Source organism: Sarcophilus harrisii, chromosome 3 (assembly GCF_902635505.1).
Source record: "Sarcophilus harrisii chromosome 3, mSarHar1.11, whole genome shotgun sequence".
In the NCBI taxonomy this organism is placed as follows: domain Eukaryota; kingdom Metazoa; phylum Chordata; class Mammalia; order Dasyuromorphia; family Dasyuridae; genus Sarcophilus; species Sarcophilus harrisii.
The window spans coordinates 595,302,521-595,367,072 of NC_045428.1; the positions used below are offsets into that span (position 1 = coordinate 595,302,521).

Sequence of the window (64,552 nt, forward strand, 5' to 3'; positions counted from 1 at the left end):
TTGGGAACCGAAGCCCAGCGAGAGGAAGGGACTCGGGGCAAGTTTGCAGTTATTTTAGTCAGGTCCTTTTCCTGGTGGAAATAAAAGTTTTATCAAAAGCCAGGTTTGGACTGGCTGAGGGTCGCCCTGTTCCAACTCTCTGTTCTTCCCATGGTCCCCCCTGCCGCCTTCTCATCCCTCTGTCCCCGTGGCCTCCAGTTCTGACGCATGGTGCTCTGCGTTCTAAGGAGGCGGCTAAAATCCCCTGGTTCCTGGGGCCCTTTCTTCAGAGAATAAACCATCCAGGAGGAAGCAAGGGCCAGCAGGACAATGCAGAAAGTCGCTTGTGGGAGTCATCCTGTCTCCAAACCCAGCACAAGACAGAGATTCGGCCTCTCAGAGAACTCTTGTGTTCTCCTCTGTGATGGAAAAATTCCCTTTTTACATTTTGTTTTAGTGTCTAAGTTAAACAAACAAAAACCCGGAGATGGATGTGGGGATGGCCACTTTCCCTCTGGGCGGCACCCTCTCATCCAGAGGGTCTTAATTGGGCTTTTCTGAGAGGTTTTGGGTCCCTGTACGTGGATGGGAGAAATCAGGCCTTTCTTTAAAGTTCCTGGGATCTTTTGTAATCATCCGTCTGTTATTCTGAAAAACAGGATTTTAGGCGTCTCTTGGCTTAATCGGGCTGGGCAAAGGGGCCCGGTCAGAGCCCCTGTCCTTGACCCCTTCAGGACAATCCTTTTGATCTCCAGTTTGGGTTTGGATGGAGTGAAAGGATGAGGGCTGGGGGAGCAGCCCCAGAACTTGCGCCGAGGGAGGATCAGCGCTTCCTTCCCAAGGGTGGGGCTCGAGGCTTCCTGCGGGTCATGGGAGGAGAAGGGGCACCGGAGGCTCCCTGACTCAGAGCCGCGTCGGAGCCCCAGCGCCCGCCTCAAGCCCACAGGGTGTATCTGCCTAGCGTTCTCCCCGAGTGCCCCCCAAAGAAAGGCTGGGAGAGCCAGGACGCCTGCTGTCCCTGAATCGTGAAAAAGGCTCACAGGCGAAGGGCCCCTGGGGGTAAGGAATGGAGCTCAGGACGTGGGGGTCCCGGGATGAAGGGGGTGGGGTGGGCACTCCTAGGGCCCTGAGGAGGCGGATGGGGAGAGAGGGGGTCCTGAGAGTAAGGCGCTTGGAGGAGCAGCTCGCCCGGGCTGGCGGCGAACAACGACGGCCACGATGGTTTTTCCAGTGTTTAATTTAACCCCACGTGTGCATCAATAAATAACCCCCCCGCCCCCGCCCCCGGAGAGTCCTCGGGGTGAAGCCGGCAGCCGCTTCCTCCGGGGCACTTGGGGGAGCTCGGAACCGGCCGAGCAGAGGCGGCCCACCGGGCGGAGGAGACCGTTTCAGGGGACTGGGCTTCCGGGGGGGTGGGGGGGGGGCAGCGGGGCTACGAACGTTCGGGAGTTACCTGGGAATACGAAAGCTCCCGGGAACGTTACCGGCAATAGAACACTGGGGGAACTAATACTCGAGAGAGGGCGGGGCCTCCCGGGAAAGTTACAAGCCATAAACACTGGGGGCACGAACGTTCGGAGAGGGCGGGGCCTCCCGGGAAAGTTACAAGCAATAGAACACCGGGGGTACTAATACTCGAGAGAGGGCGGGGCCTCCCGGGAAAGTTACAAGCAATAGAACACCGGGGGTACTAATACTCGAGAGAGGGCGGGGCCTCCCGGGAAAGTTACAAGCAATAGAACACCGGGGGTACTAATACTCGAGAGAGGGCGGGGCCTCCCGGGAAAGTTACAAGCAATAGAACACCGGGGGTACTAATACTCGAGAGAGGGCGGGGCCTCCCGGGAAAGTTACAAGCAATAGAACACCGGGGGTACTAATACTCGAGAGAGGGCGGGGCCTCCCGGGAAAGTTCAAAGAACACTGAGGGAAAATTCGGGAGGGCGGGCCTCCCGGAAAGACAGCCAAAAACACTGGGGCACGAACGTTCGGAGGGCGGGCCTCCCGGGGGCCGCAAAGAACACTGAGGGTAAGAACGTTCGGGAGGGCGGGCCTCCCCGGAAAGGCGAGAAACTGAGGGTAAGAACGTTCGGAGAGGGCGGGGCCTCCCGGGAAAGTTACAAGCAATAGAACACCGGGGGTACTAATACTCGAGAGAGGGCGGGGCCTCCCGGGAAAGTTACAAGCAATAGAACACCGGGGGTACTAATACTCGAGAGAGGGCGGGGCCTCCCGGGAAAGTTACAAGCAATAGAACACCGGGGGTACTAATACTCGAGAGAGGGCGGGGCCTCCCGGGAAAGTTACAAGCAATAGAACACCGGGGGTACTAATACTCGAGAGAGGGCGGGGCCTCCCGGGAAAGTTACAAGCAATAGAACACCGGGGGTACTAATACTCGAGAGAGGGCGGGGCCTCCCGGGAAAGTTACAAGCAATAGAACACCGGGGGTACTAATACTCGAGAGAGGGCGGGGCTTCCCGGGAAAGTTACAAGCAATAGGACACCGGGGGTACTAATACTCGAGAGAGGGCGGGGCCTCCCGGGAAAGTTACAAGCAATAGAACACTGAGGGTAAGAACGTTCGGCGAGGGCGGGGCCTCCCGGGGAACTCGGAGACTAGAAGGCCCGAGCTGTAAACGCTGGGGGCGGATTCATAGCATCCGGGACGAGCCGGAAGGACCGAGCCTGTCCAGCCTCGTTTTACAGAAGGGGAAACTGAGGGCCGAGCCAGGCCTGGGCCGCGTTACTAGGAGGCAGTGGGCGGGGGCTCCTGGGGAGGCGGAGCCGGCGGGTCAGGGGGCGTGGTTCTCATCTGCGGCGGTCACGATGACATCGATCCAGATGCGCATGGCCTCCGGGCTGGGGGCCACCATGTAGAAGAGGCGCTCGTAGGTCTTGACGCAGAACGTCAGGCGGGGGCTGGGGCTCTGAGGGATGAAGGGGCGAGCATTCGGTGGCCCGCTCCCGGGCCCCGGCCTCTGAGCCCCCAGCCCGGGGCGACACCATCCTCCGGGCCCGAGCCCGCTTTCCCCCTTGCTCAGCCCCCCCCCCCCCAAGATGCGTATTTGGAGGAAGCGGGGGCCGTGATGTAGCCTCCCCACAAAGTCAGCTGGGGGGGAGGGGCATACTCTGGGGAGACTGAGGCCCAGAAAGAAACAAGTGCCACGGCCATACCCGAGGCAGAAAGCGCAGATTCTGAATCATGAGAAAGAACCACACAATGTCGGGGATGGAAGGAAGAAGGAGGGAGGGAATGTCCGTGAGGGGAGGCCCAGGAAGGAACCTGCGGGCAGGCAGGGGAAGCCGGGCCTAAAGGGGCAGGGTCTCCTCCCGCCCCTCTGAGCCCTCACTGGGCCCCTGGGCCCGCCCGAGTATTTTGGGGAAGGGAAGCTGACCTTGAAGGCGCACCGCAGGTGGTCGTAATACACCTCTTCTATGGCTTGGAAGTAGATGACTCCCTTCAGTTTGGTCTCCTCTTTGTCTGGGGGGGGGGGGGAGAATGGGGAGGGGTTTGGTTCTGGTTTGGGGGGAGAGGGAGGGAAGGCCTGGAGCCCTTCCAGCAGGTCACTGCAGTGGACAGGGCGGGGGCGGGGAATGAGCCCCACAGCTGAGGCTAAGGTCAGGGTCCACATCGGAGCCCTGAGGTCAAAGATCCTCGAGACTGCACACCCAGCGCGGGAGCCCTGGGCCCTCCAAGGCTGGAATTCAGAGCCTGTGGGACCTGGGCCCTCCAAGGCTGGAATTTAGAACCGTGGGGACCTGGGTCATCCAAGCCTGGAATTTAAAACTGTGGGGCCTGGGCCCTCCAAGGCTGGAATTTAGAACCGTGGGGACCTGGGAGATAATTTTACAGAGGAGGAAACTGAGGCAGAGCCAGGCTACAGAACCCAGGTTTGAGGTGTTCAGCCTCGCTTTAAGAGGAGAGCAGCTCACTAATTTGGCCCCATGCCTTGACCTGAAGCAAGGGAGCCGTGGGGAAGGGTCGCCCCTCACCAGCGTAGTAGGCCAGGCGGCGAGCGTGGCGGTCGAAGCAGAACCACCGCTTCCTCCAGGTCTTGATGCGGCCCCCCACCTTCACCAGAGGTCCCCGGCAGCAGCCGCTGGTCACTCGGACGTGAGGGCAGCTTTCGGGGCTGTGGCCCCAGCGTTCCAGGTGCTGGTACAAGTCCAGGACCCGGGGGCCCGGAGGCCGGGGCGGGGGCGGCGGCGGGGCCTGGACGAGGGGGACACATGTGCAGGGGGCTGTGGCTGCAGGAGCGATGGGGAAGAGGAGGGAGGAGCCGCCGGCTGGCGGGAGGAGTGGGAGCTGGAGCTCATTAGGCCGCCGTTTGTGCCTGTGTGGCAGGTATGGCCGGTAGCTCAGGGACTGTCTCCACTGCGCAGTGGAGGAAACTCAGAAAGGTGGGGCCGTTGTTGCTTAGGAGGATTTAAGGTTGGGGAGGGACGGGAGGGCCGGGGTGCTGGGGATGGTCCTTATGGACCGGGATGCGTCATAGAGTGGGGAGAGAGAAAAGGGCCTCGGGGAGCCAGGGAGCACTGACCATGATGGCTGGAACAGGTCTGGCTTCCTCCTTGCTCCTCTTCGTCCCCTCCTGGGGGGTCAGAGCGGGAAGGAGGTCAGGGGGGACCCAAGACCCCAAACCTGTGCCCCCATGAGCAGCAACAGCAAAGGCAGGGATGGGACCAGTGGGAGGAGGGCGATGGGGAATGGAATCGGTACATTCTGGTCCCTTAAGAGGGGGGGCCCCTCCGGGCCCGAAAGGGGGGGGGGGCCCCCCCAGCGGGGGTTTTGGGTGGGCTAAACCCCCTTTCCCGGGCCTGGGGCCCCCCCTTTTTCGGGGGAAACCGGGCCCCAGAACGGGGGGGCCCACCGAAAAGGAAAGAAAAGGGCCCAACCCCCCCCGGGGCCCGGGCCCCACCCCCAGGCCGGGGCCCAGGGAAGGGGCAGGGGGGGGGCCCCCCCGGGGAGGGGGGCCCGGGCCCCAAAGGGGGGGGGCTTTGGGCCACCCCCCGCCCCCCCTGGGGGCCCCCGGGCGGGGGAAATTTGGGGGCGGGCCAGGCCAGGGGGGGGGGGGGAAACCCCGGGGAAGGGGGGGCCCCCCCCGGGGGGAAACGGGCCCCGGGCCCCCCTTTGGGGGGGGAAGGGGAAAGGGAGGGGGGGTTAAAAACGGGGGGGGGGGGCCCCCCCGGGGGGGGCCGGGGGGGGGGGGGATTGGGGGGGGGGGGAGGGGGGGGAAAGGGGGGGGGGGGGGGCCCGGTGGTTTTTTGGGGTTTTTGCCGGGTTTCCCGGGAAGAAAGGGGCCAGGGGGGGGGGGCGGGGGGGGGCAAGGTCCCGGGGGTGGGAAATTTGGGGGCCCCGGGGGGTTGGGGGGGGGGGAGGGGTTGATTGGGGGGGGGGGGGGGGTTGAGGAAGGGGGGGGGGCCCCCGCCCTTTCCCCGGGGCCCGGGGGGGGCATTTTTCCCGGGTTTTTCGGGGGGGTCCCTGGAAGGGAAAAAAGGGGGGGGGGGATGGGGTTTTTGGGGGGTTTTCCCCCCCTTTCCCTGGGCGGGGGTTTCCCGGTTTCCGGGGGCCGGCCCCGGGGGGTGAAAGGGGGGCCCCGGGGGGAAGGGGGGGGGGGGGGGGGGGGGGAACCCCCCCCAATGGGGGGTTTTTTTGGGGGGGGGGGGGGGGGGGGTTTAAAATTTTGGGGGGGGGGGGGGAAATCCCCTTTTTGCTAAAGGGGGGTTTTGGGGGGAAAAGGGGGGGGGGCAAGGGAAGGGGGGGGGGCCGGGGCCCCCCCCGGGGGGGCCCCCCCACCCCCCGGGGGGCCCCCCCCTTTGGGGAAGCCCAATTTTGGGCCGGGGGGGGGGGGGGTGGGGAGAAACGGGAAAATTGGGGCGGGCCCCCGGGGGGGCCCCCGGCTTGGCACGGTGGGGGGTTGGGGTTGGGGGCCCGGGGCCGGGGTTTGGGGCCCCCGGGTGGGGTCCCTGGGGGGTGACCCGGGGGGGGCCCCCAATTGGGCGGGGGGGAAAGGGGGTGGTGGACCCCCTCCCCCGGGGGGGGGGGGGTTTTGGGGGGCCGGGGGGTTTTTTTCCCCCCGGGGGGGGGGGTTTGCCCGGCCGGGGGGGGGTTGGGGGCCCACTTCCCCCTTTGGGGGGGCCCCCGGGGGTTTTTGGGGGTTTTTGGCCCTGGGTTTGGGTTTGGGTTTCAAGGCCCGGGGGTCGGGGGTTTGGGGGTTTTGGGTCGGGGAAGGGGGGGGGGTTTGGGGGGCCGGGTGGTTTTGGGCTGGGGGGTTTGGGGGTGGGGTTTTGTGTTTGGGGGGGGGGGGTTTTGGGGGTTTGGGGGGGGGGTTTTTGGGTTTGGGGTTTTTTGGGAGTGTTTTTTTGGAAGAAAGTGTTTTTGGGGGGGGGGGCGGGTTTTTCGGGGGGGGAAATTTTTTGGGGGGGAGGTTTTGGGGGGGGGTTTGGGGGGGGGGGGGGGGGGTTTTGGGGGGTGGGGGGGTTTGGGTTTTGGGGGGGTGGGGGTTTGTGGGGGGGGGGAGGGGGAAATGGGTGGGGGGTGGGGGGATTTTTTGGGGGGGAAAGGGGGGGTTTGGATTTGGGGGGGGGGGGGGGTTTGGGGTTTTTGGGGTTTGGGGGTGGGGTTTTTTGGGGGGTTTGGGGGGGTGGGGGGGGGGGGCCGGGGGGGGGCCGGGGGGGGGGGGGGGGGGGGGGGGGGTAGGGGGGGGGGGTTTTTTGGGGGGGGAAAGGCGGTTTTTGGGGTTTTTTTTTTTTTGGGTTTCCCGCCTTTCCCTGGGTTCGGCTGGGTTTTGTTTGGGGGGGGGGTTTTTGGGGGGGGGGGATTGGGTTGGGGGGGGGGGGGTTTGGGTTTTTTGGTTTTTTTTGGGTTTTTTTTTGGGGCCCCGGTTTTCGGTTTTTTTTTTGGGGGGTTTTTTTGTTTTGTTGTTTTTTTTTTTGGCTTTTTTTTTTGGGTTTTTTTTTTTTTTTTTTTTTTTTTTTTGGGTTTTTTGTTTTTCTGTTTTTTTTTTTTTTGTTTTTGTTTCTTTTTTTTTTTTTTGTTTTTTTTTTTTTTTTTGGTTTTGTTTTTGTTTCTTTTTTTGTTTTTTTGTTTTGGTTTTGTTTTTTTCTTTTTCCTTTTTTTTTGGGTTTTTTGTTTTTTTTTTTTTTGTTTTTGCCCTTTTTGGTTTTTTTGGTTTTTTTTCTTTTTTTTTTTTGGGGTTTTTGTTTTTTTTTGTTTTGTTTGTTTTGCTTTTTTTTTTTTTTTTTTTTTTTTTTTTTTTTGTTTTTTTTTTTGTTTTTGGTTTTTTTGTTTTTTTTTGTTTTTTTTTTTTTTTTGTTTTTTGGTTTTTTTTTGTTTTGTTGTTTTTTTTTTTTTTTTTCTTTTTTTTTGTTTTTTTTTTTTTGTTTTGTATTTTGGTTTTGTTTTTTTTTTTTTTGTTGGGTTTTGTTTTTTTTTTTTTCGTTTTCCCTTGTTTTTTTTTTGTTTTTTTTTTTTTTGGGTTTTTGGGTTTTCTCTTCCTTGCCGTTTCTTGTTCCCCCTTTTTTCCCCTTTTTTTTTTTTGCTTGTTGGTTTGCTTTTTTTTTGTCCCCTTGTTTTGGGTTTTGTTTTGTTTTTTGGTTGTTTGTTTTGTTTTTTTTTTTTGTTTTTCTGTTTGTTTTGCTTTGTTTTTTCTTTCTGTTTCTTTTCCCTTTTTTCCTGTTCTGTCTCCTTCCCCTTCCTGTCCTGTCTCTTCTCCCGGTTTCCCGTTTCCCCTGGTCCCTGGCCGGGGCCCGCCTTTCCCTCCTCCTCCCTCCCCTGGGGGGCCCCGGGGCTTTTTCTTTGGGGGCCTGGCCGGCTTGGGGTCCTGGCTTCCTCCAGGCTCCCGTCCTGGGCCCGGGGGGGCCTTTATGTCTGGGCTTCTGGGACTGCTCGGCCGGGAAGGGGGGGGGGGGGAGAGGGGTGTGAAGAATCCACAGACGTAGGGGGGGGGGGGGTTGAAACCCCTGGGGGTTTGGGATTGGGAGGGCCGGGGGGACGAGGAGCCGGGAGAGGAAGAGAGGGCTCGGAGGGGGAGGGGCGGGGTGCCGAGGGGCTCAGGGAGCTAGACCCGCGAGGGCCGAGCACGGGGGGCGTGGGGCGGGAGCTGGGGGGGCTCCGGGATGGAGAGGGGGCTCAGGCGCTGCGGGCGGAGGGCCCGGGGACTGGGCAGCGGCTGGGGGTGGGAGCGGAGGGACTCGGGGCCGAGCCCGGGCTGGGGAGGCGGGCTCTGAGACGAGCTCGGGGCGGGACCCGAGGCTGGGAGAAGCGTCTGGGGGAGGGACCTTAGGGACTTGGGGAGTGGGGTCCCGAGGGGCTGGGGCCCGGCCAGCTGCGCTCAGGGGGTGTCCCGGGGCTCGCCCTTCAGCCCCGCTCCCCCTTTTCTCTCACCCAGCCCTCGGCCCGGGGAAATGCCCGGGAAGCCCTTTCCCGGGAGCCGAGTCCGACCAGCCCTCACCCCGACCTTCCCGGCGCAGAGACCAGGTCCCCAGGGCTGTGGCCCGGAGCCCCGGCCTCCCGCTCGGCGCGGACGCTGACCCTCCCCCCGCGCCGGGGGCCTGGGGCGCCCGCTCCTTCAGCCGCCCCCTCCGAGCCTCGGCCCCGGCCCCCTCACCTGCTCCGGCTCCTCCGCGGGCCTCTCCCTGTTCCCGGAGCCCGGGCCTCTGCCCACGGGACAGGTGGCGGGGGAGGAGGGCGGGGCCGCCCCCCTGCGGGGCCCGGATGCGGGGGGGTGGGAAGTGGGAGGGGAGAGAACAGGTCTGACAGCTCCGCCGGGAAGCGGCGATCTGGCCCTCCCAGGGCACACACCCTGGGAACCAGGCGTCCTGGTCCCCCTGCCGTGGGAGGGGGCTCGTCAGGCCCCACCCACCCCCGAGCGCCTGGTCCTCAGGCGCCCTCCTCAGGGACCCAGGAGTCCCGCCGCCCCCGGGCCGGTGCAAGCGTGGCCAGCCCCCAGCCCCGAAGCACAGAAGCCGCCCATGTTCCACCTTCAAAGCCCAAGTTTCTTCCGTCCAACCTCGCTTCCGGCCCCCTTGGGACGCGGCGGCAGGTGCAGGGCGGGGGCGCCTCCCCTCTAATGACCCCTTAGAAAGGGCTGGGACCGGGGAGGGGGACCCACGGTGAGTCACGGGGGAGCCGGCCGAGTCCCTGCGGCACGAGGGGGTGGGGGGCCCTGGCGGGAGGAGCTCCAGGCCACGCTCCGATGAAACTTTCCAGCCCCCTTCCCCCGCCCCCCCCCAGCGCGGCCCCCTGCCTCCCCCCGGGCCAGTCTTCTGGTCTGAGCTCCCCTCGCCCAGCGGCGCCTAACTGCGGCCCGCAGACCCCCCACGTGCTCCCCCTAGTGGCCGGGGCCCCCTGCCTCCCCCGGGCCAGTCTTCTGGTCTGAGCGCCCAGCGGCACCCTAACTGCCGCCCGCAGAGTCCCCACGTGCTCCCCCTAGTGGCCGGGGCCACCAAGAGCGCCTCAGAGCCAGCCTCCCAAGCTCTGCCCGGCTTCGGATGGAAAACAGGGACAGTAACATCGCCCACATCCGGGCAAACGAGATCCTATCTGGAGCCCTCACAGAGCTGGCCGGCCCCCCAGGCAGAGAGTCTGAGGCCCCACGGGGGCACGGGCTGCCACGAGCCTCTGACCCAGCGCCACCCCTGGCACCTCCCTGCTCCTCCCCAATCCTGGTACCCGAGCCTCCGGCTTCGAAGCCAGCGAGCTCTCCGATGGGACAGATCCAGCTTGTCTGTGACCACAACCCCAGAAGAGGAGCTTGCAGAGTGAAGTGGGGGCCCAGGGCGGCGAGCGAGCCCTTACGGAGGCGCCGGGGAAAGGGCCTAACAAAGGAGGGCCAGGGACGTTAGGCAAAAACGTTTATTAACGGAATCTGGAGGGGGAGGGGGCTCATCCTGTTAGAGCCCCCTCCCAAGGACTGAGGTGCCGAGTTGTGGGCTGCCCGGAGAGAAGTCAGCTGGGGACCTCCTGAACGCCACAGCGCATGTTGGCAGGGACAGCGACATCTGGCGAGGGAGAGGAGGGGAGATAAGGGGGGGGTGACCGGGAGGCCCCCATTTCCCAATGCCGGACCCCGGGCATCCCACCCTCCTCAGCAGGGGACCGCCGGCTCAGGCAGCTTCTCACCGATCTGCTTGGGCTTGGGCAGATTGAGGTTGTTCATGACCCTGACGAAGTCCTCGCAGCTGAGCGTCAGGCGAGGGTTGAGGGTCCGCTCCTCCTCCACCGTAGACACTGTGTGCCCTGTTTGCCAACAAGCATCGCCCCATGTGCCCGTTGGGTTCCCAGAGCACCTCTCTCTGGGCCAGACACCCCCAAGTCACCCTCGGGCTTCCCCCCAACCCCAGGAGTAGGGACTTTGCCTTTGAGTCTTATCCCACTTCTCTGTGGTGCAAGTGATATTTTGAACCTCCAGCTGTCCTGGACAGGCTGAGCCCATGCTGGACTACATATCCCATCAGCCTCTGGAGCGAATCTGGCTGAGCCCAGGTGCCTTTATGGGCAGTGGCAACAAGGCTGCCTCCCATGCTCTCTGGTCTGTCCCAACTCTACTGAGAAGGATGAAGTCCTCATCCTGATGCTCTCCCTCCTGCTCCCTCCATGCTAAAAACACAAGGCCTGAAGGCCTCTGGGAGCTGTAGTTCTGAGTTCCCAAAGAGCTTTGGGAACTGTGGTTCTGAATTCTCAAGGGCCTCTGGGAACTGTAGTTCTGTGCCCATCCCAAAGACCTGTGGAAACTGTGGTTCTGAGCTCGCAAGGGCCTCCGGGAGCTGTGAATTTGAGCTTTCAAGGGCCTCTAGGAGCCCTGATTCTGAGCACACCCCAGAGGCCTCTGGGAGTTGTGTTTTTGGGTGCCCAAGGTGCTTTGGGAGGTGTGGATCATCTGTGTACACTCCAAGGGCTTCTGGGAATTGCAGTTTCCTCATATTCACAATGCACTAACCAGTCTTCCCTCCCCCCAGACACCACCCCCAGGAAGCCCCCACACCTTGGTAGTCATGAGCTGGGTAAACCAGGCAGTCCCCAGGAAGGGTGAAGATCTTCTCGTGAACTGAATGGTACAAGGTCTTAGCACAGCCTGGAGCAAGAGGGAAGAGGAAAGGAGGTCCGTTCATGAGGGCGGGGTTGCCCAAGAACAAATAACACTGGACACGTAGGTGCCATATTAGTGCTCATTCCCACCCAACCTCCCTGGAAGAGCCAGAATCCAGCAGCAACTTCCCCCACCTCCCTACCCAACACAGTGGGGGAGGAGGGAAGACAAGGAAGGGAGGCGAGAGGAAGGATGTGGCTGAGGAGGAAGATGTTTAATCTTGGGCTCCCTGCCTGCCTCTCGGTGCCATCTCGGGGGAGCGCCTTGTCTCTGTGGCCTCCATCCGCAGAAGGCCCCAGCCCCAGCCAACCCCGGGGCTCCCCATCCGGCCTGCCGGCACTGCCCAAGGCAGAGTGCTGGGGCTGAGGGGCAACATTCTTGGGGGGGGGCCCAGACCTTGCTGGAAGTCGGTGCGGCCGCATCCTCGGATAAGCAGGGCGTCCCCCGTGAAGGCTATGCTGTGGTCACTCAGCACAAAAGTCAGGCAGCCATCCGTGTGGCCCGGGCTGGCCCGGGCCTCCAGGGCCTGAGGGCGGAAACGGAGATCAGAGCAGGCCGGCCTGTCCCCACCTCACCTGGGCTCGAGGGCCCGCGGTCGGGGAAACCCGCCTCGGAAATCCGGCCTCAGTTTCCCCATCTGCAACAAGTGGGCCACACGGAGGTCCCTGCCACCGCTTAGCGGGCCTCCGACACGGGCTGCGAGACCTCCGGAAAGAGTGCGCCCCACTGTGGCGCCACTTCCTTCCTGGAGAATTGCAAACAACTGCTCACTATTTCCTCTCGGCCCGAAGCCTGCGCCTCGGCGGCTCTAGCGGCAGCTGCCTGGGGGCCCTGGGATCTTATATTAGGTGACTGGTTCGGAGTCGCAGAGCCGGGGGAGCCGTGGCTTTTGTCCTCCAGTCACCTCAGCTACCCCAAATGGGGGCTTTATGTGGGAAGTCGGGGTGTGTACGCGCAGACGCTGTTACCAGGGCGCAGAACGCGCGCTCTCTGAAACCTGGGTGTCCTTGACGTGAGTGCGCAGGCAGACAGACAGAGGTCACACACGGACACACCCGCACGGGCTCCAGAGTGAGAGGTCACAAAGTCATCTCTACAAGCTCGGGGTCCCCACGCGTGCGGGGACCCGCACAGCTGGGACGCAGGCCCACGCCCACCTCACAGCCAGGCAGTAACGGTGCCCTCTCCCAGAGTCCTCCGCGGCAGCCGCGGCCCGCCCCTCCCCCGCCGCTGGCGGCCACTTCCCGCGGCCCGCCCCTCCCCCGCCGCTGGCGGCCACTTCCCGCGGCCCGCCCCTCCCCCGCCGCCGCGGCCCGCCCCTCCCCCGCCGCGCGGCCCGGCCGGGGCCAAGTCCGGGTCACTGGCCCGCGCTCCCAGTGAGTCCCCGCCCTGACCGGCCGCACCTGCCCGTCCCACCCGGCGCCAAGGGTGTGTTTATGGCCCCTCAGCCATGCCCAGGAGCAGACCCCGTGCCCCGGGCAACTCACAAATCGCCCAAAGGGGAGGATGTCGCCGTCCTCCAGGAACAGGTCGGCTTTGGCCCCGCTGAGGCGGGAGATAACCGATTTGCAGCCCGGCATCATGGACCGGAGGAGCCCGGTGCCCGTGATGTGGTCCGCATGGCAGTGCGTGTTGACTGTTGGGGGAGGGGAGGAGGGCTGTCAGGGGCCCGGCCCTCCCCCAGGCCCTCGGGCGCCCCCTGGCCGGGAGAGCCCGCAGCCTCCCTCCCTCCCTCCCCCAGGGCACGCTTCCTCCTCTGGCTGCCAGCGGGCGCGGCGATGGCCGCCTCCACCCGGCCCTCCCTGAGCAAGCAGTGCAACGCCCCCTGCGGCCAGCGGGCCTCCCGGGGTGGGGGAGGGAAGGCCGGCCGCCCGGGGCACGCTCAGGCCCCCGCGGGGCAGCGCCCCGCCCCCGCTGCCCCCGGCCCCTGCAGCGCCCCGCCCCCAGCCCCCGGCCCCTGCAGCGCCCCGCCCCCAGCCCCCGGCCCCTGCAGCGCCCCGCCCCCAGCCCCCGGCCCCCGGCCCCGGGCCCAGGCTCACCTGCGTAGCGCAGGTGCAGGCCGAGCTCGCGGACCAGCCGAGCATCCCTGGCGGCCGTCTCCAGCACGGGGTCGATCAGCACGGCCTCCCCGGAGCTCCGGTCCCCCAGCAGATACGTGTACGTGCAACTGTTGGCTTCGAAGAGCTGCAGACGGGGGAGACGCGGGGTGAGGGGGGCCCGCTCCCAGCCCGGAGACCCCCGGGCGCTGCCGCGCTCCCCTCCCCGCGCCCGCCCGGACCCGCACCTGGCGCAGCAGGAGGCCGTCCCCCCGCGAGCTGAGCGCCCTGGGGGCCGGCCCCCGGCGCAGCCCCGGAGCCCGCAGCAGCCGGCACACGCGCAGCAGCCGCCCCGGCCCCATCCTTGCGACAGTCAGGGCGGCCGGGGCGGGCCCGGAGCCCAGGCGGGGCGGGGCCGCGCCCGCCCCGGGGCGGAGTCTGGGCCCGCCGGGGAGGGAGGGGCCGTAAAGGGGCCGCGCGAGTGGCGGGTTCGAATCCGGACTTCCGGGCTAGGGTCTCACCCTGTCTGAGCCTCAGTCTTCCAGTCTATAAAAAGGATCTGCTAATTTCCTGCGCAGGCAGAAGCGCGTTTGGGGGAGCTCGAAGCGCCGAGGAAATGGGGAGGGGGGTTATTCACATGAGCGAAGCGTGGATCTCACACCAGTCCCGTAGAAAACCGAGGCTCCGAGAGGACCCCGGAATGGCCCCGAGGCACGCCGGTAACCCGCCGACTCCCGAGCCTCCGGCCGTTATGGGGTGCTTGGCCTTGTGCAGCAGTTCTTAAGCATAACTGCTGTCATTGTCCCCGGACTCCGGACACGCAGGTTCCAATCCCGCCTTTGGCGGGGGCCAGTCCCTCCCCCCCAGTGCTCATGGGGTGAGGGGAGGCAGGGCTTAGTAATGGAACCCCTCTCCCCCAAAGGCAGCTCCAAGGGACGCTGCCTGTGGGCGCCTTACCCCGAGGCAAGACCCGGGACCCGGACTCTTTTCTTGCAGACGAGGACCTGAGTTCAAGTCACCTGTGAGACCCTGGGCAAGTCGGGGATCTCTCTAGGCGTCAGGGTCCTCCCCAGTCCTTGTCCAGTCTCCCGGGAGGCCCCCGCAGAGGCGTGCGCGGATGCGTGAACGGAGGGGTGGATGCAAAATGAATGGTAGCTGGAGTGTGCCCGAAAGCCCGCAAAGTGAGAGTAGTGCGAGGCGGGGGAGGTGCAGGGGCTGGGAGACGGGCCTCGGGGTCCTAGGGCTCCCCACCGCCGCGGCAGGGGCGTTCGGACCTAGGGGCGCCTTCTTTATGGGAAGTTTAGAGAGCTTGGGCGTGGGAGGAGAGCGCACAGTCGCTATCCTGGGAAGGAAGCCATCCTCCATCTTCATCCCAAAGTATATCGCTGGTTTGCGGGACCCCCGCCCACATCCTCCGGGTTCCGGGGCCCCCCTCCTCAGCTCCCCAGCCCGCAACCCCCAGGACCGCGTCCCCTCATCTGCCCGCTCCCCTTCGGGCTCCGGCTGCCAAGTTTGTGCGAGCAGCGGGGATCTCCTCTCGCCGCCTGCGCGGCCCTGGGGCACCCTCAGCCCTGGCTCGGGGCTCTTCATGTGTCTGTCTCGGTGTCTCTGATCAGAAATGAAAGCCCGCAGGGAAACTCGGGCGGCTTTGGGACAGCCCCGTCATTTTACAGATGGGCAAACTGAGGCACCGAACGAAGGGACTGCGGGCAGTGTGTTTGGGGGGCCTGGGAGCTTGGGCAATCCCCGCTCTGCGCAAGGGACCAGAGCGAGGAGGGATCCTGGCCAGCAAGAGAAAGCGAAGCTGTCTCATAAGGCGATCTTGATCCAGGGCGGCCACTGTAGCTTCGCTTCCCCACGTTATCCGTAGATGTTTTCGGGTCTGCACCATCCTCTCTGGATCGCCTTCCTCGGCGCATGCGCCCGTTCTCCCTTAGCTTGAGAGCTGCGCGCGTGCCCTGCGTTTTGTGCTCGCTCCCGTTTTCCTCGGTAGAAAAAGTAGTACGCAGGGCGCGTGCGCGTGGCTCCATCCCCGCCCACTTCTCGGGCGCGCGCTCAGAGCTGCAAGCCCCCGCAGAGGCCCAGGAGCAGCGCGGCAGCAGCTGGCGGCGGCGGCGGCCGAGGGGGCGGCTGGAGGGGCCGGAGCCCCGCCCCCGGGGAGGGGCTGCCCAGGGGTCAGGGTGAGGGTCCAGGTCCCAGACCCTGGACCCTGAAAAGGGTGGACGGGGCTGGGGCCCGACTCCGGGCTTGTCAAGGGGCCGAGGCCGGACGCCTGGGTCCTCCTCGCATCGTTCGCTCCAGCTGCTTCCCCTTCCAGGTTTCCTTGCGCCCTTCCCCGCCAGGCGCTGGAGATGAGACGCGACCACGGGCACGAAGGGGTTAACAAGCCCTCCATGGACCCGGAGCGAGCCTGAGCCCCGGAACCGGGTAACTCCGCCCCCAGGTTTCTCGGCCACGCCCCCAGAGCGCTAGGCCAGTCCCCGGTCACCCACGGCCACGCCCCCTAAAACCACGCCCCTACCTCCCAGTCAACTATGGCCCCGCCCCTGATCAGCCTCCCGGAGATCCTAGGCCCCGCCCCCACCCAGGTTTCCTGCTTCTGCAGGAAGTGGAGCCCCCTGCCGCGCCCCCCCACCTTGTGCCCGCTGGGGTAGACATGGCTGGCCTTGCTGAGTGCCCCTCTGTCCCCTCCCAGCTCCAGCCCCCCTGGCATCATGCTGGAGCGAGGGGAGCAAGGGCCTGGGGGCAGAGGCAGGAGCCCTTCTGCAAAGGAATCAGTGACCAACGGAGGGGGTGAGAGCCGGGCACCCGCTGGGGGGCTCCCCACCCACCCCGGGAAGAGGGCGGGGATCCCGCGGAGGGTTGGTGAACAGAGGCATAAATCCTGCGGGCAGCCCCTGGAAAAGGCAGGGGAGGGACTCACTGGAGGGAGGGGAATCCCAGGAGACCCCCGGACCCCAGGGGCCTCTGTAGCCCGGTGGCAGCCCCCGGGGCACCATCTGATCCTCCTCCCCAGCCTCCGGCAAGGCCTCCAAGCCAAAGCGGAGCCCGGCAGCTGTGGCCGAGCACCCCGGTCCGTCCAGGGCCCGCCGCCCACCACCCCTCCAGCGCCCGCACCGCTGCCCGGACTGCGACAAGGCCTTCTCCTACCCTTCCAAGCTGGCCACCCACCGCTTGGCTCACGGCGGCGCCCGCCCCCACCCCTGCCCTGACTGCGACAAGGCCTTCTCCTACCCCTCCAAGCTGGCCGCCCACCGCCTCACCCACAGTGGTGCCCGCCCCTTCCCCTGTCCGGACTGCCCCAAGGCTTTTGGTCACCGATCCAAGCTGGCCGCCCACCGTTGGACCCACTCGCCGGCCCGCCCCTACCCCTGCCCAGACTGCCCCAAGTCTTTTTGCTACCCCTCCAAGCTGGCCGCCCACCGACACACCCACGCTGGCGGCACTCGGCCCTACCCCTGCCCACAGTGCCCCAAGTCCTTCTGCTACCCCTCCAAGCTGGCAGCCCACCAGCGGCGCCACACCCCCACTGCCCCCGGAGCCCCTATCCCGGCTGTCCCCACGCCCGCCACCCCAGCAGACCCTCAGCACTGCTGCCCGAGCTGTGGCCAAACCTTTGGCCAGCGCCGCCTCCTGGCCCTTCACCAGCGGAGCCACCGTGGAGAAGGGAAGGCTGGGAAGGGAGGGAAGGGGGAGCGGGCCTGAACCCTGCCCCAGGCCCTCGCCTGATGCCAATAAAGAGACGCTTTCTACACCCGGGGTCCTGTGCAAGCACTTGGGGCACTTGGCACTGCTGCCATGGGGCCCGGAGGGAGCAGTGTCACGTGGAGTCCTGTGTCCCATGGGCATCCCCCCAAAAGGGGCTTCTCCACACCTCCCACAGCCCAAGGCGGGACAGCTCCTGGAGGCTCCTCCATGAAAGCGGAGAGTGACCGGGGCCAGGAGAGCAGTGGGAATCCAGCCCCCCTTCAGGGGTCCTCAGAAAAGGGCAGGCAGGGGCTGCTCCAATAGTGACTTTTATTAGAACTTGGGGTGAAAGGGGAGAGGTCATCTGCGGTGCCGTCAGGCCTGGGGGACCACCCCGTAGAGCTGATAGGGCAGCAATCTCTGCTGCTCGTTGCAGCTGTAAATCCACCGGGGACGCACAAAGGCCAATGACGGGTTGTCCAGAAGGGCCTGGGGAGGACGGCACAGGCTGGAGCTGGGGCCATGTCCCAGCCCTGCCTTCCCCCTCCCTTTCTCCCCAGGGGGGCAGCAAGGGGCCCTCACCTCCTCAAAGCTGGGGTCCCACTCTTGGGCCGTGATCACAAACTGGACCTGATCATTCATGTAATCTTCTATCTCCCTGTGGGATTGGGGAGGCAACATGTCAGAAGGGAGCCCCTGAAAGCAACCGACAGCCGCTCTCCCTCCTCCCCCAGAGTCTGCCACTCTCCTCCTCCTGACTGCCACTCTCCCAACTCCCCCTGATTCTGTCATTCTCCCTCCTCCCCTCAGTGCTCCCCTTACCCCCCTTTGGTACCCCCCCCCCCCGGAGTCTGACCCGTTGAACGCAGTAACATAGCGGACAAGCTGCCGTCGCTCCTCACCAGGAAACTCTCCATAGAAAAAGAAGTGTTTGCCCTGGAAAAAATCTGGGGGATGGGGGGAGGACAGGACAGGACAGTAAGGGAGCTTGGAAGTTGCGGCCAAGCAGGCAGGTGGTCGCAGGGCAAGGGCTGGGAGGCAGGGAGCACCCCAGGGCATGCTGGGAGGGCCAGGGAGGGGGTGGGAATGCCACCTGGCAGCTCGGGGATGGGCTGGTCCAGGGGCTCGGGGCTTTCATCCTCAGTGTTCTCGTCCGTGGAGCCGGCATAGGGGTCCTCTCCGTTCTCTCCTGGGTCTGGGGGCTGCTTCTGGTCCCTAGGCTTGACCACCCTGGGGAGGTGCAGATTTGGGCTTGGTGACTGCTGGGCCCCTCCCCACCCGGCCAGGCCCGTCTCGGCTCACCCACCTCCTCAGCTCGTCCTCCGTGTCCCCTGAGTCTTCGGTTCTGTGGTCCTGAGCACCTGGGGGCAGAAAGCGCTGGCTTGGGCCTGGGCTCCCAGGGCTCCCCCCTGCCTCCCCCCACCCCCAGCTCTGGGGCCCACCTGCTGACTCCTCCTCTGGGTCTGGGGCACCCTGGGGCCCTCTGTGGGCCGGACCGGCCTCCTCGGGGGACGGCGTCCTGGAGCCTGACTTGGGCCCCGCTGGGGGAGCCTGGTGGTTAGCCTTGGGGTGCTAAGAGAGGGCCAGGGTCACAGCATCTCACTTTGGGGTTGTCCATCTGCCCCCCTCCCTCCCCCTTTTCTTTCCTTTCTCCTCTCCCTTCCCCTCTCTTCTCCCCCTCCCTCTGTTCCCTCTTCTCTCCCCTCCCCCACCTTGCTTCCTCTCCCCTTGTTCTTCCTCCTCTTCCCCTCCCCCTCAGACCCAGTGCCCCCCAGCCCCTGCAGCTGCTCTCCATCCTGGCTCCCTCTCACTCTGGCCCTAGAGGGAGTAGGGGCCTGGCTGGGCTCCCTCGGCCTTACCTTGGTGGCGGGAGTGGACGGCGTCTCCTCGTCACTGCTGGAGTCCGGGCCTGCCATGAGGTAGCTGGGGAGGGGTGCAGGGGAAAAGATCAGGGCGGAGGGGATCAGAGGTCAGAGCCCCCCTCCGTCTCTCCCCAAGGGGTGCTCACCGCCGACAGGGCAGCTTCCGCCGCATGCGGTGGCAGTCCAGCACCCACTCCTTGCGCACGATGCGCCCGCCCCGGCTCAAGACCGCGCTGTACTTGGGTGTGTTGGCAAAGGCACAGCTGAGGGCAAAGGGCAGAGGTCAGGAAGATGCTTCGGCCCCCCTGGAGGGAATAGGAAGGGAGTGGGGGGCGGCCTACATGAGGTGGGTGCTGTCCGAGGTCCAGTCTGGCCGGTACTTGGCGCCAAGCTCCAGGGCCTTGTCCCGAAGCTCCGAGCGGAAGGGGTTCTGGAAGCCGCTCAGGACCACCACGACGCCCTCCAGGATCCTCCCCAGCTCCACGGGCCCGGCCCCGGCCTTCGGCCCTTTCTTTTCAGCTTGGGGAGGCCGCTGGGCCAGGGCAGGGCCCGCAGTAGGCCCTGAGAAGGCAAAAAACTGTGACTCTGAGTCCCAGGGGCCCATGGACCCCGGCCCTGGCTCTGGCTGTCTCACCTTTGGGCTTCTTGGGGGCTGGTGGCTTGGGGTGGGCCGGACGGGCCTGGGCTCTGTTTCCTGGTTCATCCTGGCTTAAGTCCAATTTCCTCTTTCCCTTGGGAGACTCTTGGGGCTGGAAGGGGAGGGGCGGATGGGGCACATCCGGGGATCTGGTCACCCCCCCCTCCCCAGTTCCCCACCCGGCTGAGGGACTCACCTTGCTGGGAGCTTTGCTTGCGGAGGGGGGCTGGGGGGATGATGAGGGAGGAGTCTGGGGGGTCACGCCCTCGGAGGCCTGCAGGGTGGCGGCTGCATAGCTGGGGCCCGGCTGCTCCCGGGGGGGGGCTGGGGGGAGAGCCAGGTTCCAGGAGCCACCCCCAAGGTCTCCCAGGGACTCGGCCTCCCGCAGGGCCCCCGGCTCCCACAGCCTTAGAGAATCCTGAAACCGCCCCCCCCCCCCCCGGCCCCAGGGGCGTCAGGCCACCCCCTCTTGGGCCCGGTCCTACATCACCTGGGGAAGCCTTGCTGGCCCGGCTGAAGAAGAGGGAGCCGGGTCTCAGGGAGCTGCCGGTGCCGTCGTCCTCCTTCACTCGGAACGCTCCCAACTTGGTCACCTTCTGGGAAGAAGCGGGGTCAGGGCGGGGCACGGCCCACGCCCGAGGCAGCAGAGAGACAAAGGGGGACACTCACGGGGCAGGGGCTGGGCTCGGGCTCCTCCTTCTCCGGGGGGCTGTGCAGCCTTATAAAGCTCAGGCCATAGGCGGAGTCCTGGGGGCCAGAAGAGGGGAGAGCTGCAAGGCTCGGGGAGCCCTTGTGCCCCCTCCCTGGCCCCCCGGGAGCCCGCCGGCCGCCCCGACCTTGCTGTAGGGCTGGCTGCACACGATCTTGATGCGGTCCCAGCGCTTTTCAGCCGTGGCCCGGACCAGCTTGTCGGCGGCAAACAGGCGGACCCTGTTGGAGTTAGTCCCGCTCCGGCTCTCGGACGGGGACATGAAGGACGAGGTCACCAGGAGGACCTGAGAGCAGAGACACACAGAGACAGAGAGAGAGAGAGAGACAGAGACCCAGCTCATGGCATCTTGTCTAAAAGCTGGCCCCAGCCCCGTCCCCGGGAAGCCCCCCCGTCCGGGCGCCCCTTTTCTCACCTCGTAGTCATGCTCCCCGGCACCCCCCGCAGAGCTGCCCGCCAGCACCTCCACGAAGGCAGAGCCCTCATTGCCGATGTCTATGCTGTGGATCTGCTCCTCCTTCTCCAACTGGGGGGAGGGGGGAGAGGGCATCAGGGCCGGGGACAGCAAGAGCCCCCGGTCAGCGGCCGCCCCAGAGGACGGGTGAGGATCCCTGCGCCCGCCCGGAGATGGGGTCTGGGATGGGAGGGGCGGGGCCCCAGAGGCAGACCCGAGGGGGGAATGGGGGGCTGCCTGCAGGGGTGGGGTCTCAGATGCCGGGTCACCTGCAGGATGACGGAGATCTGCTTCTCCCCAGCCTTGGCGGAGCGCCATTTCCGGTAGGTGTCGGCCTTCAGGAGGTTTTCTGCGCAGTGGGTCTGGAAGGGAACAGCCATTAACTAAACGCCTCCCAGGGGACATTCGACCCTGGCAGCTGTGGGAGGGAGGGGCTGCCCCTGTCCTTGTGGTGACCTCCCAGGGGTCCTGCCCAATGAGGGAACCCCAGTTGCCCGCCTGCCCAGCCTCTCTCCACAGAACCTGAAGTGTGGAAGGGGGGGGAGGGAGGGGAGCCCAAAGCTCTGAGAGATCAGTCCCCCTTGGGCCCAGACCCTCTTAGTCCTCTAGAGCCGGGTGGGCAATGAGATCAATCTCTGGCCCAAGGGGTCCTGGCAACGCCCCCACTTTGCCAAGGGCTCTCTCCCTGGGGCCTCCTTGCGATGGGCCCAGCCCCGACACCCCCCATAGATCGGCAAACTCCCAGACGCCCGCCTGGGCCCTCCTGGAATCAGCCCTTCGACGCTGCTAGAGACAATCACAACAAACACCCGGGGAAACCCCCCACAGAAAGCTCTGGGGGCTCCCCGGCGCTCTTCCTGGGGAGTAGCTCCAGGACGCCACCCAGAGACAGTTTCCTAAACCTACAGAAACCCCCAAGACAAGACTGAGAAGCCCCAGTCACCGACCCCTGTAAACTAGCAGAAGCCCCTGCAGAGTGTACATGTGCCTCCCCGCCCCCGGAGTTCCTTCTTTTGGCCGCATCCCGCCTGGTACCTACAGACACGGCAGAAATGGGCAGGACTGACCCTGGCAATGCCAGCTTTGGACTCAGCCGGTGCCCCCCCCCAGCTCTGGCTCCCTCCTAAGGCCAGCGGTCGCTGTCCCCTCGGCCCGGCAGCTCTGCCCAAAGCCATGGCTGCCATGCTGAAAGAACCCGGTCTGGGTCTCCCTGGGTGCCCCCTGTGGGAGCGGCCCCTCCAGGCGGGCTCCACAACATGGCGGAGGCTTTAGTGAAACCTGGACAGTCTCTGGTCTACACCCGGCACCCCCCCATCCTGTCCTGGCGGGGCCCGGCTCTGTGATCACCACCTGGGAGAGCCCGCAGAGGCCCCCCAGGAACTGCCGCCCCCGGGAGCCTGCCCCGGACAGTCACGGGGGGCTGCGACCGACCCTTGGGTCAGAGCCATTCCCAAAACGGCCCCTGCAGGACCTTCCTGGGACCTCAGCCCAGCGAATGTCACACACATGCCCCAGGGGGCCTCCGGACACCCCGAGACGCTTCTCCAGAGACTTCGGGCACCTCCTGGAGGTGGGCGAGAAAGTGGGCGCTTCCCACCGACATCCCCTGCTGTGCCGGTACCCGAGGTGCTCCCAGACTCCCCCAGGGCCTCCTACAGGCACCCTCACGGACTCCCCCAGGTACGTCCTACGGACTCCCCCACAGACTCCCCAAAGCGCCTCCTATGGCCATTCTCAGACACCCCCAGAGGCCCCCCATGGCTGCCTGAGGGACCTCTCACAGACGCCCCCAGGAGCCTCTTATGGACATTCTCAGACTCCTCAGGCGCCTCCTACAGGCACCTTCACAGACCCCCGTGTGTTTCCTAGAGACGCCCCCGTGTGTTTCCCAGGGACCCCCACAGACGCCCCCCTGTGTTTCCCAGGGACCCCCACAGACGCCCCCATGTGTTTCCCAGGGACCCCCACAGACGCCCCCATGTGTTTCCCAGGGACCCTCACAGACGCCCCCAGATGTTTCCTAGCGACTCCCCCGTGTGTTTCCCAAGGACCCTCACAGATGCCCCCGTGTGTTTCCTACAGACGCCCCCAGATGTTTCCTAGAGACGCCCCCGTGTGTTTCCTAGAGACGCCCCCGTGGGTTTCCCAGGGACCCTCACAGACGCCCCCAGATGTTTCCTAGAGACGCCCCCCTGTGTTTCCCAGGGACCCTCACAGATGCCCCCATGTGTTTCCTACAGACGCCCCCAGATGTTTCCTAGAGATGCCCCCGTGTTTCCTACAGACGCCCCCCTGTGTTTCCCAGGGACCCTCACAGACGCCCCAGATGTTTCCTAGAGACGCCCCCGTGGGTTTCCCAGGGACCCCCACAGACGCCCCCAGATGTTTCCTAGAGACGCCCCGTGTGTTTCCCAGGGACCCTCACAGATGCCCCCAGATGTTTCCTAGAGACGCCCCCCTGTGTTTCCCAGGGACCCTCACAGACGCCCCCGTGTGTTTCCTACAGACGCCCCCGTGTGTTTCCCAGGGACCCTCACAGGCTCCCGATGTGTTTCCCAGGGACCCTCACAGACGCCCCCGTGTGTTTCCCAGGGACCCTCACAGACGCCCCCAGATGTTTCCTAGAGACGCCCCCGTGTGTTTCCCAGGGACGCTCACAGACGCCCCCGTGTGTTTCCTACAGAAGACGCCCCCAGATGTTTCCTAGAGACGCCCCCGTGTGTTTCCCAAGGACCCTCACAGACGCCCCCAGATGTTTCCTAGAGATGCCCCCGTGTGTTTCCCAAGGACCCTCACAGACGCCCCCAGATGTTTCCTAGAGACGCCCCCGTGTGTTTCCCAGGGACCCTCACAGACGCCCCCGTGTGTTTCCTAGAGACGCCCCCGTGTGTTTCCCAGGGACCCCCACAGACGCCCCCGTGTGTTTCCCAGGGACCCTCACAGACGCCCCCGTGTGTTTCCCAGGGACCCTCACAGACGCCCCCGTGTGTTTCCCAGGGACCCTCACAGATGCCCCCGTGTGTTTCCTACAGACGCCCCCAGATGCTTCCTACAGACGCCCCCGTGTGTTTCCCAGGGACCCCCACAGACGCCCCCGTGTGTTTCCTACAGACGCCCCCAGATGTTTCCTAGAGACGCCCCCCTGTGTTTCCCAGGGACCCTCACAGATGCCCCCGTGTGTTTCCTACAGACGCCCCCAGATGCTTCCTACAGACGCCCCCGTGTGTTTCCCAGGGACCCCCACAGACGCCTCCGGCGCCCCTTATGGACACCCTCTCAGACAGCTGCAGGCGGCTCCTCCAGACACCCCCCAGACTACCCCACACAGACGCTCCTGGAACCTTAGAGATAACCGGAAGTCCCTCCCGCAGGGCTTCCCTAACCGGAAGTCCACAGAAACCCATGGCCCTCCCTCCCCTCCGGTTCCCTCACCGGATCCTGGCTGCTGCACGACACTACGTGGCGGAGGCGGATCTCAGGCATAGCGGGGCCAAGGGCCGGGCAGGATGAGACCTTAAAGTCCGGGGCCTCTGGACCAGGCCGGCGCCTGGGAAGGAGGTGGCCGCGCTTTTAGGGCAGCACTAGTGCGCAGGCGCGCGGCCTCCCCGGGGCCTATTTAAAGTCGAGCGCGCGCCCTGCAGCTGCGCAGGCGTACTGGCCCTCTCCCCAGCTTCCCCTGGCTCCGCCTCCCATAGCCCCTCTGGCCTCCTCTTTCTATGATTCGTCCCGGCTCTAAGCCCGCCCCATGAGTCCGCCCTTCCTCGGCCTGTCCCTCCAATGGCCAGCCTTTCTGGCCTCTCTACCCGCACGTCTCTCCTAGACCCGCCCCTCTTTGACGCTCCACTCTAGCCCCTTTTCTCTATAGCCACCTTCCCCTTGCTCCGCCCCTTCTTCTAGCACCTCTCTAGCCCGTCCTCTCGCTGACCCACCCTCAGGCGGGCACCATGACATTCCCCGCCTCCGGACTGCGGAGCGCATGCCCATTGGTGTCTGCGTTCCTGTTCTCCTTTCCCATTGGATGGCTTGGTCCGAGGGAACCTCCTCCTGACTGCCCAAGCACAGTGCTTTTCTGGACCCTAAATCAACCCAAGTTGAGGGCGTCCTTGCGGGTGGGGGTGGGACGAGCCCCCGCAGACCCATCCCGGGCCCCGTTACATCCAGTGCAGGTAGCTGGAGCTGAGCCGGCGTGGTCGCCCTGCGGAGGGCAGAACCCAGGACCCAGAAGGAGGCCCTGGGACTCCCGGCTGTTCAGAGCGCCTCTCCCTCTCCCCGAATGCTTTCCTTGGGGAGGCTTTTTGTTTGGGGGGCTGCCGCTGGAACAAAGACCGATCAATACAAAGCAGCGCCGGCGAAGGGCTGCGAAGGGCTCCCTGGGGAGGGGGGACAAATCCTGCTCGGCGGGCTTCGATGGAGAAAGTCTTAACAATGCTGATCAAACTCGGGTCTAAATCGTGCGGTCTCCACTTGTCTTTTGCAGATAGCAAAGATTTTTAAAACATTCAAGGCGTCGGCGGGCGGCCAGCTTGGAGGGGTAGGAGAAGGCCTTGCCGCAGTCCGGGCAGCGGTGCGGGCGCTGGAGGGGCGGTGGGCGGCGGGCCCTGGATGGACCGGGGCGCCTTGAATGTTTTAAAAATCTTTGCTATCTGCTTAAAAACATAGACTCCCGGGGGGTTCTTTTTCTTGGGGCGTGGCGGGCGGGTTCACTGCCCCAAACCCGCAAACAACGTGGGATGAACCCAGAATCCAGCGCCAGCCGGGGTGGGGGTGGGGTGCTTCTGGTCTCGGGGATTGCCTTGGGAGAGAGCGCAGCTTTTCCAGGGGGTCTGAGCCAGCAAGCGGCCCCCGGGCGGGGCTCCCAGAGTCAGGGCGACAGCCGCGGGGGACCTGGCTACGGCCGGCGGGGGGCGGGGCCTGGAACTGGCTATTTGGCCGGAGGGGGCGGGGCTTGGACCTGGCTATGGCTGGCGGGGGTGGGGCTTGGACCTGGCTATGGCTGGCGGGGGCGGGGCTTGGACCTGGGTATGGCCGGCGGGGGCGGGGCTTGGACCTGGCTATGGCTGGCGGGGGCGGGGCTTGGACCTGGCTATGGCTGGTGGGGGCGGGGCTTGGACCTGGCTACGGCCGGCGGGGGGCGGGGCCTGGAACTGGCTAGTTGGCCGGCGGGGGGCGGGGCTTGGACCTGGCTATGACTGGTGGGGGCGGGGCTTGGACCTGGCTATTTGGCCGGCGGGGGGCGGGGCTTGCTTCAGGGGCGTTCTCTTCAGCCTCCCGGGGCATCTCTCTCAGTCTCCGGGCATCTCTCCGGGTCTCGGAAAAGCCCCCAGAGTTCCAGGGCCTCTGCTGTCCCGCCGCCCCGGCGGCCGTTCCCTTTCTGCGGCCGCTCAGATCTCCGGAGAGGGGCGGCTTTCCGCCGGCGGCCGAGGGGCAGCCCAGGGCTGAGCGCGCCGGGCAGCATCGCCCGAGTTCAAATCCGGCCCCACTCCCGGGAGCCCCCGGTCAGACCACTTCTGTGCAGTTTTCCCACCTGTGAAATGGAGGCGACAATAGCATCTTCCTCCCAAATTGGGAGAATCGAATAATGAGATAGTTTTTGTAAAGGTCTGTCTCCCACTAATGTTGTATGTTCTATAATTATTACATTATATATGTCATGTTAGGAAATGTGTTTTGCATTAGCCATGGAGTAAAATGTGCCCCCTTTGTTCCTCCCGTCACCCCGCTGGTGCGGACCCTCATCGCCTCCCACCTGGGCTGTGGCCCTAGCTGCCGGGGGACGGGTCTCCTGCCTTGAGACTCCAGATCTCATTACCTCCCGCCCCCACTCAATAATCTCCAGCGGCCCCCTCTTGTCTGTCTTTGGGTGCACAATGCTCCGGGGCCTTCCGAACCCTCCTAACGGGCCCTTCTTGTCCAGCCCTCTCAGACCTTGCTCCTCGACGTGTCCGGAGACACCGGCTTCCTGTCCCCTCCTCGGGGCTTCCTTTGAGCCCCCCCCAGAAACCCTCCATCTGTGATTTCCCCCTTATCCCGCATGTCACTTGCTTTGCTTTTTCTCATGAGCTTTCCAACTTCTTTAGGGCAGGGCGTTCTTTACCTCTTTTTGTGTCCCCAGAACTTAATACAATGGCCGCCATATAGTAGGCCGATTGACAGATTGAATGAAATAAAGGCTGCTTTGTGTCCCCTGTAAATATACTGTTACCTCAAGTCCTCGTAAAGGAGCTGAGGGAACTTTTTTTTTTTTTTACAACCAACCAGGAACCATATTCAGAGATTTCCCAGGATGAATCCTGGGTGTGAGCAGGGGGTTAAGCCAACTCTCCCCTCCTCCAGTCCCGGCTCCCTGCCCCCCACCCTCAAACCCAGACCCAGTTTTGGTCTTCTTGTTACAAGGACCTGACGTCCGACTTCTGCCACTTTCTCAAGAGCAAGGAACAACACTTGAGCCCCCAGAAGAGTCACGGCCCTGTTTCTTTTTCTTTTTCATATATATATATTTACAAGTGCTATGCATGGGTAATTTTACAGCATTGACAATTGCCAAACCAAATTGCCAATTTCCATTTGACAACATTCCATTGACAATTGCCAAATTCTAATTTTTCCCCTCCTTCCCCCACCCCCTCCCCCAGATGGCAGGTTGACCAATACATGTTAAATATATTAAAGTATAAATTAGATACACAATAAGTATTCATGACCAAACGTTATTTTGCTGTACAAAAAGAATCGGACTCTGAAATATTGTACAATTAGCCCGTGAAGGAAATCCAAAATACAGGTGGGCAAAAATATAGGGATTGGGAATTCTGTGTAGTGGTTCATAGTCATCTCCCAGAGTTCTTTCCCTGGGCATAGCTGGTTCAGTTCATTACTGCTCCATTGGAAATGATTTGGTTGATCTCATTGTTGAGGATGGCCTGGTCCATCAGAACTGGTCATCATATAGTATTGTTGTTGAAGTATATCATGATCTCCTGGTCCTGCTCATTTCACTCAGCATCAGTTCATGTAAGTCTCTCCAGGCCTTTCTGAAATCCTCCTGCTGGTCATTTCTTACAGAACAATATATTCCATAACATTCATATTCCACAATTTATTCAGCCATTCTCCAGCTGATGGCAACCATTCATTTTCCAGTTTCTGTCCACTACAAAGAGGGCTGCCACAAAGATTCTGACACATGTGGGTCCCTTTCCCTCCTTTAAGATCTCTTTGGGGTATAAGCTCAGTAGTAGCACTGCTGGGTCAGAGGGCATGCACAGTTTGATAACTTTTTGAGCATAATTCCAGATTGCTCTCCAGTTTTCTTGCCGGATGGTTCACTTGAAAATCTGCCGCTGCCCCCAGTTCTGGCCAACATGGAAATTGAGGCAGGGATAATTGGCCAGGTAGAAAATTCATGTTCATTGACAGCAAATTGCCTGGTGGAAGACCTTCAGCTCTTCCTTGTCTTAATGGCCCCTTTCTCCAGTGGGTTACAGACCTCCTTTTCCCCTCCTAAGTTTTTTTCAGACATTTGGGGGGGGGTGTGCTATGGGAAGCCCCCAGTCTCTTCAGTCTCTCCAAGCTTACAAGCTCTTTTCCTGAGCCAGCTCTGTGAGGTAAGCATCAATGATCCCATTGTACAGGTACAGAAACTGAGGGAGAGAATGTGATTTGCTCAGGGCAATGATAGTAGGTGCGTGGGAAAGTCATCAGAAGGACCGATTCTCCAGCCCGGGTTTTCCTCTTGGTTATGACATGGTGGGTGTTGAGGTGGTAGGCACTCTCCAATGGGAAAACCGGCCTGGAGACATAAAGGAATCCACCGAGAGTGAGCTCCATTTTCCCTCTAGAAAATGAGGCTGTTAAGGCTCTGGGCGGCCTCCCCACTCGCACCTGACGGGTTTTAGGATGCTTGCATAGTCTGTTTTTCCAGGGAACCGTCTGGCTCTGACCCTGGAGGATCTTCCAGAGAGACTGGGGACTCCCTCGTCCCTTCCCCCCTCGGGGACCGGGGTTTTGCCCCATCCCTGGGAGGGTCAGGTCTGGGGGTGGCAGGGGAAGGAGCCTTCACACAAAGGCAGGAGTGTGAGCAGGCCTGGGGGAGGAGGGCCCCAGACACGCTGTCCCCCTCAGCAACATGTAGAAACAAGCTGGGCAAAGGCAAGCTGGGTGGGGAAGCTGGGCAGGCAGGGTGACTCATGGGAGGCAGCTGCCTTAAGAAAACTGGGCAGAAGAGGAAGGACTCGGGGCCTTGACCCCTCCCAACACCTGTCTCTTCTCCCCAAGCTTTGCCATCCTTCTCTGCAGAGATGGAGGAAGGAAGGGAGGAGAGAGGGAGCCCGAGCCCCAGGCTCTGAGATTATCCCAGTGACTGGAATGGGGTTGGGGGGAGGCGGGGATTAGCCTGGCCCTGCCCCCCCCACCCCATCCCTGCCCTTCTATAAGGCCTGTGGGCCCTGACCTGGGAGCAGACATCATGATGATGACCAGGAGACCCCAGCTGGGCCTGCTGACCCTCACCCTGCTCTGTACCCTCTTCTCGCTTGGTGAGTGACTCCCAGCACCCCTGGGTGGGGGTCCCGGAGTCCAGGGTTGGGGGAGGGGCTAGCAGGATCCCCCAAATAATTCATTCCCTGTCTTTTTCCCTGGGAAAAGTGTCTCTGGACTTCCTTATTCCTTCCCCCAGGAAAACCCCTTTACTTGCTGGAATCTGGGCCTCTGAGCCTCCAGAACCCACAGGGAGACAATGGCTGGGTCCTGCATTGCCTCGGGGAGCTAGGGATCTGGGTGGGAGTCCCCTGGAGGGTTTGATGTTAAGGCCCCATTCCCTGGACCACCCCCCTCCTGAGCTCCTTGATCCCCATGGCTGCCCCCACCCAAAGGAAGCATCCGCCCTCCCGTGGCTAACAGCATCGCCCTCCCGTTCCTGCCCCAATCCCGGCGTCCCCAGCCACGTAATTACACAATGCGGCCTCGCACCGAGTGGCTTCCTGTGCTCCAGGACAGTCTGGCTGCGAGTGTCCGCGGGCTCTTGTGGTTCCATCTAGGTCACAAATGAGGATTTGGTCCTCACAGAAACTCTGCCCTCCAGCTCTCCAGCAGAGACCCAGGGGTCCCCATCCCCATCCAGACCCTCAATCACCCTGGCCCCCTGATCCCCCAAGATCCCTGTCTCTTGTGACTCACACTTCTCTGCCCTCGGAGACCCAGGGGTCCCCATCCCCATCCCCTCAATCACCCTGGCCCCCTGATCCCCAGAGATCCCTGCCTCTTGTTACGATTCTCTGCCCTCGGAGACCCAGGGCTCCTGATGCCCCAGTGTTTCCCCCCAGCTCAGTCTCTGTCCTGTGAGGTGTGCAAGGACTCGGGACCCTCCTGCGCGGGCAAGCTGAAGCTCTGCGAGCCGGAGAAGGACGCCTGCGTGACTGTCGTGGGGCTGTCCACCACAGGTAGGGGAGGGGGTGGGGACCGGGTGAGCCATGGGGGGGGGGGGAACGGCATCATTACTGATTGGAGACTAAAATTGGCGTGGGGGCCCATAGACAGACTAATCCAGGGGTGGGGGAGATGCCCCCCACGGGGTCATGCTGGGAGCTCAGAGACACCATTTCCACTTTCATGCCCCCCCATTTTACAGGAGAGGAAAACTGAGGGTCAGAAATTTCTCCAAAATCAGTCTTTCAACAAACACTTGTTTTTGTTTACTTTTTCCCTGAGGCAGTTGGGGTTAAGTGACTGGCCCAGGATCCCACAGCTGGGGAGGGTTAAGTGTCTCAGGCTTCATTTGCCCTCCCGACTTCAGGGCTGGCGCTGTATCCATGGCGCCACCTGGCGGCCCTCGAAGAGCATTTATTAAGCGCCTGCATAGACTCAGAGGCCGTGGCTGGCAAGGCTGAGATGGAGCCCGGATCCATGGAACAAGCGCAGCCTCTTTTCCCTCCCCAGCGATGGGAAGGGGAGAAAGCCCAGAGGGAGGATCCTCTCCGGGGCCGGGGCTGGGTCGGGGTCTGCGTCTGGTCGGTCTGGGCCAGTGACTTCCGGCCGCTTTCCCGCCCTCGGCCTCCAGGGAACAGAGTGTCGGTGGACACCTCCAAAAGCTGCATGAAGTACAAGGACTGTTACTCGGGCTTCATCTCCACCACGCTGGGCCACGGGGACCACATGGTGTCCAACTCGTTTTGCTGCCAGGAGGACGGCTGCAACAAGGGCCGGATCCCGAGTATGAGCCCCCCTCCCCCCCGGCCCACGTCCCCGATGCCTCCAACCTCCGTTTCCTCCCTCTGGTCTTCCGGGCCCCCCGGCCCCAGGGCCCAGCTCCCCCTTCGCGGTCTTCGCGGGGCCTTGCTCTTCCTCGCCCGCTTCCAGACTCCACAAGTCCCGCTCCCTCGCAGCTCCCGCGCCCAGAATCCCCCGGAGAAGGCTCCGTCTCCCCCCCTCCCGCATCCGGCCCGCTCCAACGGTCTCCCAGGCCCCCCCCCCCCCCCGGCCCCGAGCCCGACCCCGGGCAGATGCAATCCCCCCCCCTTCCCTTCCCCCCACCAGCCCCGGAGGACAACAGCACGCTGAACGGGCTCCGCTGCCCCTCCTGCAAGGCCGCCTTCCAGGAAACCTGCTCCGGGGACCAGGCGGTGCAGTGCGTGGGCCACGAGACCCAGTGCATCTACTTCTCGGGCATCGTGCAGACAGGTGGAAAGCTCCGGGGGCGGGGCCACCGAGCGGGGCGGGGCCACCGAGCGGGGCGGGGCCACCGAGCGGGGCGGGGCCACCGAGCGGGGCGGGGCCACCGAGCGGGGCGGGGCCACCGAGCGGGGCGGGGCCGGCGGGACTCGGGTCTAAGAGGCCCGGGCCGCTCCCCCGGCTGGGAGGGAGGGTGAGAAAGGCCGGGTCCCTGAGCGGGCGGGGAGGGAGGAGCTCCGAGGCCCGGGTGCGAGGCTGACCCCGCCCTCCTCCATCAGGCATCATCAACACCAGATTTGCCACCCGCGGATGCGCCACCAGCAGCGCCTGCCACATCCAGGTGGGCGCCCGCGTGCCCTCGGTGACTTACACCTACGAGCTTCGCAGGGCCGACTGCGTCCCTGCCCCCAGGCCCCCTGGCCGGGCGGAGAGAAGGTCCGCTGGCTGGGTCCCCTGAGGACCCCCCCGGGCACGGGAGTCCCCCCAGCTCTGGGTGCGGCTTTCGGGAGTCCCGGTGGGCGGCGGGGAGGGGGCTCGGGGCGGCCCCCGGCCTGAGCGCGGATGGTGGCGTCTCGGGACCCCGAGGAGGCAGAAGGCCCAACAATAAATCCCACTTCCCCCTGGAGGGGAGCCTGCTGCTCTTGCCTCAGTTTCGTTTCCAGAGAGCGCCCTCTAGCTTCGCGGAGATCCAGCCCTGGCCACAAAGAATAAAATCTGCGGCCCGCACTGTCCGCACCACAGCCACATCCGCCCCCTCCCCCCCCACATCTCGCCCCGCAAAGGAGAGTGGAGGGTTGGGTTTTTGGGGGGAGGGGAGGGGAGCAGCTGGGGTTAAGTGTTAAGCCCAGGGTCAGGCAGCCAGGAAGTGTTAAAGTGTCTCAGGTCAAATTTGAACTCGGGTCCTCCTGACTTCAGGGCTGGTGCTTTACCCATTGCGCCACCTGGCGGCCGCAGGATGGGGTTTTCCACTCTTCTCGGAGGCGAAGCTTGGTCACTATCACGAATCCGAATCGTACGCGGCCTTCTGGGTCATTGCCGTTAAAGGGAGGAGGCCCATAGGAAAGGAAGGCCCTGACCCTCCCCCCCCCCCAAGGGTCGGCGGATGAGCCGGACAAGGAGAGGCAGGGGGGGCCACGGGCGCTGGAGGAGGGCACGGCGCGGCGCGATGCAGCAGGCGGCGCCAGAGCGCACGGAGCGCCCAGCCTGGGGCAGCCCGACCGGCGGGAGGAGTGAGAATCTGTCCCCGGACGCTCAGTGGCCGCGTGGGACCGAGCCAGGGCCTTCGCCCCGCCTGCCTTACTCCTCGTCTGTAAAATGGGCTGGAGAAGGAATGCGAGAGCTCTCCGGCACCTTCAAACCCGAACGGGGACACGCGTGAAGGACAATCACGGGCCAGCGCACAACGAGCCAGTGTTCTCCCAGGGAACGCGGCAGAAGCACGCAGATGAACGGGGATAGTCGGGCAGGCGCGGCCGGAGGGAGGCCAGCGGCGCCCGGGGAGAGCAGGAGACCCTCGGGAGGGGGGCCTGAAAGGCTTTCGCAGCTCTAAGGTGAAGCTAGCTGTGGGCAGCTAGAAAGTAGCCGGGAAAAGTTGTGGGCAGCTAGAAACTAGCTGTGGGCAGATAGAAAGTAGTTGTGGGCAGCTAGAAAGTAGCCGGGAAAAGTGGGCAGCTAGAAACTAGCTGTGGGCAGCTAGAAACTAGCTGTGGGCAGATAGAAACTAGCTGTGGGGAGATAGAAACTAGCTGTGGGCAGATAGAAACTAGCTGTGGACAGATAGAAACTAGCTGTGGGCAGATAGAAAGTAGCTGTGGGCAGCTAGAAAGTAGCTGTGGGCAGCTAGAAACTAGCTGTGGACAGATAGAAACTAGCTGTGGGCAGATAGAAAGTAGCCGGGATAAGTTGTGGGCAGATAGAAACTAGCTGTGGGCAGCTAGAAAGTAGCCGGGAAAAGTGGGCAGCTAGAAACTAGTTGTGGGGAGATAGAAACTAGCTGTGGGCAGATAGAAACTAGTTGTGGGGAGATAGAAACTAGTTGTGGGGAGATAGAAACTAGTTGTGAAAAGTTGTGGCTAGATAGAAAGTAGTTGTGAATTGATATAGTTGTGGGTAAATGGAAGAAATGGAAAGATTGTCAGGTCTGCAGTCAGGAAGAGCTCTCGAGGAACTGATCTGTCCCTTAACAAGTCCCTCAACTGTAAAATGTGGGATAATAATACCTACTTCTCAGGCTGGTTGTGAGGATCAAATAAGAGAATAGTTAGAAAAAGCACTTCCTAGAGAGGCTGGCACATAGTAGGCCTTATATATAAATGCCTTAATAGTATAAGCGGCAAAAAGGGAGGAAGGCGATGCATTCTAAGAATGAAGGATTCAGCTTGTTCAAAGAAAGAAGATGCACTGGGCTATGGGACAAAATATACATTACACAGTTTGAAGGGGAGTAATGCTCAAGTCTTGAAATGTAGATGGCAACCAGATTGCAAAGTCTTTAAATACTTAATAGATTAAGAAGAAATAGGGAGCTACTGCAGTTTATTGAGCAAGAGAGCACCCTGAATTTTGGGAATTAAACTTTGGCAGTTGTTTAATGGATTGCTGCAATCAGGAAGAAGGAAAGAGATGGGAAGGTGCAATAGTTCAAAACAGAGGTGTAATAAGTTCCTGAACTAGGGTCATGTGAGTCGAGAAGAAACCGGTTAGCCGGTTGTCACAGGAAGGCTGCTCTAGTATGAGCATCATTCTAGAATAGAATGATGTCACCAAAACCCACTAGACTGGAGGAGGGAATGGGAATGGTCTATCCGGGCCATTGTTCGATCCAAGTCGATGAGCATTTATTAAGCCCCTATTATAGGCCTGGTCCAAGCACCGGGGATACAGAAAGAAGCAAAAATCCGAGTTTGCCCTCAAGGAGCTTTCCTTTTAACGGAGATAACTTGCAAACAAATTTACTTACAAAGCAAGCTAGAGACAGGATAAATGGGAGATAATTAAAAAGGGAAAGTACTGAATTTCAGATGGAACTTAAAAGGAAGACGGGGAGGCTGGGAGGCAGAATTGGGGAGGAACATCCTTCCAGGTTTGGGGAACCCAGAAAATGCCTGGAACGGAAAACCAGGAGGCCAGGGTCACTGGATGGAAGAGGATGTTTGGGGAGTGTGAAGAGACTAGAAAGTTGGGAAGGGCTTTGAATGCCAAACAGCATTTTGTGTTTGATCCTGGAGGCCATAGGATATATATCCTATATATATGGAGTGGAGTGTGGGTGCGCATGTATGTAAAACAATTTTATTTTAAGTCACTCTGATGGCTTAATATTGGACAGACTGTAGTGGGAAAGAGCCTGAGACCAGCAAGACCCCCTGGCAGCTGTTACAGCAATAGTCTAGATAGAAGGTGCCGAGGAGCTGCACTGGGGGGAGCGTTAGGAGAGGTGTATGTGAGACACTGCAGAGGCAAAATCCACAGTTTGGACATTTTTGGGGGGGGAGGGAAAGGGAAAATCCGGGATGACTCCAAGGTTGGGAGCCCGAGGGATGGGAATGGCATTGCCCTTCACAGTACTAAGAAGTAGGGGCGAGGGGGGCTTGGGGGAAAGATAAGTTCTGTTTGGAGATAAAGAGTTTAAGATGGAGACTGTGGGTCAGCAGAGATTGGGGCAGGAAGGGTAGATTTAAGAAATCCTAACACAGAGAGGGCAATTAAATCCGAGGAGATGAAGAGATGGCCAAGTGAAGTAGTGGAGGGAGAAGGGAAAAGGCTGCTTTCTGGAGCTGTGCCTAAAGCCCTCCCAGTAGTGAGAGGGTCCCACCCTCTCTGGAAAGTTTTCCCCAAATCCTCTCAATTCTAAAACTTTCCCTCTCAATGCCCTCTTAATCCACTCTACCGCTCACTTTGTACCTTTGTTTGCCCAGCATCTCCATTACACTAAACTCCCCCAGGGCAGACTTTGTGGTCTCCTTTTTGCAGCCCTTAAGGCCGAGTACGGGGCCCACCCCTGGTTAAGCACTCGATGCTGTTTATTCAATTAAATTGAGCCTCCCTCCCACTGGAGACCTAGACAGAACCAAGGTTAGAGGCTGTGACCTGGAAGAAAGTCCAGGAAAGGAGACAAAGGGTGGTCTAATTGTTGGGAGGCGAACCAAAGGAATCTCCAAAAGGAGATGGCGATCCATGTCGAGGGGGGCCGAGAGGTCAAAGAGAAGGAAGATGGAGAAAAGGCCGTTTGACTTGGCCAGGAGATCAGTGGGAACTTTGCAGAGGGCAGCGTCAGTAGCATGATGGGTAGCGCCGGAAGCTGGCTTGTGAGGGAAAGTGGAGAGGGAAAAGTGCTCTGCTGAGCCTGCCTTTACAAGTTTAGCTGCATAGGGCAGGATGGCGATCTGTTGGAGACAGGATGCACTAGGATCATCTGGGTAGCAAAGGGGGGACCTTGCTAAGGAGTAAGGCCATCTCCCTGTGCGAGAAGGAAATGAGGGAGGGGAGAGAAGGTAGAGCTCATGGTGAATGACCTCCATTTTATATGTAAAATGAAGGTTCTCAGCTGAGAGGGAGGGGAGCCACAGGAAGTTTGAGAAGAGTTCAAGTCTTCCAGGAGCTCAGAGATTGATAAACTGGGCAATTAAAAGATTATTCGACTGAACATAATAAGGACTAGGGCAAGTATTTGGCCTTATATTTGTGTTCAAAAAAATCCAGGACCCAGGCACAAGCTAGGATGGCTCGTTGGAAAGCCACTGTGTTTAGGGCAAGGGAAGTGATGATCCCAGGTCATCTAGCATATTTATATTCAGTTCCGGACTCCTCCAGTTTAGGAAGGACAGCGAGAACCATAATAATGTCTGACAGAAGGAAAAACAAGGTAGCCATGGTCCTAAAGGTCTTACCAGATGATCAAGTCCTGCAGCTGTACAAAGGTCACGAGACATCTTCATCAGTCCCTAAGGAAGGATTTTAGACTTGTTGAACATGCTTCCTCCGGGGCAGAACAGGGAGAAACCAGGTGGGAATTGTGCTCAAGGTAAGGGGGAAACTTTCTAATCCAGAAAGCAGGGGCTTCTCCTTCCTGGACCCCTAAGGCAGGTTGGTGAGACCCACGATCTGAGAATGGCAGGAGCCAGGTGTGAGGTGACCTATGTATGTAAACACCAAAAGAAACAGGGGATACCCTGGGAGATGGACTTGACCCCGGGCCCTCCCTGGCAATGTGCCTTTGTTCCGTTTCTGCATAGTGCGAGCTGGTCCGCGGGTGGGCTGGAGATCTATGACTCGGTGCCCTGCTGCCAGCACTCCCTCACTTAACCCAATAAAGCCCCAAGCCATACACAAGCACTGCGGACAGCTCTTCCGTGGGTGTCCCAGGCCTGTGGGAGGGTCTGCCCCCGGACAATTAGCAAAACCGGGGCAGGGCACGTCCGCACTCACCCGTTCTCAGCCTGTCTGGGCATACACACGTATGGGGTCACAAAGGAAATACATTCTCTTGAAATGTTACCAAAATATTTATTAAAAACTCCTGGTCTAGACCGCCTGCTCTCCAAGATCCCCATGGACCGGCGCCGTCGGGAATGAGCTCTCCCGCGGCAAGATGATGAATAGACCCGGGTAGTTGGTCTCTCCGGTTCTTCCCGACTCTTGACAATCTACTTTTAAAAGCCTGAAGCTGGGGATCTTAGTGGCCGGGGTATTTGTGGGGCCCGATGGCTTCTCAAGGTCGCCATCATTGGAGATGTTGCCCGTTTCTTCCCCTTTCCGGTGGAGACACAATCTTAAGGGAGCCACCCTGGTAGAACTCGCTACTGAGGGGGTGGGGGAAGGAGGAGTGAAAGAGGATAAAGGCGTAAAAAAAAGGCAACTTCTGGTCCTCAGCTCTTTCCACCTGCCGGATTCGCGCTACAACACACTGCAGACCTAAGGAGAGCAAATGAGGGAGCGGCAGTCCGCAGATGGGAGCAGCCCCGGCAGCCTGCCTGCTTCCCCCCTCCCCCGGCTGTCTCAACGCTGTCCCCCCATCCCAGGGCCCGGGCAGCCTCGTTTCCCCCAGTCCCACCTCCCCTTCGGGCCCTAGGGGACGGCAGGCACTCGGAACCCCGCTCCCTCCCACTCCCAGATGGCCCAGCCCGTGTCCCGTCAGCCCCGGGACCGTGCCCGCGTCCTTCTCCGGCAGCAGCCCCCCGCCCCCGGATTTCTGGCCCAGCAAAGGCGGGCAGGCTTCATTCGGGGTCGGGGCCCGGGCCCAGCACGGCCTCGGCGTCGGCCTGCAGCTCGTCCAGGGCCGCCAGGAGCACGCCGTCGGGCGCAGTAGCCAGGCCTCCGTGGCCGCGCCCAGCCGGGCCCCACAGGAAGGAGAGCTTGCCGGGCTCGCCAGGGTCCCTCGCTGGCCAGCGAGCGCCCAGCCGCCCCGGGCCGCCTCAGCTCAGGGCCAGGCGCGAAAGGCTCGCGCCCTACCAGCCCCGGCTCCAGGCTCAGGGCGAGCTCCCGCGCCACAGGCGGCCGCCGAGCCCCAGCGCCGCACGTAGGCCAGCTGGGCTGCCCGTCAAGCGCACGCCGCACGGGGCCCAGCCTGGGCCGGGAGGAGCGGCCGCCAGCTGGCCAGCAGCGCCACAGCACGCCCGCCTGCAAGCGCTCCGCCTTGGCGCCAGCCTGGCCGAGGCGGGGCAGCGCCAGCAAAGCGCCCTCTGAGGCGGGGCAGGCCCTGCGCAGCGCCGCCGTCAGGCCCGGCAGGCCCCCCGGCCGCAGGGGGAAGACCGGCGGCGGGGCCTCCTCGGCCTCCTCGGCGCCCAGCACTTCCCAGCCCTCCTCCGTCCGGCCGCCGACGCCTTGTTGGGCTGCCCGGCCTTCCCGCAGTCCCCCCGGTCCTCCCCGTCCCCTCCGCCAGGTTCCTTACGCCTCTTCCGCTCGGGGTCCTGCCCGCCGTCCTCCACGAAGAAGAGGGGCCGACGGGCCCGCCATGCCCTCCTCGGGCCACGCGCGGCCGGGGCCCGGAACCACCAGCACCAGGGCGTCGTAACGGGCCGGCCCCGGGTCCGGGCCGGGGGCGGCGTCGGCGGGCAGCGCCCAGAGGACCACATTGGGCCTCTCGGGGGCAGGACGGGGGGCCGGCCCCGGGCAGGAGGCAGTGGGCTCGGGGTCCTGCCCAAGAAGGGCGCCTATGACCGTGGGGGCTTCTGGCCCGGCCACGCCCAGGTCCACGCGGGCGCTGCCCAGACGCTCGAGGCCCGAGCGCAGCCAGGTCATGGCGGCCTCCAGGCCGCCCGCCTCGAAGGCCTCGCGCACCGCCTCCAGCTCGGCCCCTCCTACGACCTCGAAGCCTTCCTGGGCAGGAGGCAGCAGCCTGCAAGGGAAGAGCGCGGGGTGAGGAGCACCAAGCCTGAGCCAGGCGGGGAACTTCGGGCGCTTTCGGGTCCCGTGACCTGCCCCCTCCCCGCGGGGCGCGACTGTGGGGTTCTGGCGAGAGACGGGCTGGGCCGGGAGCCCCGGAGGGCCCGTCTCACTCACCTCTCCAGCGCCGCCCCCCGGTCGCGTAGCGCCTCCCGAAGTCTGGTCAGGTCGGCGCCTCGGGGCCCAGGCCGGCTAAGCACGTAAAGCGGGGCCGCCCCCAGCCCGGCAGCCGCCAGCTGAGCCGCCGCCTTCTCCCGTTCCTGCTCCAGGTCTTCAGGCTGCTCCGGGCTGCCGGCGTTCCCGTTCCTGGGGCCCCGGCTCCACACGGCTAGCAGGGGCGCCCCCCGGGCCAGGGCTGCTCGCCCGGCTGCCCCCAGCCCTTCGGGCAGGGCCCCGTCCTCTCCCTCGTCTCCGTTCTCGCCGCGGGGCCCCCACACCAGCACCAGCACATCGGCCTCGGCTGCCCAGGGCTCGGGGGGCGCCGGCGGGCAGCTCAGCTCGCCCAGGAAGAGGCCCGGGCCCGCGGGGTAGAGGGCGGGGACGCGGGCGTCTTCGTGCCAGGCCTCTGGAGCCTCCCTGAGGGCGGCGATGAGCTCCGACTTCCCCGAACGCGGGGGACCGAGGAAGAGGGCGGTCACGTCCCCCCTCGGGGCAGGCATGGTTGGGGCTGCGGGGAGAGAGCAGGCGGGAGGGGGTCACGAGGCTTCTTCCCTCCCTCGGGGCCTCCTTCCCCCCTCAGGACCCTGACCCCACTCAGCCCAGCATTCTGGCTCCTCCAGAGACGGCATTCACATCTCCCGCCTTCCATGTGTCATTCAGCCAGGTGACTGGGGGCCCAGCGCCCGGGTTCTCCTAAGCCCCTCCCCTGCAGACCTTTCTCCTGGAATCCCCTCCTTTCTTTAGCTCTCCCCTCCCCAGAACTCGAGAGATCCACACGGAAGGCCGGTGAGGGCTCAGTACTCGGTTTCCTCTTGCTTCCACTCGGGCCGCACAGCCTTGCCCCGCACCGGGGACCCCGGAGGCCCAGACTCTCAGTCCCCACCCCCTCAGGTCCCAGGCTCCCCCGCCTCCTGTCCTCACCGCTTACCCCAGAGCCAGAGCATGCCGGCACTCCTGGGCAGCAATCTTCTCTCCCATCAGCCCCAGCCAGGCTAAGCCTGTCCGAGGCAGCCCCTGAGGCCAGCCAGAGTCCCCCCTCGTCGGCTCCCCCTGCACTCCGGCCCAGTTCCCGAAACAGGGACCAGGCCCTCCGCAGCGCTCCTCCCCCAGACAGGCCCTCAGCCGGCACCCGGGTGTCAGCCACCCAGAGCCATGGGCCCCAAGGTCAAAATCCCCCCCCCATCCTCTTCCGTCCTAGGGACACCAGCATCCTGGTCCCCATTCCCTGGAAACGGACATCTGGTGCTCCCCTCCCTGGCGACACGCGGGCATCCTACCCCCTCCCCACCCCCAGACCGAACAGTGACCTAGGCTCCTGCGCCCCTTCCCCTCCGGAAACCTGGAAGGACGTCTCGTCCCCCCCCCCCCTCCCCACACCTGGCAATGACTCAGGCATCTTGTCCCCTTCTCCACAACTGGCAATGACGATAGGCGTCCCGTCCCCCTCCCTCTCCCATAGCCGCCAGCGCCCAGACTCGTTCCCTCCCTCACCTGGCAAGGACCGAGGGCTCACGCGCTAGCCACGCCCTCGTTCGGACCGGGCCGCAAGCCTCGCGGTAAATAAATAGCCGGCGTCCGGCGCAGTCCCGAAGGCGGTCGGCTCCCCGAGGTCCCGCCCCCCCTACGTAAGGCGGAGCTTAGGGGCAAGAAATCTAATTAGGTGACGTCACGGCCCTTCAGTCATGACGATGACGTCACCGGAGGGGGGCTCCCTAGGAAAGGCAGGAGGGGCGAACGCATCAGGTGACGCACGCCGAAACAAAGGCAGCCAAGCCTCGGCGCCTGCGCAGATGCTCGACCCACCCCCCCCCATCTGGCGGAAGGGGAAGGGGTAGGGGCGTGGAGGAGTCGAGAGAACGCCGAGGAGGGAGGGGAAAGAGCTGGGTCAGATATCAGAGGGCGGAACCCCTGGGGATTGGTGGGGCCCAAGCGCGGCGTGGATGGAATCACGTGGGATCAAAAACAAGTGATGTCATCGCACGATCAAAGGTGACAGTCACGTGGGGTCGAAAGTCAAGAATAAATCTTAGTGAAGGTCAAAGGTCAATCGTTGAGGATTTTTGGATGCCCGGGAAAGGGTCCTGGTGCTGGGGGATAAAGGGGCGGGCGTGGGCCGGGTCAGAGATGGTGCGAGTAAACAAAGGTCAGTGTCAAAGGTCAAGGCGAGGACAAGGATCCAATCCCCCCTGGGGGTCCCTCCCTGCTCCGGGTCTGATATCATTATTATTATCTTTAAGCGTTCTTGGCAGCAAGTGTGCCCATCCCCCCAAAAAAGAGAAAGTTGGTTGGATTTGGAGTGGGGGGAGCCAGGCCCAGATTCTGAGCTCTCCCAGGCTCAGGCCCTTTGGCGGCTGTGCCCCAGCCCCCAGCAGGCGCCTGGCACAGAATGAGGCCCCGGGATCGCGCTTCCATTTGTGGGCCTGTGGGTCCTCCTGAGCCCCAGGCCAGCCTTGTGCCATCCGCCTCTCAGCAGGCGCAGGTGCAGGGTGGCCCGGAGGCTTGGGACCTGTTTGTGTCAGACTTTTGGTCGTCATTTCCGTGGAGCCCGGCTCCAGGCCCAGTGCTCTGCCCATCTCCAGCCCGCTGCCCTTCTCTAGCCCGGCTGCCCATCTCTATCCCTGGTGCCCATCTCTAGCCCAGCTGCCCATCTCTAGCCCCACTGCCCATCTCTAGCCCTGGTGCCCATCTCTAGCCCACTGCCCATCTCTAGCCCGGCTGCCCATCTCTAGCCCAGCTGAACTTCTCTAGCCCCGCTGCCCATCTCTAGCCCCGCTGCCCATCTCTAGCCCGGCTGCCCATCTCTAGCCCTGGTGCCCATCTCTAGCCCAGCTGCCCTTCTCTAGCCCCACTGCCCATCTCTAGCCCTGGTGCCCATCTCTAGCCCAGCTGCCCTTCTCTAGCCCCGCTGCCCTTCTCTAGCCCCACTGCCCATCTCTAGCCCTGGTGCCTTTTTCGAGCCCGGCCTCTGAGGATCATTGGCTGAAATCCTAAGGACTTGAACCATCCATGGATTTTCAAGTGCTCAGAGCAGGCCAGCGAGGCCGACTTGTGCCATTTTACAGATGGGGAAGTTGAGGCACAGAGCTTGGGTGCTTTGCCCAGAAGCTCACCAGATCCCACAGAGGCTCTGGGAGAGGGGAAAGCGTTCTGGGCTTGAGGAGCCAGCATCCGTGTAGGTTGCTGTGGATGACCTTGGACCAGCCTCACTAGCACCCTCTGTAAAATGGGCTGTGCTGTTTTTCCTTAAGCTCCCCCACCCCCAGCCCTGAGGTCAGGCCCTGGGGCTCCTGCCCTGAACTAGTCTCCAGGCTTTCTTCCCCAGTCTCTGCCCAGCACCGCAGGCCAGGCTGCAAGGTCACTGCAGAGGGCGCAGCGCTGAGCTGGCTGCTTGGGGCCCCTTCGCTTCCCCAGGAGGCCTGGCTGCCCCCCGAGGGAACCCCAGCAAGAGAAGATTATATTTTAGAGAAGACTATTACGGGGAGGCCCTTCCCACGTGGGAGGGGGGGAGGCTCTTGGGGTGGACTCAGGCCTTCACTTGTTGGGAATGACGCAGGGGGGGCTCCTGTCCATGCACAGGACGGCTCAGATGCCGGCTTTAGCCTGGAAGGGGGGAGGGACAGGTGCGCTCTCTGATGGGTGACTGGCGCGTACAGGGACGGACCCTTTTCTGAAGACCCACGGCCCCGGGGCCCCGTCTGACTCCCGCGGGTCGGCCCCAGCTGTGGGCCGAGCCACTGAGGGGATGGCGAGGGTGTCCTGGCACCTGCTGGGCGCCTGCTTCAGCCGCCTCTGTGTCCTTGGGGCGTGTTCCCACCCGTTCATTCCGCCAGGGGAGGTCGTTGGTGCAGACGTCCCCATGCTTGTCACCCCTCGGCACCTGCTGCGGCTTCTTGGAGCCCCGGGGACACCAAGAGTGGATGAACAGCCCCCAGAAGGGCCGGCGCCCCCAGACCCTGGCCAGCTCCTCCAGGGCGGCACTCGGGACAACTCCCTCGGTGGCGTCCCGGCCTGTAATCTTCTCCTCTGAAATGTAACCGAGCAGGTTTCTTGGGGGGATTCCGGGGGCAGCCTTCCTGTCAGTTCAATAATCCCCCCAAATGCAGCCAGGGGTTAAAGTCCAAATCCTTTATTGGCTCCTTCACTTGGGGCTGGGCTAGTTTTCTGGAGGCCCCCGGGCCTTGGTTTCCGTGGGGGAGGGGACCTGGCACCACTTCTGTCTCCCCTTGTTCTCCCTGACCCCCCTCTCTGCCTTCTGCATGTCCCGGACTGAGTCCTGGCTGAGGCCCCTCCCCCTCTCTTAAAGGTGAGAACCTTGTGCAACTGTAGGAAGCACTAAGTTCGTCTAGAGAACTGTCACAGAGAACAGCCACTGTCTATCCGTTCCACCGACTTGGCCCCTTGTTTCAGGGACTTGCCGGGCGACCCAGGCCAAGTCCCTTCCTCTGCCTCAGTTTCCTCATCTGTAAATGGAGCCGGAGGCAGGGGGACAAGCATCCGGTGTCTCTGCCAAGGAAATCCCAGATGGGGTCTCGAAGAAGCACAAGGGTCACATCCGTGGCCACGTGACCGCTGCTGGATGGGTGGCCCTGCGGAGGGCTGGGGCTGCAGTTGCCAGGGGAGGGCTCCCTAAGGGGCCAGGTGCCCGCTCCGCCTCTCCCCTGCCTCCCCTGCAGCTCCCACCGACCCTGGTCTCCTCATGGTCCCCGGCCCCCGCAGCTCATTTCCCCGGCCCCTTTAGGGCCCTGTCCTTGCCCACTAGACAGCAGCTCCCTGGGGGCCGCTTCCTTTCTATCCCTGCTCCTAAGGAGCACCTGGTGCAAAGTAGGTGCTTCAGAGGCTTCCTGTTATTTGTTCTGAAGGGGAAGGTGACACAAAAGGGAGCCCCCAGCAGAGGCCTGGGCCCGTGACCCTGCCCTCTCCCGGCAGGAGCCCCCCAGGGGTGCAGGGGGCCTGGACCTGGGCCTGGGGAGCTCCCCAAGGATTAACCCGACACCTCTCCCCTCAGACCAGGAGCTCAGGCAGGGGCAGAGCCGGGGTCTCCTCCCAGAGGGGCACAGGGGGCAGTGCCCTGGGGCAGAGATTGCCCTGGACTGCTCTGGCACACATGCTGTTCTTGGCAGACCCTGGGGGGGGGGGGGTTCGCCATCCCTCCTGCAGGGGATTAAGGCAGACGGCTGAGGTCACTGGCCAGGAAGCATCTGAGATGAGCTCTGAACCCAGGCCCAGGCCCTTGCCGCCCCTGCTGCCTCCCAATGGGCCTTGAGCGGCCCTTCCCTCCCCAGGCCTCCTTCCCTCCCCCAGGGCCTCCATCTCCCCGCCCCACGGTCTCCTTCCCTCCCCAGGGTCCCCCCACCTGGCCCGAGTGGGCTGGAGGAGCCAAGCTCTGAGGAGTGTCTGCCCCGGGCTCCTTTGTGCCATGAGCCCACCCCCATCAGGGCTTTCTCTGCCTAAAAGGTCCTTAAGCCCAGTTCCGAGCTCCTTTCTTCCCCCTGACCCTTTGTCACCCACGGGGGTCCCGGGGACTCAGGAGGGGCTTGGCCAGGAGCCGGAAGGAGCAGCCCCTGAGGGGCCGCTGGTGCCCGGGTGTGGGGCAGGATCCCTGGGGCCCGTCCTGGCTTTGGCACTCTCCCCTGTGACCTTTCCCCTGCACAAAAAGGCCTCTCCCTGCGCTCCTGCTCTCGTGGAACAGGCTGTGCCGGCAGGGGGCAACTCGCTTCCCCCGTGGGCGCAGATGGGGCCGGGCAGAAGGAGGGACTCCCTCAGGAGAGCGCCACCTGGGGGCCAGGAGCCAGAAGGCACTGGGGAGCTGCGGGCCTCCTTCCCGGCTGCCAGCAGACCCCCTCCGCTCTGCCCCGTCTTCCCTGAGCTTCTGCCCTTCCCCGACAAACACCGGGGAAGAGTCCCTGGGCCGCACTTCCTCTGCCCTCCCACCTCCCCAGCAGATGTCAACCAAGAGCCCTGGGCTCTTTCCCCGCTCTCCCTCCTTGTCAGTTCCCATGGCGAGGACCCCCTTCCCACCAGCAGCGTCTGGCCTGTGCCCCCAAGGACTGGCGCTCTCCAGGACGCTGGCGCGGGTCCTCCTCTGCGGCTTCGCCGGGTGCTTCCCTGCAGGGGAAGGCCCTCTCCCACCAGCCCCTCTCCCACCATGCCCTCCCTCTCCGGGCCCTCTCAGCCTCCGGGGTCTGACTCCAGGCTCTCGGCCAGACTCATAGCCCCCATCACCCCCTTCTAGGCCCTCCGTGCTGTGGTCAGACAGATTTAGGGCTTGTGCCCAGCATTTGGCTCTTCTCCAGAATCCTTTCCATTCTCCTAACCCGCCAATGCCTTTCCTGGTCTCCCCGCAGTGACAAAGTGCCCGTCTTGGTAAATCCTGGAGGAACGACACTGGATCTCTCTCCTGCTCCATGCCTTCTTCCAAGACCTGGCCGAGGCGCCGCCTCCTCCGTGGAGCTTTCCCTGATTCATCCCCCCCTTGCATCATTATGCCCTGTCCCATGTAATCAGCCTGATATGAATCGTGGGCCCCTCCCCCAGAAGGAAGGCGTCTCTGAGGCCCCCTGCCCTGGGGCTGAGCTGAATCCTGACCCTTCTGCTTTAGAGTGGAGGCCGGAGGAGACGATGCTAAGGGAGTCTGTGGCCCTGGGCGCCGTCCCTCCCCACTGGGGTGTAGGTTAACCATCCGTGGGGTGAGGGCCTGGCCTAGCCGGGTGCTTGTCCTGCCATTTCTCTTAGCCATGGCCCAGGAACGTTGCCAGGCTGTTGAGGCCGCTGCGCCAACGGGAAGCTTCCTGTTTCCGAGGGAGCCCGGGCTTGGCTCTGTGCCAGTGCCAGGGGTGCAAACATCAGCCAGGCCATGGCCCGGTCCCTCAGCTGGGATGCACATGGGCCTGCAGGTAGCAGGGCCCGGGTTCAAGTCCCGGCTCCTTGACCATAGCAGTTGACCGCGTGGACTTCCACGTCTCCATCTGTGAAACCAGAGGCATGAACCGAACCATCTCCGACGGGCCTGGCAGACAGCAGCCTCGGCCCAGCAGCCGGGCCTGAGACCCCGGAAGGAGCAGGGTCTGCTGTTTGGTCAGTCCCGGGGATCTTGGGGCTTTCTGTGGCAAAGGCCCTGAAACGCGGCCATTTCCTTCTCCCAGGGAATAAGGGGCTCAGGCCTTCCTGCCTCCAGGGGTAATAATCGCGTAATACAGTGAGTATCAACATAACAGTAATCGCTGACGTTTATACTGTGTTTTACAGAGGGTGAGGAGAAGGAACTCTGGGTGGGCAGGAAAGCAGAAGGCCTTTTGTCCAAATGTGCGCTTCTCCCATTTGCAGCTGGGTGGGCGAACACTTGGGGTCATTTCCCACGGGTTTAGCTTATGATGATGGGGAGGAAAAGGGGAGAGAGCAAGGGCAGGATTTGGCGACCAGAGAGGGAGGTGACAGCGAAGAACGAGGAGGTAATGGGGGATGGGGCAGCCATCTCCGAGTCCTGGTGCGTTCAGTGGTGAGGTGGGTTCAGAGGCAGTTCATGGAAGGAGAGACCGCTGGATCCGAGGGGTTAGCAGAGGTGGGGCACAAGGAGGAGAAGGGGTGAAGAGGGCTTCCTGTACCAGGGGGAGGGACGACAGCCAGAGAAGATGGAGCCCCAAGATGGGGGACCCTGTCCACACATCAGCCAGGAGGCCGGACCTTGTCCATGCATCAGCTCCCCAATCTTGGGGGAGCAGGTGAGGAAGGGCTTGTCAAACAGAACATTTTGCATTTGCTCTTGGAGGCCAGAGGCCCTGGCCGGGGGGGGGGGTACAACATGAGCAGGTCTGCATTTTAGGAAGACCCTCTTAGTGAGACTCGAGTCAGGTGGATCCACAGCAGCTACTGCAGCAGTCCAGGTGGGAGGTGAGTCTACACAAGGAAGCAAGTTGGGGGGGAGGGCTGTATGTCAACTGCTCTTCAGTCCTGTCCGATTCTTTGTCCTGCAGAGGCCGGCCTTGTCCTCTAGCTCATTTTACAGATGAGGAAACTAAGGCAGACAGGGTGAAGGGGCTTGCCCAGGATCACACAACTAGGAAATGTCAGGCCAGGTTTGAACTTGGGAAGATGAGTCCACCTGACTTCAGGCCTAGTGCTCTGTCCAGTGGGCCATCCAGCTGCTGCTGACATCGACGGGTTTTGGCAACACCCTATGTAAGAGAGGGAGAGAGGGTGGGAGGGAAAGGGAGACAGAAAAAGAGGGAGAGAAAGAGGGAAGGAGAGAGACAGAAAAGGGAGACAGATGAGAGAAAAAAAAGGGAGAGAAAGAGAAGGGAGAGAAGGAGATAAAAAGAGAGAAGGGAGGGAGGGAGAGACAGAAAAAGAGCCAGAGAGAGACAGAAGGAGAGAGGAAAAAAGAGAGAGGGAGGGGAGAGAGAAAAAGAGACAGATTAAAAAAGAGGGAGAGAAAAAGAGGGGGGAGGAGACAGAAAAAAGACAGGGAGAAAGAGACAGATGAGAGAAAAAGAGAGAAAGGGAGGGAGGGAGGAAGGGAGAGAGATGAGAGGAAAAAGGAAGAAAGAGGGAGACAGAAAAAGAGGTACAGAGGGAGAGGGGGGAAGGACAGACAGAAAGACAGAGGGGAAAAAATGAGAAGACACGAGGCAGAGAGAAACAGAGGGAGGAAGAAAGACAAGGAGGGAGGGGGAAGGGAAGGAGGGAGGGGAAGAAAGAGAGGCTCTTAAAATGAAGATCATGAGTTCTCTTACAGATTTACTTTCTGATGTCTTAAGTCACATGGTGATGAGAAATTGGAGGTCAGTTGACAGCTGGGGGCAGGAGAGGCAGATGTTGAGAATCACCAGCACAGAGACTCAAGTCCCTGGAAACGGATGAGGTCACCAGGTGCAGTTCTGAGCTTCTAAACTTTTTTCTGCGTCATCTCCTGGCTGTACTCTGTGGCTTCTGCAAAATTACCCCCCAATTCCCATTGAATCCCCCAAATCCTGAAACCAAGATGGGGGTCACTGCGATGTGGAAAGGATACCCCTAATCTGGAGGGAGAAGAGGGCTCAGCATGGGCCCTGAGAGATACCTTGGTCAAAGGGTGTGATCATGCAAGGGAGACAGAGGAGAGGTCACAGGGATGGGAGGGGAAAGAGGGGTATGCCAAAGACCTAGAGAAGGAAGTCTCAAGGAGAGGGTGCTCCCCAGTATGCGAGGCTGCAAGGAAGGTCAAGGAGAATGAGGAACGGGAAAGGCCACTGGCTCTGGCAGCTGAGAAACCATCGGTCACTTTGAAAAGAACAGTTTTGGTGGAATGACAAGGTCAGCAGCTAGATCCCAAGGGAGGAGAGAAGGGGAGGCGCTGGTTTGTCTTCAGAGTGGTTGAGGGCAGTGGGCTTCTTGGGGTCCATTTTTCCTCCAGAACCCCTAGCCCGCAGTCTGCACTGGGCTTACCAGAGACTCTTAATTGCCGTGGTTGGTCCTTCATTCCCAAGAGGATCCGTGGCATCATGAGGTGCTGTCTGGATTGTGGGAGACTGCACAGAGTCCTCTGCTCACTCCCTCTCCTGATCATCCAAGTCCAGTGGCAGGACCCCTGCTGGGATGGGGCCGATGGCCCAGGATGCCGGGGATGACCTCAGCGTCTTCCAGGGACTCCCCCTGGCCCTTGTCCCCAGCTCCCCAGTGGGCTTGGGGCCCCTCAGGCCTAGGTTACCAGGGTGTGGCCCCGGGGCAGACTGCCGTTTCTTGGAGCCGCGGTGAGAGGTGGGTGAGCAGCAGACACTCCCATGGGGGGGCAGCCCTCGGCCTCGAGTGCTGGTGCTCCTGGGCACCCCACACATACAGCCAGGTGCGTATTAGATGGCCCCCCAAGGAGCCACGGGCCTACAGATTCTCTGTGCTTAATGTTAATTGGCTGACTGGCGGATGATGCTAATTCTAGACTCTCATGATGACCTTGTGGTGAAAGCATATGTACAAATTTCAATTTTCTTAATAAATATCAAAAAATGCTATTTTCCACTAAAGCCCTTTTCAGACTCCTGAGGGGGAAAAAAAAGCTTTCCTTTAGAAACAGAATTATGGGATAAAGAGAAAGCTAAGAGAGTATCTCCCAACCAGGCAGCATTTCCCCACTGCACCCCAAGGCCCCCTAGAATAATGACCATCCAAAGCCAACTCTTTCAGCCCCTTAAGAATTAGTCTGTGTTCTACCCTAAAGAAAGTCACCTCCACTGTTCAGAGTAAGTCACAACCTCCCCTTCACTTGGATTCTGGACACAGGTCCAGTGACACCTCTAGATTCTAGAGGAGTGGTCCCAAGTAAGGAAAGGGCCAGAGAAGGGGCTGTTTCATGCTGGACCATTAAGCTAAGCCATCTTTTCTTTGCTCAAGATCCCCACAAATGTGCTCTGAAATGGCTTGGGGGCCTGGACGTCGCTCCGTGTTAGAAATGGCTTTGGTTTCGGACAGAGTTGTTCGTGGCAGACAAGACGAATTCCGAGGTGCTAAATCACTATTAACATCGGTCTTCAACAACAGGACTCCAAGTCCACATTTCTGGTTCTTGCCCCGAGGCTCTGACCACCAGCAGGAGGTTTCACAGCCGGCGAGGCACAGAAACCACCGGCCCGACTGTCTCGGACAGAACCTTCGGCCCCCCGCCCTGCTCACGTCAGAACATCTGCCGCGTCCTGCCCCCAGCCTCCCAATCATGCGGCCTCATGCCGTGCCCACGAATCCCATCGGTTCCACCTCCAGAGCTCCCCTCACACTCCCCCCTTTCCTCCCGCCCGGCCCCGCCCTGTGCCCGAAGCCGCCCAGACTGGCGCATTCTGGGGAACGCCCGGCATCCTGCCCGGCCGTCAGAGCCGCGCTGCTTAGAGATCCAGGCTGTGGCTCTAAGTCTGAGGGGGGGAGGTCAGGCCCTTGCTCTGCTAGCTTTGTGACCTTTGCCAAGGCAACCAGGACCTCAGGTTCCTCATGTCAAAAACAGGGAAAGGGACGGGACGGGAGGCTGGGCCTCCGGTCTCTCTCAGTTGCGGGCCTTGGAGTCCACGACCGCACCATCCTCACGCGCCGTTTGCACCCGAGATTCGGGCACAGGGAGGTCACACTCGCACAGACGCCATCACACACAGAAATCTGGCTTTATTTGAACCTAACACAGCTACTGTCCAGAAGACACAGACTTGACCGGTGGCTCCGCCCCCCGTGACCCCTTCTCTCAGCCCCGCGCCCCCCTGGGGGGCCAGCCTCACACCTCCCCGCGGGCGTGCAGCATGAAGTGGCCGTGAAGCTCCCCAAGGTCGTCGAACGAATCCTCGCACTCTGTGCAGTGGTAAGCGCCCCCCTCATCCCCAGGGGGCCCATCGCCTCCAGTGGAGGTGGCCCCCTCGTCCTCTTCCTCCTCCTCCCCCGCCTGGCGCTGAGCGGCAGTGCGGGCGGGGGGTGTCGCCTGGGGGGCGGTGGGGCGGCAGAGCCGACAGGGCGGGCCCCCCGGGGCTGCGGCCCCCTCCCCCGGGGGCGGGCGGCCGCACAGGGCGCAGGGCTGGGCTGGGGGCCCTGGGGGCGGGGCAGCCCGAGGGGCCCTCCGCGAGGGTGCCCCTCGCCCCCCACCGAGACGCTGCTTCACCTTGTAGCCAGGGTCGTATTCTGGGTCATCTGTGGTTTCCTCCTCCTCCTCCTCCTCCTCTTCGTCCTCCTCAGAGTCGGGCTCCGAGAGGGTATAGTCCGAGTCGGAGGGGTGCTCTGGGCCTGCAAGAAAGGGGGGTCACCGGGCCACGCCGGGCCAGGCTCCGGGGCTACCTCAGGAGGAAGGCTGCTCCCCCGGCCCCCCAGAGGGCGCAGCTCGGGTTCAGCACCTCACCTGGGGACAGCTCCTCCTCATCCTCCTCCAAGCTGGCATAGCCCCCGGTCTCCGCGGTCTCCCGGGTCTCCGTCATGGCCGGGGGAGGCTGCCAGGAGGGGGAGATGTCCAGCGGCGGCGGCGACAGCGAGTTGGGATCCCCCCCAGCCCCTTTCCTCGGCAGGGCCTCTTCTCTCCAGCGGCCCCGGCAGCTGGGACAGCGGGAAAGAGGGTTCAGGAGCAGGGCAGGGCCTGCGGGGCCTCCTGGGGAGAAGGGAGCAGGAAGCCCCCAAGGCCCGGGACAGCGGCGCCTCCAGGAGGAGACCACAGGGAGACCCTGTACTGTGTGCCGTGGCCCCTCCCCCTCCCGGCCCGTGTGCCAGCGCTGGTGCCGTACACCTTTGCATAGACTGACAGCCCCTGGAGGGCGAGGCCGGCCTGCCTCCTGTCCCCCGTGCTCGGCCCGAGGCCCGGCACACAGCAGAAGCCTAATGTTTGCTGACTGGGGCATACAGTGTGCGCTCAATAAACGCACAGAACAGATGCCCACCTTCCCGATTACAGAATGAGGGATGAACGCCTAGAGCCCAGGATGGCGGCGTGGCCAAGGGTGTGAGCCCTGTACGGGCTGGGGCATCCCTGACCACCCGCAGGCGCCCCCGGCCCGGCTCCTGAATGCCCCCCCGGGGCCCCGCTCTGAGCTGGGGGGGGGGAGGAGCCCCCACAATGCACCACGGTGCCTCGCGGCGTGGCCAAGGGTGTGAGCCCTGTATGGGCCGGGGCATCCCTGGGTACCCGCAGGCGCCCGGACACCTCGGGCGGGGGGAGGGGGGAAGCCCCCACAATGCACCACGGCACCTCCCGGTGTGGCCGAGTGTGTGAGCTCTGTACGGGACCGGGCAGCATCCCTGGGTACCCGCAGGCGCCCGGACACCTCGGGCGGGGGGAGGGGGGGAGCCCCCACAATGCACCACGGCGCCTCGCGGCGTGGCCGAGGGTGTGAGCCCTGTACGGACCGGGGCATCCCTGGGTACCCGCAGGCGCCCGGACGCCTGGGGGGGGAGGGGCCCCCACAAGGCACCACGGCGCCTCGCAGCGTGGCCGAGTGTGTGAGCCCTGTGCGGACTGGGGCATCCCTGGGTACCCGCATACCTCGTGCGGGGGGGGGAAGCCCCCACACCGCTTGCGGCTGGCTGAGTGTGTGAGCTCTGTACGGGACCGGGCAGCATCCCTGGGTACCCGCAGGCCCGGACACCTCGGGCGGGGGGAGGGGGGGAGCCCCCACAATGCACCACGGCGCCTCGCGGCGTGGCCGAGTGTGTGAGCCCTGTACGGACCGGGGCATCCCTGGGTACCCGCAGACGCCCGGACGGGGGGGGGAGGGGCCCCCACAAGGCACCACGGCGCCTCGCGCGTGGCGAGTGTGTGAGCCTGTCGGACGGGGCATCCCTGGGTACCCGCATACCTCGGGCGGGGGGGGGGGGGGAGCCCCCACAATGCACCACGGCGCCTTGCGGCGTGGCCGAGTGTGTGAGCCCTGTACGGACCGGGGCATCCCTGGGTACCCGCAGGCGCCCGGACGCCTGGGGGGGGAGGGGCCCCCACAAGGCACCACGGCGCCTCGTCCTCGCTCCCTCAGGGCGTACGTCGTGTGGCCCTGCTCTCACAAGACATTGGGGCGGAGGGCCGGGCCCCTGCGGTGCCATGGGCGGCGCGGCTCCGCTCTCAAAGCAACCTGGGCCAGCGGAGCCCACTTCCCACCATTCACTGGGCAGGGGAGGCCGGCTTCCACACCGCAGCCAGGCACTGTGGTTCCGCTCCCAGAACGCACTGCGGCACTGGGGTCCGTTTCCCACAATGCAGCGGGGCCGCCTGCTCCTGGATCCCAGGATGCCCCAGGGCGGTTTCTCTCCGCCACCGTGCCCCAGCGTGCTCCGGGACAATAAGCCCGGGGCGCCGCCATGCTCCCAGGACAGCGGGAGGGGCGGGGCTGGCGGGAGGGCGCGCGGAAGCGGCCCCGCGGGCTCCCGACATGCCTCGCGCGCGAGCGCCCCGCCCCTCCCCTCCCCCGGGCACTCACCACCCCTGGCGACCTCGCTCCGCTCGCTCCGGTCGGCGGCGGCAGCACGCAGGGCCCCGGCGCCTGCGCAGAACGAGCTTCGACGGCTGCGGCTGCGGCTGCGGGCGGGGGGCAAAGCGGAGAGGCTAGCTGGCGGGCTCCAGGGCGCCTGCGCCATGGGTCGGACCATCCGGCCCAGGCGCGGGGGAGGAGCGGCGGCGGGAGCGGCGCATCCGAGACCCCCGGAGGGTCGCTCCTCCCCCGCTCTTCCTACGCTTGGTAGGGTTGGGGCGGGGCCTCCGGCTCGCAGCTAGAGCAGGGGGCTCCTTCCTAGCGGAAGGTCGGGCACGTCGCTCTCTTTTACTAGAGTCTGTCGGGGCCCGGGTGTGTCTGGGGTTCGAATCCTGGCTTTCGCGCGGTGTGGCCCCCCTCCCCCCCCCAGAATATAACGAAGTGGTTGGACTTAGAAATCTGCCAATATCCTCCCACCTCCGCCCTGCGCGGGGCAGGGGGCGGGGCCACGGCGGCCGCAGCGCGATTCCCGGTGCTTGCTGGGAGAATGGCGCTATCCACGCACGTGCCCGGGCCCTGGGGATGCCAGCTTTGTATGCCCCCGGGCTGGGCCGCGCCGGGGCGCAGCAATTTGCATCTCGGATCTGCAGAGCCCGGGCCAGAGAGCATGCGCACGAGCACTTGGGCGGAATTGGGGAGGGGGGCGTGCAATACCTAGGACTCCGCCTCGCGGTCGGGGGTGGTCCCTCCGTCCTTCTGGGGCGGAGCTTCTCTGGTCTGCCCGGGGCCCGGGCATCTCCTGCCCAGCTCATGAGCCCTATTCTCCCCCCGGACCCCCATGCCAGGTTGTGGAGTACTATCCTCCGCCCAGATTCCTCGGTCCTACCCTCGGGGGACATTGCGTAGCCCCGCCCAGAGTTCCCCTCTGCTCCTCCCCGCCCCCTGACCGCCCCCGGGGGCTTTGCCCTTGGTTGGCTCTCTCCCCTTGGCTTCTTTCACACTTTCTCCGGGCTTTTCCCACTTTCCTTCCGCCCTTCCCAGGGGGCATCATCCCAGCCCAGACTCCAGCTGCTCTGCTTCCGGCCCCGCTCCCCCGCAGACAGACAAACGAGCAGTCTCTTAATCTCTCCTTAGTTTAATGGTGGTTAGTGGGGCTGCCACCCCCTCCGTACCCCCCTCCCCCCCGTACAAAACGTGTTTTTACAAGAAAAAGGCCTGGAATGGGGGTGGATCGTGGTGGTGGTGGGGGGTGAAATCTGATTTTTTTTTAATACAGATTTTTCATTTTTTAATATATTATATATAAAACCACAGAGACGCACACGTGGACCCTGGGCCTCTCCCCCGGAGGCCTGGAGAAGGAGAGAAGGGATGGGGGCGAGCCCTGTGGGAGGCCTGGGGGGGTTGAGGGAGAAGGGATCCAGGGGAGGCATGTGGTGGGTGGGGGGAGCCCAAGCTGTGGGCAGGAGTGGGGCCTGGAGAGGGGGACAGGCCCCCCTCCCCCATTACGAGTTATGACAAAGACACAGAATCCCCATCCCTCCCCCCCAACCGTGCGAACATGGCTTTGCAAAGAGCAGTCCCCCATGTCTGCGGGGACTCTCACAATGGCTGGCACAGCGCCTAGGGAGGGATCCCGGAGAAGACAAGTCCCCTACTCCCACCCCCTACCCCCACCCTGGACCCAAGTGTCCAGCCCCTGGCCCGTCAGAGACCCAGGTCTCCAGATCTCCTCTTCCTGTTGGGGAACTCAAGTATGATCCTCCCCTTCTGGGGAACTCAAGACACCCTGGTTCCCCACTCCCTGCCCCTTCGGGGACCCGGGGGTCCTGATTCCCCATTCCCACCCCCTTAGGCATCTCAACATCCGGCCCCCAGCCCTAACCTCCCTCACAATGGCCCAGGTGCGGCCTCCCTGTCTCGTTGGATGTTAGGGGTGGGGGAAACTCCCAGACGGCCCTTAGCCCAGGTCAAAGTCTTTGCTGGTTCCGGTCTGGACTGGGGAGACCCTGCCAGGGCCGAGACCGGGGCCGGGGACACGGGGAAGGGTCAGATGAAAAATTCCTCCTTGCGCTTATGTCCATCGCCCCCGTTCAGAAAGGCCTCGCGGGCCTCCCCCTGCTCATCCAGTCCGCTGGCCTCGTGGGTGAGATAGGAGCCTGTAGGAGGGGGAACGGGGGGGGGGGGGGGGAGAGAAAGGGAGAATGAGCCTCGCAGAGACGGGGCGCAGAGAGAAGCAGAGCTAGTCCGGCAGAGAGAGAGGGGCAGGGCCGGACACAGGTTCGGAAACAGAGACCAGGTGGTCAGAGGCACCGAGCCGGGAAGGGCGGGGACGCCTCCGGAACCGCCCCCGGACACGCCCCCCCGCGCACCTTGCCGGCCAAGCCCCGCCCCGCCCGCTTTTCGCCAATCAGTGACCCCCGGCCCCACCCCTCGGGCAGCCCGGCCCCGCCCCCGCTCACCCTTCTGCCGCACGGAGCACCAGACCATGCCCACCAAGACACAGATGATGAGGAAGACGAGCAGCGCCAGGATGCCTCCCACGATAGCATAGGGCACGGAGGTCTGGGCCTCCACCACCGCGCCGGGGTCTGCTCGGCGAAGGAAGCCACAGTTACCGGGGCGACGGCGGGAACGGGGGGGGGACCCCCCGCTGTCACCCCAGCTCCCCGCCCCTCTCCCGTGCCCCGGGGCTCTGGGCGCCGCCCCCTCCGCCCCGCCCCCCGCGCCTCACCGTAGACCACCAGAACGTAGAGAGCTCGCGCTTGGCCGTGCTTGTTCCCGGCCTCACAAGTGTAGGTGCCGTTGTCTAGGGAGGTGAGGCCGGGGAGGGTGAGCGTCTCTCCCACCGCCTCTGCCCGCTCGGGGAGCGACTCGTTCCCGCGGCTCCACCGGATCTGCCCGGGCCTGCGGGGAGGGGCCAGAGAGCTCAAGGGCCCGGGCCGCCGGCCGCCTAGTCCCTGCTCTTTGGGACCTGCAGGGAGCCCCCGCCTCCCCCGGGGCGCAGGCACTGCAGGCCTCCCAGATCTCCCCCCCGCCCTCCATCTGGGGACCCGGACATGCCGGTCCCCACGCCCGCTTCGCCACTGGGGGACCCGGGCGTCCCAGTCCCGCCGGCCTTCCTCCCCCGGGCATCCCCAACCCACAGTCCGGGAAGGACCCGGCCCCCATCCCGGCTCCCATCCGCGCCGATCTAACCCACGGAATCCCGTTCCGGCCATCCCACTCTCTGACCTGGGGTTCCCTGTCACAGCACAAGTCAACACCAGCGTGTCTCCCTCCCTCACCACGGCCTGCGAGGCGTGAATCCGGGCACTGGGGGAGTCTGCGGGCAGAAGGGAGCCGGGAAGGTCAAAGCCGGGGGGCTCAGCAAAGGCAGCTAGAGACGGAGAGCCTTCTCCCCCCCCCCACCCCCGACTGCCGAGTCCCCCCCTCTTCCAGATGGCAGAGAACGGACTCCCCGGGGTTCGGGAGACCTGGGCCCCGAGCTTGGAACTTGGCTATTTCCTGAACTTGGGCAAGTCACTGAATGCAGTGTGACCTTCAAATAATCCAGGTTACATGAGGGTGGGCAGCCAGGTAGCACGGATGGGGGGGAGGGCACGGGAAGACCCGGGTTCTAATTCTCAGGTGTCCGAGTACCTCAGCCTTAGTTTTCTCATCAGTAAAAATGAGGAGGTTAGCACCTCCCTTTAGAGGTTGTTGTGAAGATCACAGTAGATAACTAACTTTATAAAGCGCGGGATTATTTTTGTATTTTAGATTTCCATCGGAAGGGACCCTCAAAAGTCCCCTAGTCCAACTTCCTCATTTTAAAGATAGAGACACTGAGGCTTATGGAAATAAAGTAAGGTGTCCAAAGTCACAAAGGCCAATAAGCAGTGAAGGTGGAATTCAAACTCATGTCCCGTTTTCCCCAGCTGCTGTCCAGGCCCGCCCAGCTCGCGTGTTCTAGGGCGCGGGGCACCTCGTGAGCCAGATTTGGGTCCAGACTTCTCTCCTAAACTGGACCAAACTGGATCGGAACTCTCTTTAGGACCTACCACATTTGTCATTTCTAGTCTGTGATCTTACTTAGTAAAGCCAAGAGCTAAGATTGTCCTGCTCCTGAGGATGAGGCTGAACTAGGTTCAGAGCTGGTTGTTTAACCAAAAGTGAGTCATTTGAACTCTAACCTTGATTTCCTCTCTGTACGTGTCTAGGGTAGGTTCAGTTAAGTCTGAGATTTGCTCAGTGTCCCTGTCCATGAAAAGCAGGGATGGATGGGAATCGTGTCCAAGCCCTTTCCAGCCAGCACACCCTCTGCTGCTGTTTTGGGGTGGGGTGCCCTCTCCCCCGGAGCCCGGTCACTTACACTGGACGTCCAGCACGTACTGAGTCTGCTTGCTGTGGCCTGGAGGGAGGGCTGCATTCTGAGCCTCACACGTCACGATGCCGCCATCATCCTTCCGGTCCACCTGGAAGCGCACTGTGCTGGCCACACTCCACACCTTCCCATTCTCTTGCCGGCTGTCCACACCTGCCCCAAAGATGCATTCTCTTAGAATCCCACATCCGGATCCACCCCCTTATTTTCCCCAGTGGTCCAGACCTCAAGGATCACGCCCTTTCTCCAGAGAAAAGGCCCGTTTCTAGGCTGCAACCCTCCCCTTCCGCAGCTCCCTCCTTCTTTCCCCTTCCCCAGCTTCCTCCCTCTTCCCCCCTCTCCCCATCCAGGCCCTCCTCTAATTCCTCTGACCTCGAAGTTCTTTTTTGTCCCGGTACCATCGAAGCACGGCTGGCGGTCGGGACCGGGGCACAACACAGCTCAGTTCCACCTCGCCGCCCTCTACCGCCTGCTCCCGACCTTCCACTATGGGGTTCTCCGGGGCCACTACAACAAAGATAGAGGGGATCTCAACATGTGGGCAGTGAGGGGGGATGCAGGCAAAACACTCCCCCGAGATTTGGAGTCAATTGAAATCCGGGCTCTTCCACTTTCATCAGTCAGCCAATATTTTTATTGGCTACTCTTTTTTTTTTTTTTTTTTTTTTTTAATTAAGCAACTCTCTATATATGCCAGGTGGTGACTGGGCAGCTCACTTAATCTCGCGGGGACTCAGTTTCTTGATTGGAGAGAGGGCTGATACTAGAAAACTCCCCTTTTGCTATTCCCCACACAAATCATTCCGTGTCTCCTCAAAGCCTTTGCACCACCCGTCCCCAAGCTTCCAAAGGCTCACTTCATTTCCCTCAATCATTTTTCTGAGCTCATCAATTGTTAATGCCTTCTCACTCCCTGCATGGTATATATTTTGAATTTATTCATCTCTACATGTTGTTTTCCCTTCCACTATAAAGGTAAACTCCATGAGGGCAGAGGCTGGTTCTTTTGTGTCTGGTGTCACACGTAGCTTCTGTTCTTCATCCACTGTATGGCCACCAGACCCGTCCACTTGCCTTCCTGGCCCACGATGTTAGAAGTACCATAGCTGTGTCTTTGTGCCATCTCGCCCCTCTGCCTCTAATAAATATGAATATCCATGTGCCAGGCACTGTGGTAAGTGTTTGGAATACAACGAAAGAGCAAAGACAATCCCTGTTCTCCAGGAGTTCACAGGGCAGAGAGTACCAACAACTACATAAGAACAGCTGGAGGCAGGGAGATGAGCAACAGAAAAAGGCACTAATTAAAGGGGATCGGAAAAGACTTCTTGTGGAAAGTAAGGTCTTTAGCTAAGATTTGAAGGAAGTCAGGAGGCAGAGGAAAAGAGAGAGAGAGCATTGCAGGTATAAGGGACAACCAGAGAAAATGCCTGGAGCGGGAAGATGTCTTAGCAAAGAAGCCCAGTCACAGGACTTTCAGAGAGGGAGTTTAAGGTATAAGAATCCTGGAAAGGTATCAGTGGGTGTGAGTGTGAGTGTGAGTGTGTGTGTGTGTGTGTGTGTGTGTGTGTGTAGAGCAGGTTACAGCTTTGAATGCCAATTGGACAATTTTATATTTGATACTGGAGGTGAGGGGGAGTTACTGGAGTTGATTGAGTGGGGGGATGGGATGGTCACACCTATGCTTTAAGATGACTGAGTGAAGGATGGACTGGAGTAGGGAGAGACTGGGCCAGTGCAGTAGTTCTGGTGCAAGGTGGTAAGGGTCTGCAGCAGAGGAGGGGCAGTGTCAGAGCAGAGAAGGGGGCCTGAAAGTCTTTCCTTCCTCATCTTTGCCTCTTGGGGCATTGTTTTGACTCGTGTTCCTGCTGTAGGAAGCCTCTCCTTGTCTCCTTAGTAGCTGGTGCCTTCTCCATCCAAGGTCACCTTGAGCCAGTTGGTTGTGTCATGTCTATCCATTGTTGTTGTTCTCTTGTGACCCCATTTGGGGTTTTCTTGGCAGAGATACGTCGTTTGCCATTTGAATTTCCAGCTCATTTACAGACGAAGACACTGATTTGTCCGCGAACACACGCTGGTAAGTGTCTGAGACTGGATTTGAACTCGTGAAGATGAGTCTCCCATACTCTACCACTGTGGCGCCACCTAGCTGCCTATCCATAGAGATGGACATTTAGGTTTCTTCTAATAGAATTCAAGCTTCTTTAAGACAGAGCCTGTTTCTTTTTTCCTTTCCTTTCTTATCTTTTCTCTTTCTTAATATTTTCAAATGTTTATTGACAAATTGGATTCCAGCCACGCGGCCCACAGACACTTCCTAAACTCCAGGGTAACTTAATCAGGGAAATGGAAGTCTTAGTCTACAACAAGGGGGCAGGGGGGGTGGAAGTTCTAGGAATCAGAGCAGTTCTGCCCAGAGATCAAACCGTGCTAGGGGAGAAGTCTGACACAGCAAAGGGAGCTTGGTCTGAGGTCACAGAGGTTCAAGGTTCGCAGCGTCCCAAGTCTCTCAGGCCGCAGACAGTTTTTGAGGGGCCTTACCAAGCACAGTGAGGGTGGCAATCTGGTGGTGGGTGTCTTCCGTGTACAGCTGGCAGAAGTAGCCGCCCTCGTCATCCAGCCGGGCGTCCGAGAGCCTTATCCGGACCCTTCTGGGGGAGAACTCCTCCAGCTGGAAACGCTCATCCTTTAGAGCTGGGAAGAGACGGAGGGTCAGAGGAGACCCAGGAATCTTGAATCTCTGGCTCCCCTGCTCTTTCTAAAACCCTCCCTGACTCTATCTCACCGCTTTTCTCCAACTGACTCTTCTCCACCCACCCAACCCACACCTCCATCCCTGCTCACCTCCCCACGCTGGGCCACCCTCTCCCTGCCCTTTTAATCCTTTCCCTGACCCATCCTTCCCCCCCCTAGTTTATTCCCTAAGGCTGGGGCGCCTCTGTGGCTCGCAGGGACTTGTCCCAGCAACACTTGCCCCCCAGGGCCCCAGGCTCACTGCTTGCCCAGTCTCCCACCCCACGGGAGCGCCGGGCGCCTCCTGCCTCACCTCTGGTGCCATTGAAGAAGAGCGTTTGCCGGGCCGGGTTCTGGAGGACAACGATGGACCCATCGTACTGGTGGAGCCTGCAGGTGATCTCCGCCACCCCGCCCTCCGCCACGGTCACGTTCTCAGTCTGCACCCCCTGGGCCGACCCTGCTCAGCAGAGAGGGGAAATGCACGGTCCTCAGAGGCAGCCGGGACTCCCCAAGCACCTCTGGCCCTCTGGAGCTTCATCCTTCCGGTGGCTGAGCCAGAGCCCACCCTCTTCCTCCTTTCCCTCCCCCCCCCCCCAGTCCCTTCCCGTCTCCCAAGCCACCCTTGGCGTCTCTCTGCTAATCCAAACTCTCCTTTCCCCACCCCTGAGACATGCCCCATCCCTGCTCCATCCCCACCCTATGCCCAGCAGCATTTCCACCCATTTATTCTCTTTATTTATCCAGAAAGAAACATCTCATTTCCCCCAACCCCCCTCAGTTTCTTGCTCCCCCCGCACCCTATTCAAACTCTCCAGCGCCATTTCCATCCCACCCCATCCTCATTTTCATCCGCATTTCCATATCTCCCCGCTCCCCCCCCCCCCCAGCCTCATGGCTTTCCTCCCCCTCCCCCTCCTGTCCCTGGGGGGTCTCTGTGCGTCTCCCTCCCGGGCTCAGTAACAAGCTGGGCTCGTGGCAGGAATGTTAATGTCCCCCGAGCCTTTGTGTCCACTGGGAGTTGGGGGGGGGAGGGGTGAGCCTAAAAGCTCTGGGGAGGAGGCTGGGCCAGGGGGCTGAAGGCTGGGCCAGAGGGCTCGGGCTCCGGGCGCGGGCCCTTTAAACCTGAGGTTGTGTTGACAGCGCCGGGGCATTGCCATAGAAATAGTGCCAGGAGCAGCGGGAGGAGGGGGGGAGCCAGAGCGAGGACAAGGAAAGGGACCAGAACCCAAGGAGCGTCCTCCCGTCTCGCACTCCGTTTTCAGTCCCAGGCGTCCTGATTCCCCAGTTCTTCCCCCCTCCCCTCATAGAACCGCTTAGTCTGATCCCCCCCCCCGGCCTTGACTCCACGGGAACTCAGGAGTCCTGACCTCCCTCCCCCCCTCCCCGGACCCAGGCATCCGGGCCCCAGCTGTCAGCAGTCGGGTTTCCGTGGTGATGGACCGATCCTAGGGAAGGGGGGAATCAAAAAGGCAGAGAAGGAGGGGGGGCGCCCCTCACGCTGAGTCAGCGAATCCCCGCGGGAGCTCAAGGTCGCTCGGCGGAGAAGGTCATTTCCCCCCCACCCCGGCTCCCAAGATTCTGAACAACCCCCCAGGTTTCCGGAGGTGGTACATTCCACGCCCCCCACCCCCCATCAATGGCCGAGTCCGGAGCATCCTTTGCACAAAGCCCCGATTATTCCAGCTCTGGGTGTAAAGGCGCCTGTATTCCAGGGACCCAAGCTCCCGACCGCCTCCACCCCCAGTCTTCAAGACCCAGGCGCCAGATTCTCCTTCTCCTCCTCCTCCAACCTTAAGGACCCGGCACCAGAGCAAGCTCTGCCTTAAGGGACCCAGGCGCCCCCAACCCCCTTCACCTCACTCCAAGCATCCAAACAACTGAGCTCCCCGTTCCACCCCAGGGACCCTCCCTGACATGAAGCAGGCACCTGAAGGCCCCTCCCTCCCCCTTCCTCTCAGAGATCCGGGTCCCTGGGCTCTCACTGCTCAGCTGCTCAGGTGTCCACCCTCCCCCTCCCCCTGCAGTTTGAGCTCCCAGTGCCAGGGAGTCCTGGGCTCCAGGGGCCTGGTACCTGCCCTCTCAGTCCCTGAGGCCCCCTAGCCCCTGGGCTTTCTGATAGGCTTTCCAGGGCTCAGAGAGCCCAAGGACCAGCCTCCTGGGAAGCAGGTGGAAGGGCATCCTGGTAGTGATGCTCTCGGTCACTGAGTCAGTCCCAGGACCCCCAGATCTCAGCCAGTCAGAGCACCCCAGGCCCGGGCCCTCTGAGGACCCAGAGCCCCAGGTCTGACAGGGGAATGTCGGTGGGGGTGGGGAGGGTGAGTCAGCAGTTGGAGTCACACAAAGCCCCCCTGTGGCCCCCGCATTCCCGGGATTCCCTGAGCTCCCAAGATGCTGGGCTGGAGCCCAAGCCGGGGGCGGGGATTCCTAGGAGGCTTCCCCAGAAGTGTCCCATACACCACCAGGGAAGCGTCCTGAGCAGCCTGGGCACCTGGGGGAGGGGGCTGGAGGGGACAGAAGGGCAGGCTACCTGGGGCCTGGCGGGGCTGGACAGCAGAGCGCCCGGCTTCTTGCAGAGTGGGGACGGAGGGAGAAAAAAGTTTACTGGTGCCATGAGGGGTTGGGAACTATAGGTCTGTCTATCTCCCTCCCTGGGGGAGAGAAAGCCTGCTTTGTCCTGGCGGGGACAGAGCTGCCTCGCACGGCATCAACCACCCCCAGCTCGGTCACCTCGGGGACCCGCGCATCCTCATCCCCCAGGCCCATCGAGGACCCAGGTGGCCTGATGCCCCCCTCCCCAGCCCTTAGAATTGCAGAGCTGAAAGGTTCGGACTCCTTTCCCCCCTAACGTCTCCCTCCCTTCCTTTCCCTCGCCCACCCCTCATCCACACCCAGGGCATCCTCCCGTGGATGACTCAGAAGAGCCCCATTCAAAAAACCAGAATTCCATCTCCCCGGCCCGGCACCCGGTGGCCCGGCCGCCAGTCCTGGGAGTGGGAGGCGGTGACCACTGGGCGCCTTTGTGTTCCAGGGTCTCTATTCCCGTTTCTTTGTTGTTTGTCTGTTTCCACACATCTCTTGGGGTTTCTGTGTATCCTTTCCCTCTGGTACCTTTCAAATGTCCTTCCCAGTGGCAAGTAGGTGGCTCTGGGTTGGGGGAGCTAGAGGAAAGGTAGGGAGCCAGATCCGTGGCTCCCCAGCAGCTCCCAGTAGCCTAAAGAATAAGTGTTTTCCTTAGTCATTCCCTCCCCCTTAGTCTCTAAAATCTGGAGACAAGGTCATAACATGTTCAAACTAGAAAATCCTATAGACACATTGTCAAGGCCAACCCTTTTGTTTTCCAGGTAGGGAAACTGAGGCCGGGAAGAACAGGAAGGATTCTCAAACTAGAAAGCCCTAGAGACGCACCATAAAGCCCAACCCTCTTGTTTTCCAGGTAGGGAAACTGAGGCCCAGAAGAGTAGGAGAGATTCTCAAACTAGAAAGCCCTAGACGCACCATTAAGCCCAACTCTCTTGTTTTCCAGGTAGGGAAACTGAGGCCCGGAAGAGCGGGAGGGATTCCCCAAGCCCACAGGATAAATCTCTAGTGGAGAGCCAGTACCAGAATTCAGGTCTGATTCCCAGAAGAGTCTATCTCTCCCATCACAACTGGCCTTTCACTGTGTTCTTTTGGTGCAATAAAATGAAGGCAATGCCCTGAAGGTGGCCACCCTCGGAGCCAGGAGAACTTGGTGGCTGTCTCTCTCTTTCTGGGATTCTAAGAGCCTCCCATCCAGAGATTCTAAGACTCAGCGGGACGATTCTAGAGCTCACAAGGCTCAGATTCTGGAGATTATTGTTGCAGGCTGAGAGTATTGGTCTTTCCACATCCTAAAAGCTGTGCTTGTCTAGCTCCAGGCTTAGATTTCAGAGCTTAGGATGAGAGGAGTCTATAGGGTTTGTAAGTTGTTCTTAGAGCCTAGTTCTCCCAGGTGAGGAGAGTTAATGATTCTCATCCCAGGCCAGAGTTCATGAGAAGAAGCTAGAACTCGGGAGTCTCTTCAGATTCTGGGGCCTGCATGTAACTCCCTGCTTTGCAAGTCTGGGATTCTCAGGGCTTAAGTCTAAGACTCAAGGCTAGGATTCTGAAGCTTTGATTTTGTATCTCGAGAGTCGGGGACTCTGCAAGGGGGAGAACTCCTGGTTCCGTGAAGATCTAAGTTCTGTGGCAATTGGAACGGACCCGCCAGGAGATGGGAGGAAGTGATAGGGGTTTGCAAGGCCGGGGAAGAATGCGGAATTGCTGAGCAGAGCGGTGTGGGGCGTCTCTGGGACAGTCCTAGGGGAGGACGCTTCTGCCAGAGACCTTGGGCCGCTGGGTTCTTTGGACCCGTGCCTGGAGCCGCCTGGGCCCGAAAAGCAAGAGAACTTGGATTTGGAAGGGCCTGGAAGCTAGAATGTTTGAACTGGAAGGGACGAGAGGGTTCCTGTGCTGTCAGAGCCGGAAGGGACCTTAAGACAGAATGGCAGAACCTAAGGGTCTCGAAGAGAGTTTAGACTCTACATTGTCAGAGCCAGCCCAGTGGCAGGCTGGGAAGAACACGGGATGTCAGAGCTGGGAAAGACAGGAGAGTTCTCTTAGTCTGCTCAAGTTAGAGGGACACGGGCCCAGAGGGGACGAGGGACTGGACAAGGTCCCAGCACAAGTCAGGGGCACAGGTGAGACCAGACAAATCCAGTTCTGGCCACCAGCTTGGGGCTCTTTCCATGGCAACAGATCTCAGCTGCCTCAAACCTAGAACACTCATCCCTGATGGATTTTAGGCTCAGCAGGTCCCAGCAGCCACACTAGGTACCTCTTCACTGGCCCCATCAGGAGGCCCCCCGCAGGCCCCTCTCCCTGACTGGTTTCTGTGTCTTTG

General features: G+C 62.0%; 8 protein-coding genes and 1 long non-coding RNA gene across 10 annotated transcripts in view; 3 read left to right on the forward strand and 6 right to left on the reverse strand.

Moving 5' to 3' along the window:
- Positions 1-2,053: 2,053 nt before the first annotated feature.
- Positions 2,054-4,700, reverse strand: PHLDB3 (pleckstrin homology like domain family B member 3). Its single transcript, XM_031963265.1, has 4 exons — positions 4,524-4,700; positions 3,976-4,195; positions 3,378-3,463; positions 2,054-2,909 (listed from the first exon to the last, which is right to left on the reverse strand). Exons 1-4 carry the CDS (start codon positions 4,524-4,526, stop codon positions 2,775-2,777), a joined length of 444 nt encoding a protein of 147 aa, XP_031819125.1. The 5' UTR covers positions 4,527-4,700; the 3' UTR covers positions 2,054-2,774.
- A 5,122-nt stretch (positions 4,701-9,822) lies between these two features.
- ETHE1 (ETHE1 persulfide dioxygenase) lies at positions 9,823-13,512 on the reverse strand. The gene is made up of 7 exons (XM_031963269.1): positions 13,357-13,512; positions 13,112-13,256; positions 12,560-12,708; positions 11,469-11,598; positions 10,968-11,057; positions 10,106-10,222; positions 9,823-9,984 (listed from the first exon to the last, which is right to left on the reverse strand). Exons 1-7 carry the CDS (start codon positions 13,468-13,470, stop codon positions 9,932-9,934), a joined length of 798 nt encoding a protein of 265 aa, XP_031819129.1. The 5' UTR covers positions 13,471-13,512; the 3' UTR covers positions 9,823-9,931.
- ZNF575 (zinc finger protein 575) lies at positions 11,051-16,862 on the forward strand. The gene is made up of 4 exons (XM_003766297.4): positions 11,051-11,132; positions 15,426-15,535; positions 15,804-15,901; positions 16,125-16,862. Exons 3-4 carry the CDS (start codon positions 15,823-15,825, stop codon positions 16,811-16,813), a joined length of 768 nt encoding a protein of 255 aa, XP_003766345.2. The 5' UTR covers positions 11,051-11,132; positions 15,426-15,535; positions 15,804-15,822; the 3' UTR covers positions 16,814-16,862.
- A 249-nt stretch (positions 16,863-17,111) lies between these two features.
- Positions 17,112-24,582, reverse strand: XRCC1 (X-ray repair cross complementing 1). 2 transcript variants are annotated; one of them, XM_031963267.1, is made up of 17 exons: positions 23,890-24,582; positions 20,727-20,819; positions 20,419-20,529; positions 20,131-20,289; positions 19,964-20,041; positions 19,785-19,887; positions 19,491-19,618; positions 19,292-19,406; positions 18,999-19,218; positions 18,804-18,920; positions 18,655-18,718; positions 18,238-18,367; positions 18,102-18,156; positions 17,889-18,025; positions 17,652-17,742; positions 17,378-17,453; positions 17,112-17,284 (listed from the first exon to the last, which is right to left on the reverse strand). In XM_031963267.1, exons 1-17 carry the CDS (start codon positions 23,938-23,940, stop codon positions 17,171-17,173), a joined length of 1,842 nt encoding a protein of 613 aa, XP_031819127.1. In that variant the 5' UTR covers positions 23,941-24,582; the 3' UTR covers positions 17,112-17,170. The 2 variants fall into 2 exon arrangements, with proteins under 2 accessions (XP_031819127.1, XP_031819126.1); XM_031963266.1 differs by having other exon boundaries at positions 19,785-19,890; positions 23,890-24,581.
- A 4,339-nt stretch (positions 24,583-28,921) lies between these two features.
- PINLYP (phospholipase A2 inhibitor and LY6/PLAUR domain containing) lies at positions 28,922-31,579 on the forward strand. The gene is made up of 5 exons (XM_031961682.1): positions 28,922-28,991; positions 29,778-29,894; positions 30,512-30,664; positions 30,988-31,131; positions 31,401-31,579. The coding sequence occupies exons 1-5, from the start codon at positions 28,922-28,924 to the stop codon at positions 31,577-31,579; spliced, it is 663 nt and encodes a 220-aa protein (XP_031817542.1).
- Positions 31,580-36,613: 5,034 nt separating this feature from the next.
- Positions 36,614-40,145, reverse strand: IRGQ (immunity related GTPase Q). Its single transcript, XM_031963270.1, is given in 8 exon segments — positions 36,614-37,559; positions 37,561-37,613; positions 37,616-37,722; positions 37,724-37,979; positions 37,982-38,100; positions 38,102-38,458; positions 38,623-39,172; positions 40,042-40,145. Coding segments are annotated over 8 exon segments (1,683 nt in total). The 5' UTR covers positions 40,061-40,145; the 3' UTR covers positions 36,614-37,337.
- A 9,367-nt stretch (positions 40,146-49,512) lies between these two features.
- On the reverse strand, positions 49,513-53,252 carry ZNF428 (zinc finger protein 428). The gene is made up of 3 exons (XM_031963272.1): positions 52,560-53,252; positions 50,501-50,691; positions 49,513-50,388 (listed from the first exon to the last, which is right to left on the reverse strand). The coding sequence occupies exons 2-3, from the start codon at positions 50,574-50,576 to the stop codon at positions 49,889-49,891; spliced, it is 576 nt and encodes a 191-aa protein (XP_031819132.1). The 5' UTR covers positions 50,577-50,691; positions 52,560-53,252; the 3' UTR covers positions 49,513-49,888.
- A 964-nt stretch (positions 53,253-54,216) lies between these two features.
- Positions 54,217-64,552, reverse strand: part of CADM4 (cell adhesion molecule 4) — an 11,996-nt gene continuing 1,660 nt past the window's right edge. The window contains exons 2-9 of the mRNA XM_031963271.1: positions 59,963-60,109; positions 59,458-59,610; positions 57,289-57,423; positions 56,905-57,069; positions 55,785-55,875; positions 55,285-55,457; positions 55,013-55,141; positions 54,217-54,709 (exon numbers count right to left, since the gene is read on the reverse strand). Of these exons, the coding sequence (XP_031819131.1) occupies positions 54,600-54,709; positions 55,013-55,141; positions 55,285-55,457; positions 55,785-55,875; positions 56,905-57,069; positions 57,289-57,423; positions 59,458-59,610; positions 59,963-60,109 (1,103 nt within the window). The 3' untranslated portion in view covers positions 54,217-54,599. The remainder of the gene's footprint in view (positions 54,710-55,012; positions 55,142-55,284; positions 55,458-55,784; positions 55,876-56,904; positions 57,070-57,288; positions 57,424-59,457; positions 59,611-59,962; positions 60,110-64,552) is intronic.
- On the forward strand, positions 61,248-63,302 carry LOC116422901. The gene is made up of 2 exons (XR_004233418.1): positions 61,248-62,474; positions 62,994-63,302. It is a non-coding gene; the product is annotated as an uncharacterized LOC116422901 (long non-coding RNA).

Bases quoted from the DNA above. Each gene is read 5' to 3' on its own strand.
- ZNF428 (XM_031963272.1), bottom strand. From the start codon at position 50,576: ATGACGGAGACCCGGGAGACCGCGGAGACCGGGGGCTATGCCAGCTTG. The intron at 50,389-50,500 runs GTGAGGTGCTGA...CCTTTCTTGCAG, and splicing joins TGAGGAGGAGCTGTCCCCAG to GCCCAGAGCACCCCTCCGAC.
- PINLYP (XM_031961682.1), top strand. From the start codon at position 28,922: ATGATGATGACCAGGAGACCCCAGCTGGGCCTGCTGACCCTCACCCTG. The intron at 29,895-30,511 runs GTAGGGGAGGGG...CTCGGCCTCCAG, and splicing joins CGTGGGGCTGTCCACCACAG to GGAACAGAGTGTCGGTGGAC. The intron at 31,132-31,400 runs GTGGAAAGCTCC...CTCCTCCATCAG, and splicing joins CTCGGGCATCGTGCAGACAG to GCATCATCAACACCAGATTT.
- XRCC1 (XM_031963266.1), bottom strand. From the start codon at position 23,940: ATGCCTGAGATCCGCCTCCGCCACGTAGTGTCGTGCAGCAGCCAGGAT. The intron at 19,619-19,784 runs GTGATGTAGGAC...CTCTCCCCCCAG, and splicing joins GGCCAGCAAGGCTTCCCCAG to CCCCCCCCCGGGAGCAGCCG. The intron at 17,454-17,651 runs GTCAGACTCCGG...CCAATCCCACAG, and splicing joins TATGTTACTGCGTTCAACGG to GGAGATAGAAGATTACATGA.
- ETHE1 (XM_031963269.1), bottom strand. From the start codon at position 13,470: ATGGGGCCGGGGCGGCTGCTGCGCGTGTGCCGGCTGCTGCGGGCTCCG. The intron at 10,223-10,967 runs GTGTGGGGGCTT...GTTGGCAAACAG, and splicing joins CCCAGCTCATGACTACCAAG to GGCACACAGTGTCTACGGTG. The intron at 9,985-10,105 runs GTGAGAAGCTGC...CTCCCTCGCCAG, and splicing joins GCCCAAGCCCAAGCAGATCG to ATGTCGCTGTCCCTGCCAAC.
- ZNF575 (XM_003766297.4), top strand. From the start codon at position 15,823: ATGCTGGAGCGAGGGGAGCAAGGGCCTGGGGGCAGAGGCAGGAGCCCT. The intron at 15,902-16,124 runs GTGAGAGCCGGG...CCTCCTCCCCAG, and splicing joins ATCAGTGACCAACGGAGGGG to CCTCCGGCAAGGCCTCCAAG.
- PHLDB3 (XM_031963265.1), bottom strand. The intron at 3,464-3,975 runs GTGAGGGGCGAC...CCCCCCCCCCAG, and splicing joins CCGCCTGGCCTACTACGCTG to ACAAAGAGGAGACCAAACTG. The intron at 2,910-3,377 runs GTCAGCTTCCCT...TTCATCCCTCAG, and splicing joins ACCTGCGGTGCGCCTTCAAG to AGCCCCAGCCCCCGCCTGAC.